Genomic DNA, 72,089 nt, shown 5'->3' with positions numbered 1-72,089 from the left:
GCATCCTGGCCTGCATCAGGAATGGTGTGGTCAGCAGGAGCAGGGAGGTCATTCTGCCCCTGTGCTCCGCACTGGTTAGACCACACCTTGAGTCCTGTGTTCAGTTCTGGGCCCCCCAGTTTAGGAGGGACATTGAGATGCTTGAGCGTGTCCAGAGAAGGGCGACGAGGCTGGAGAGAGGCCTTGAGCACAGCCCTACGAGGAGAGGCTGAGGGAGCTGGGATTGGTTAGCCTGGAGAAGAGGAGGCTCAGGGGAGACCTTATTGCTGTCTGCAACTACCTGAGGGGTGGTTGTGGCCAGGGGGAGGTTGCTCTCTTCTCTCAGGTGGCCAGCACCAGAACAAGAGGACACAGCCTCAAGCTATACCAGGGGAAATTTAGGCTTGAGGTGAGGAGAAAGTTCTTCACTGAGAGAGTCATTGGACACTGGAGTGGGCTGCCCGGGGAGGTGGTGGAGTCACCATCCCTGGAGCTGTTCAAGGCAGGATTGGACGTGGCACTTGGTGCCATGGTCTAGCCTTGAGCTCTGTGGTAAAGGGTTGGACTTGATGATCTGTGAGGTCTCTTCCAACCTTGGTGATACTGTGATACTGTGAAGGCCTTGTAAGCGTGGCCTGGTTTGTGAGTGTACTCATGCTACCTGAGTGCCTTCTGTACATGTGTGCTTGTAAACAGAGCCTCCTTTTACGCTTCCAGCCAGCGTGCAGCATTTCTGGTTTCACTCCCCAGGAGGAGCACATACGATTTCTGACCTCTGGTATTGGGTATCCTGTGGCCCTTAAACCAGCACACCCACCCGGGCTCTCTCCTGTCTCTTCCTCCATTCTTGGATCCCTTTCCCGCTCTTCCTGCTGACTTCATGACACGCCGCAAAACAGGGGAGCTGCTGGAATCTTCCAGGTGCAAAGTGCATGTCTAGACCAAGATAAGGCTCTTTCATTGCTACTGTGGCTGTCATAGAATCACAGAATCATAGAATCAACCAGGTTGGAAGAGACCTCCAAGATCATCCAGTCCAACCTAGCACCCAGCCCTAGCCAGTCAACCAGACCATGGCACTAAGTGCCTCATCCAGGCTTTGCTTGAACACCTCCAGGGACGGTGCCTCCACCACCTCCCTGGGCAGCCCATTCCAATGCCAATCACTCTCTCTGGGAAGAACTTCCTCCTAACATCCAGCCTAGACCTACCCTGGCACAACTTGAGACTGTGTCCCCTTGTTCTATTGCTGGTTGCCTGGGAGAAGAGGTCACCCCCCACCTGGCTACAATGCCCCTTCAGGTAGTTGTAGACAGTAATAAGATCACCCCTGAGCCTCCCCTCCTCTCTGTCTGTGATGGTTTGGGTGTTCCCTGCCCCCCCACACTTTAGAAGTTACCCAGACTAGTCTCAGCCGGCTCTGGGAATATGAATGAAGCTATTTATTTACAGCAGCACAATATACAAGCAGATATTTACAGTATATACAGTTATAGACAGAAATAGACAAGGTAAAAAGTAATACAGAAACACAACTCCCCTCCCAGAAACCTGAGTCCCCAGGAGGGGCTCTCAACCACCCCTGCACCTTCCCCCTGCCCCTCTCAACCTTACCCCAGTCCTAAGGAAGAACAGAGGTTCAGCCAAGAGGTTAAGAAGCAAAGGTGAGTGGAAGGTGAGGTTAGGGAGCTGCAACTCAGTCAGCAGCCCAGCCAGAAAGTGAGAGAAAATGGCCAGAGTGTTATCTAATGTTTTCATTTCTCCTTCAGCAAGACTCTGAGGGGAGCAGACATCACCACTGTTTTCCTTTCACAGCCTATGATCTAGTTCTTCTCACCAAAACATTCTACCCTGCTTCAAACTAGCACATCATCTCTTCTGCCCCAATAGCTTTCTCCTTTTTAGGGAACATCGCAATTTCTCTCTACACATTCTTTCCACATCTGTTCTCTATCCATGATTTTATAATTTCCAAGACATTGGTGAGCTGTCTGCAAGCATGAAGAGACCCAGGAGCTGTGTTTGTCCTGATTCCCTGCAGCAGGCCAGCAGTTCTCTTTATCCTGAAGTGCTGCAGCACCACCAGCTTCAGCAATGGGTTTTAGTCGTTGTACTTCTGTACAGGAGGAGGTATGGCTTTGTGCATGCACCTCACATTACTCATCCACCAGAGCTCACCTGTGTGGTTGGTGGCTATTTAGAAGAGACCCTGTCTTTCTGTCACACCCAATGTTGTTTTTCTTTCTCCTGAAACATTGGATCTAAGGCATTGCTGGAGGCAAGATGCCCAGTGGGTGATCAAGCCCGCTTTGCTTCTGCCCTGGAAATCAAGATCAGTCATGACTTACAGTACTGCAAGCCAGATGGTTAGCAGGGACGTTGAATTAATTTCTTGGTCTTTGTGTGCAATAATCCAACAAAATGCTTTTACCTTCCTACAGCTGACACTGTTTGGGGTTTTTTTTGCATTTTAAATATTTATTCAGTATTTAATTTAAACCCCTGAGACTAATCCTAGTGCTTTAACTTAGCCCTCAACTAGTTTCTCCAAATCATCTCTATCACAGTTCAGTGATCCTCAACAAATTTGCGTTGCATACTTGTAGGACACAATCCTTTTTCTATTTGTATTTTGGGGGGTTATTTTGGAAAGAGCTACTGGTGATTTTTAGAAGCATTACAAGGCATTAAACTGTTGTTTCTGTCTTTTAAATTATAGATGGTCTCCATAGAGACACTGAAGTTCTACATCACTCTCTTGAATTGCCTGAAGAAGTGGCACTTAGAATTTCATTTGGAACAATGCTAATTAGCAAATGCTGAATTTTAAACAAGCTTCACATCAGGTTTTTTGTCTGACAGGAGCAGCAACCAGCAATTGACTGACCAAACTGACAAAGCAGAATTACAGACAACATGCTATTTAATTATTCATTAGATTTTTTACAGGGTTAACTACAATAGACTCCATTTCCTTTCTGAGGAATCACCAAGCCAGGCAGAAGTGCCTTAGAAATCAAACATAATAAATAGTTGGACAGAATCATCAAAAATGAAATCTGCTTCCCAAATTGCAGATTTATTGAGGAGAAGAAAAGGAGAAACAAACCTCTTCAGCTATTTGATGAGAGTGCCCCGGTGCATGTATGGAATAGAAATAACTTGCCAGAAACCCAGCCCTGCCAACAAAGCTGCTGTAGGAGGATTTTGGTGACCAAAACTTTTGCCAAGCTGGGAGAAGGACAAAACACACATCCCCGGTTTAGAATTAAGCCTGGGCAGTGCTAGGCAGAGAAAGATGTTACAGAGCTCCCCATGGAGCCAAAGATTTCCCACTCTTATGCAGAGGCTCAGGGGTGACCTTATTGCTGTCTACAACTACCTGAAGGGTGGTTGTGGCCAGGAGGAGGTTGCTCTCTTCTCTCAGGTGGCCAGCACCAGAACAAGAGGACACAGCCTCAGGCTGCACCAGGGGAAATTTAGGCTCGAGGTGAGGAGAAAGTTCTTCACTGAGAGAGTCATTGGACACTGGAATGGGCTGCCCAGGGAGGTGGTGGAGTCGCCGTCCCTGGAGCTGCTCAAGGCAGGATTGGAGGTGGCACTTGGTGCCATGGTCTGGCCTTGAGCTCTGTGGTAAAGGGTTGGACTTGATGATCTGTGAGGTCTCTCCCAACCTTGGTGATACTGTGATAGTGTGTAACCACCTCTGATGTGTGTGTATATAGAGTGGCACAGGTCCCCCAGATTCCCCCACAATTCCCCTGCTTAGGCAGATGTTTTGACCACAATAGAGGTCAGAAACTGCCTATGTTCTGCTGAACACAGAAGCCAAATGTTGGTGCTAGAATCAACATTAACCTGATAGGTTTTCTCCTCACAAGGAGAAAATAAAAGCTTTGGAGAAAGCTTTTGTATTATCCAGGATCTTACAAGTTGTAGAACAAGCCATGGTCAAAGGAAATGATTGCAGAAAGGAGGATTATTGGTGGATCCATGCACAAAGTGAGGTGAAAGATCTTGGATGGATGCTGACCTAAGCTCGGATATGCTTGGGAAATAGAGACTGGGACTTACATGTCGATTCCGTTGTCTGCTTTTGACCTATGTATTTCTTTCCCTAGCTAAAGCAAAGACTAAGTCTGCTCCAGCAAAGCCAATGAATGAAGGCAGTGTTCTCCTTTTCCCAAGCCAATGGAAACTGAAGAGGAAATGCTGCTCACTTGTAGATACACAAACACAGGAGCTGCATAGAAGTACCTGTGAGCAGCACTGCCAGAAAAGCTCCAGGTGGTACTTGAATAACTACATTATCTGTGGTTAGATACATTGATGACCGTGTAAGTAATTTTGGTCGACATGTTGTGCCAAGATTTATACTTTGAAGGGGACAGGTGAACTGCTGGCATGCTATGTTCCTTCTCTGGAAGGCAGAAGTAACAGTGGTTGCCAGCACTGTCGGCTTTACGTGCTCTTTGGTACAACTGATGTTTGTGGAGAGCACGGATCCTGAGAGGGAAAAGTCTTTTTAAGGAAGACCAAAGTGACTGTTGTGTTTCAGTAGCAATGGAGTGCAATCTCTTACCATCTTATATCAATCTTTGTGGTGACTTTGTTACTCAAGTGGCAGACAACGAGATACTGGTATTGTCTCTTGATTTGCAGCACTAAACCTTCTTCTGTTATTGTGTTCAGTGTTTCTGTATTCTCTCAAATGCTTCCCATGCATTACACACTGCTGTTAATGATGACTTCAGAAATGGAGAAATGCATGAACCAGCAGGCTAGACTTCAGCTCACACACACATCTCTCAGCCCTGCAGGACAGATGTAGGACACATGGACATCATGCAGCATGGCAGCAGGCATTTCCCCATCACATTCGCTGTGTGGGGAGAAAAACAAGTGTAAAATAAGATGTCCTCAAAACAGTGCATACTCCTTTGGTCAGAATGATGCTGATGTATCAGGTATTTGTATAAGGGAATTCTATTTCTTGAAATGAGACAAATGAATGAGTAGGATGAAATCTAATCAAATGTGACTGGTAATACCATGCACTGATCTGGTAACACATTGTGCTAGTTTGAAGCAAGCTGGAATGTTTTGGTAAAAGAACTAGATAACGGGCAGTGAAATGAAAACAATTGTGTCTCCTTCTCTCACAGTTATGCTGAGAACTCTGGGAAGAAGAAGTAAACATTCTCCATTTTGTCTTTCACTTCTGCCTTTGCCTTCAGACCTAGTCACATCTCATTAACCTTGCTCCTACTAACCTTGCTCCCTAACCTCTTGGCCGCACCTCTATTCTTCCTGAGAACTGGGGTAAGGTTGAGAGGGCAAGGGGAGGTGTTGGGGTGGTTTGAAAGCCCCTCCTGGGGACTCAGGTTTCTGGGAGGGGAGTTGTGCTTTAGTATTGTTTATCCTTTGTATATTTCTGTATATAATTGTATATAACTGTATATATTGTAAATAGCTGCTTGTAAATTCTGCTAGCTGTAAATAAATTGCTTCATCTATATTCCCAGGGTCCGTCTGAGTTAGCTGGGTACCTACAAGTGTGTGAGGGCAGGGTAACCCCCAAACCATCACACACATTGCCATTCTTATTACAGTACATACCTACATACAGGTTAAACTCAGTAGAAAAAAAATCTGTCTGAAGTGGTTCACAATCTGTAGTCAGTTATTTTCCTACTACCACTTTTTTTCACATCAGCAGTCACTGTACTTGCACAAACATTTGAATGATGTGTCATAGGAGAGACTTGCCCTGCAAAGTTTCTGTACACTGTGGCTCTGGTAAATAGTATCTGTACTGAACCTGGCTACAAGAATGATCTCATCTCATGTATTGTTATCCATGCAATATCTACCATTATTATGACTGTATGTCCCAAAATACAGAAAAGGGTTCATGTAAGAATGCAATTATATCCCTTTTCCTTTCAGCCTGGATATTTATTCTTGCTCATTTTGTCAGCAGCGTGAAAAATGCAGGTGCTGAAGCCTTCAGACTTCTTGTTCTCCTCATGCTGAATTCCACACATATCTGAGACAAATTGGCCTCCTTTCATGTGTCCATTCATGTGATGGTTTGGGTGTTACCCACCCCCCTTAGGAAAAATCACCCAGACTAGACTCAGCCAGCTGGAAATTAAGGAATGAAACTATATTTACATCTTAGCACAATTTACAAGCATATTTATACACAAATATATACACAGTTATATACAAGTTAAAAGTAATGCAGAAACCAAATACTCCTCCTGGAAATCAGTTCCCGGGAGGCTCCTGACATAAACTCCCTTCCCCCTCCCTCTTTCTCTCCCTTCAGAAATAACCAGATTAACCCATGTGTATCTCATGTGATAAATCTGGAGATCTGAGGTGAGATGTCAAAAACATGACAAAGAGGTTAGATGGAAACAAGGTTGGGTTGGATTAGAGTTAAGGTAGAGGCAACCATAGAGACCAGACTGCCAGAAAAAAAGATCAGAAGAGAAGTTAGAGCTAACTGAGAAGTGTGTGAGATGTGAGCGTCTTATCTATATTTTGACTAGTTGCATTTCTCAGCAGAAGAATGGGTGATATAGGCTACTGTTGTGGGTTTTTTTTCTTCTCACAGCTAGGGATTTAATTTATCTCAGTAAAATATTCCAATTAGCCTCAAACCAGCACAATTCAACACAGCCTTGTAGGAGTATACAAGAGGCAAAGACTGAAACAGGACCTTTTGACAAATGAGAAGTACAAAGAGGCTGAATTGCTGTCCTTGCTGGTTAAAACAGCTAATCTCAGCAACATTCCAGCACATCAACTGAGTCCAACACAATTACATAGGTTTGAGCAAGCATGCAGTTTCTCCTGGTCACCAAAGGGTTCATAAATGATCACAGAGGAGATTAACAAAAGAACCTTGTATGCACCCATACCTTTCTCTCTCCCATTTGTATGGTGCCAGCTACATAAGTATGCACTTCTCCATTATGTGATTTTGTTTTAATCTAGGGTAAGATCCTGCCTCAGGGATGGCATGCACAAGTGGATTTGCCTTGCTTGCATGACAAGATAGTCAGACACTTTGTAATTGCCTCAAATCCCCAGACTCCCAATGCTATTTCATGGTCTGAAATGTTTGTGGAGAAAAGGAAAAAGGCAGGTGAAAGAAGGCATTGGCATGCTGATCTGGGACCATTTGCTGAGCCTGTGCTATGTTCACTTTAAAGCAGCCTTGTCTGGGGTTGTGTAACCTTAGGGTAAGTGTCCACAAAGCAGCCCTGGTTCACAGAAAGCTGAGGATTGGCAGGGTATTTGGAGAGTGCCAGGAAGTTGAGAGAACACAGGTGGGGTGTGCCACAGCTGGGATCAAGGGGTCTCATAAGCTCTGAGGATATTAAGCATGTAAAACCCCACACAGTCTCAGCTCCCTCTTCCAATATTTTCCAGACTAGGAAAAGAGATATGGAGCTGGACCACTTGACTGAATGAAATGAGCAGAAGTGAGAATTAAATGTTTATTGGATGGTTATATTCACTTTAATATGTTTTCATGTTACCTAGGAACAATTAGCAATTAGTTCAGATCTGGTATCCAAAGAATGCACCTCTGGAACAGGTCCAAATGCATGGGTTCTGGCTGCACTTCAGACTGGGTGTGAGCAGTTTCATCTGTGTCCAAACATAATTTTAATCCAAACAGTGCTTGTTATTTTATAAGGTGACTCTAATTGTTGAAGTAAACAGAAAAAAAAAATAAACTGCCATATAGCCTGTTTGACCTATCTGTATTTATTGCCCTAGTGATGCATCACTTGAACACATCATTTCAGTCTACACTGGTCCAAGAACTGTGAAGCAGCAGTACTTTGTACCAAAATCTGTATTACAACACATTAGCAAGAGAACTTGCTCCCTCAGAGCTAAAGATGTCTCCATAGACTACTGTTTGGCTCCTGTATTTCCTGGCTTTTGGCTGATTTGTCCATGAAGCCAGAATATCACTATGCTGCAGGCTTTTATGTTTCATTTACTAGCTTCCTAAAGAAAACAAGACAAATAAAAAGGTGATTTAATGCACTCCGCAATTACTGTTTAAGCATTACATCATCAGAAGGGCTGTCACTAACTCCTAAGTGGTCCCAATGACAAGACATTACCTAACAACTGCAGAGAAGCCTTTAACCCTTTTGTGAGTTCCATATCTATCTACCACTGAAGCTGGAAATATGTTGCAGGAAACAAATGCATATGCCCAAGTACCTGAAAAAAAAAAAATAATCCCAATTTCTTCCATCTTGTGATTATGGTGTGAACATTTTGCTCTGTAATTCTGAAAAGATGCCAAATTCAGTTCTGTGAAAGAACCATATGAGGACCAAGTGGCTGTGAAGGCAGATTCTGAGAAAGAAGGAAAGCGTGATGAATCATACTAGTGCTATCTGTGCAGACACAGGGTGAGATAGTTCTGTTTCTCTAGGCTGAAGAAGGATGACAGATTAAAATATTATTAAGAGTCTCAGGAAGTTTACAGTTAGTATTCATACAGCTCATGGGTCTTTGCAGCCCTTCAGAGCACTGTGCAATAGTATAGGGAGCACTGTGTTCATCCCGTATGCTGCACAGCAGAAAGAGATAGAGTTAGCTATAACTTTTAGGTGTAAGTAAGATTTCAAAATCAAAAGTCTCTACCATGATTTACATGGAAATGGGCAGGTCCTGAGGTACGAAGCAGCTGTGAGGCACCTCCCAGGCTAATGACTTCTCCGGACAAATCACAGTATTACAGTATCATCAGGGTTGGAAGAGACCTCACAGATCATCAAGTTCAACCCTTTACCACAGAGCTCAAGGCTAGACCATGGCACCAAGTGCCACGTCCAACTTTGTGCACCTTCCAGGAACCTTCTAGGACTGTTCTAGCTGCAGGGCTGAAAACTGCAATCCACACTGAGAAACGGAGCAGGGACCTTCACTGCAGCTGCAGTTCACACAGCCGCACACCAGGAAACTGGCAGCAGAAGCGAGCGCTGCAGGCAGGGGAAATCTGAAAGAGGCACCAAGAACCACGTCTGCATGCTAATGACTAGACTGGCTGCCAGCACGGCATCGTCTCCATGGACTTTCATCTTCTTAAAGACCTATCTTCAGTTTCAAGATCATGCCATCTTTCCCTGATGTGGTCTTGCACACAATGCTCATACCCAGAAGGAGATTATCAGACAGGCAAAGCTCAACCTGTAATGTTTTCTGCATGAAAAAAAGAGTGGAGTAAAAAAGATGTGCATCCTCTTGTTCCCCCCCTACACTAAACAGGTTTCCAGGTCCTCGGAAAGACCATGGTGATGTCGGCAGGCTCGGTCTGTCTTCAAACAAAACCTTTTGTTTTGTTTGAATACAGATGTATAGCAACAAACACAACAGCCCAATTTGTAGGTCTTTTCTTACGGTGCGCAGCTTGCAGCAGCCATGAAAGCACCCAAACCAGGAGACTAAGGAAATATGAGGAGATAAAATACAGAAAAGAACAGCAAGAACACAGTATTTTCTTTTCAAGTCCAAAAAAAAAAAAAATGGTCTGCACAAACCATCCCTCTAACTGGAGCAATTCTTCAGTATTTTATTCCAAATAAATAAATTGCCCAACTCCATCGCCGATGATGTTGCATATTTGTTCCAGCAATACTTAACAGGGTGCTGGGGCTGCACTGCATTGTGTGTTTCCATCTGAGATGACTAAAACAAGCTTCATGAAATCCCCCCAGAAAAGGATGATGTTTCACTAATTCACTACTCTGATAGGATTATAAAAAGACTGACCTTGATTACTCTGCTACTTTGTCATAAGCAATAATAAATCAGAGTAATAACTAGACAGCATGAAAGAATGAGCATTTTCAGCAAAAGAGCAGAGAAGCAGACAGGACCTAATTTGTGTTCTGCTGGCACTCTGCCTCTCAGTGACTTCATATGAAATCTCTCAGCATCTCATAGGATAGCTGAGAACTTGGTAACATTAACCCCATCAGTGCAGTTCCAAATACATAGTGTCCACATCAACTGTTAGCGTAAATTATAGTGAAGAGCTGGCAAAGCACTAGTGAACACCTTCATTATTTCACCAGGTTAAGAGGCTGCACCCATACTAACCATCAACAAAGGTATCATCATCAGTGTGTAAGCATCAAACCACGTTGTTATGAATTATGCAAAATTGATAATCTATATTATGACACCAAGCTAGGAGCAGATGTGGAGCTATTGGAAGGTAGGAGAGCCCTGCAGAGGGACCTGGACAGGCTGGATGGGTGGGCAGAGGCCAATGGGATGAGACTGAACAAGGCCAAGTGCAGGGTTCTGCACTTTGGCCACAACAACCCCAAGCAGCACTACAGGCTGGGGACTGAGTGGCTGGAAAGCAGCCAAAAGGAAAGGGACCAGGGGGTACTGATAGATAGTAGGCTGAAGATGAGGCAGCAGTGTGCCCAGGTGGCCAAGAGAGCCAATGGCATCCTGGCCTGCATCAGGAACAGTGTGGCCAGTAGGACAAGGGAGGTTATTCTGCCTCTGTACTCAGCACTGGTCAGGCCACCCCTTGAGTGCTGTGTCCAGTTCTGGGCCCCTCAATTCAAGAGAGATGTTGAGGTGCTGGAAGGTGTCCAGAGAAGGACACAGAGCAGATCTTCCTGGAGGCACTACTGAGACAGGAGAATAGTGAAGAGGTGATTGGGTACAATCAGCATGGCTTCACCAAGGGCAAATCCTGCCTGACAAACCTGGTCGCCTTCTATGAACAGGTCACGACATTAATAGATGAGGGGCAAGCAACTGATGTCATTTACCTGGACCTGAGCAAGGCCTTTGACACTGTCCTGTACCACATCCTGGTCTCCAAGCTGGTGACACATGGGTTTGATGGGTGGACCATGAGATGGATAAAGATCTGGCTTGATGGCTACACCCAAAGAGTGGCTGTCAATAGGTCCATGTCCAAGTGGAGGCCAGGGACAAGCAGAGTCCTTCAGAGATCAGTCCTGGGACCAGTCTTGTTCAACATCTTTGTTGGTGCCATGGACAGAGGCATTGAGTGCAGCCTCAGCAAGTTTGCTGATAACACCAAGCTGTGTGGTGCAGCAGACATGCTGGAGGGCAGGGATGCCATCCAGAGGGACCTGCACAGGCTGGAGAGGTGGGCACAAGCCAACCTCATGAGGTTCAACAAGACCAAGTGCAGTGTCCTGCATCTGGGTCGAGGCAATCCCAAGCACATATACAAGCTGGGCAGTGAGTGGCTGGACAGCAGCCCTGAGAAAAGGGACTTGGGTGTGCTGGTGGATGAGAAGCTCAACATGAGCCAGCAGTGTGCACTTGCAGCCCAGAAGGCCAACCAGATCCTGGGCTGCATTAGGAGAAGTATGGCCAGCAGGTCAAGGGAGGTGATTCTCTCCCTCTACTCCACTCTGGTGAGACTCTACCTGGAGTACTGCATCCAGTTCTGGAGCCACTATTACAAGAGGGATGTGGATGTGCTGGAGCCTGTCCAGAGAAGGACCACTGGGATGATCAGAGGGCTGGAGCACCTCTGCTATGAGGACAGACTGAAAGAGTTGGGGCTGTTCAGTCTGGAGAAGAGGAGGCCCCCAGGTGACCTTCTTATGGCCTTCCAGTATCTGAAGGGGACCTACAGAAAAGCTGGGGAGGGACTTTTTAGCCTCTCAGGGAGTGACAGGACTGGGGGGAATGGAGCAAAGCTGGAGGTGGGGAGATTCAGACTGGATGTGAGGAGGAAGTTGTTGAGCATGAGAGTGGTGAGAGGCTGGAATGGGTTGCTCAGGGAGGTGGTTGAGGCCCTGTCCCTGGAGGTATTTTAGACCAGGCTGGATAAGTCTCTGGCTAGCTTGATCTAGGGTAGGGTGTCCCTGCCCATGGCAGGGGGGCTGGAACTAGATGATCCTTGCGGTCCCTTCCAACCCTGACTTATTCTATGACTCTAAATGAATTTGGTCTGTGATGTTGCATCCTGTAACACCATCTAAGTAGGCATTGTCTGCAGCAACCAGACTCCTAAACCCTTGCATCTCACACAGAGAAAATCACTAGAAAACTGAACTATTAGAAATTAAATTAAAACAAAACACGGAAATTGTTGTTCCAAAGTAAAAAGTGACTCAAAAGATGTTCATTCCATTAGTACATTCAATAACACAAGGCAAAATTGCAATTCTAATGGAGACTTTTCAACAGCAATCATAAATGATCAATGAAGATGTCTTTTCAAGTACCACATGGTTCAGTAGAGAGCTCGCAACCATTTAATAAACAATTTGCTAAAGAAAACAGAAGCAGCAAATTTTGCCCTCAATTAAAGCAAATGAGATTGCATATATAAGTCAACAGTAACTCTGAGTGACATTGTTGTGATATTAAATATTGATTGAAATTGAGCATAAACATATGTATTGTTCTAGTGGCATCCTGGCCTGCATCAGGAATGGTGTGGTCAGCAGGAGCAGGGAGGTCATTCTGCCCCTGTACTCTGCACTGGTTAGACCACACCTTGAGTCCTGTGTTCAGTTCTGGGCCCCCCAGTTTAGGAGGGACATTGAGATGCTTGAGCGTGTCCAGAGAAGGGCAACGAGGCTGGGGAGAGGCCTTGAGCACAGCCCTACGAGGAGAGGCTGAGGGAGCTGGGATTGGTTAGCCTGGAGAAGAGGAGGCTCAGGGGAGACCTTATTGCTGTCTACAACTACCTGAGGGGAGGTTGTGGCCAGGGGGAGGTTGCTCTCTTCTCTCAGGTGGCCAGCACCAGAACAAGAGGGGACAGCCTCAAGCTACACCAGGGGAAATTTAGGCTTGAGGTGAGGAGAAAATTCTTCACTGAGAGAGTCATTGGACACTGGAATGGGCTGCCCGGGGAGGTGGTGGAGTCACCATCCCTGGAGCTGTTCAAGGCAGGATTGGACGTGGCACTTGGTGCCATGGTCTGGCCTTGAGCTCTGTGGTAAAGGGTTGGACTTGATGATCTGTGAGGTCTCTTCCAACCTTGGTGATACAGTGATACTGTGATACTGTGATTTTATTCTGTTAGTGCACAAGTTCTCTTTTCTCTTCTCTTCTCTTCTCTTCTCTTCTCTTCTCTTCTCTTCTCTTCTCTTCTCTTCTCTTCTCTTCTCTTCTCTTCTCTTCTCTTCTCTTCTCTTCTCTTCTCCTCTCTTCTCCTCTCTTCTCCTCTCTTCTCCTCTCTTCTCCTCTCTTCTCCTCTCTTCTCCTCTCTTCTCTTCTCTTTTTGATGTAGTACTGTGTATTTCTTCATTGCACTGAGGGCAAAATGCAAAATGTGCCCTGGTGAACACTCCACATGCACAACCAGTACCTTCTCAGAAACGTTTTTTTCAGAGAAGCGAACTGATGTGAGAGTGAAACCACCTCTACTCATCAGGGGAAGACAGATTTTTTTGGTAAGTATTTGCTATTCTGCAGTTCCTGTTTTCTTTTCATTTGAGCTGTTGATGAATCTGACTGCCTGGCCTTCTGGACAGTTTATGAGGTAGAATCATAGAATTATAGAATCAACCAGGTTGGAAGAGACCTCCAAGATCATCCAGTCCAACCTAGCACCCAGCCCTAGCCAGTCAACCAGACCATGGCACTAAGTGCCTCATCCAGGCTTTCTTGAACACCTCCAGGCACGGTGCCTCCACCACCTCCCTGGGCAGCCCATTCCAATGCCAATCACTCTGGGAAGAACTTCCTCCTAACACCCAGCCTATACTTCCCCTGGCACAACTTGAGACTGTATCCCCTTTTTCTATTGCTGCTTGCCTGGCAGAAGAGGCCACCCCCTACCTGGCTACAATGTCCCTACAGATATTGTATTTTATTTCATATCAAATCTAAGAAACTGAAATACAAAAGTCAGTGTCAGATAATAAGGTGATCAGAAAACTCTCTTTTGCACATCCTAGCATTTGTTGACTTGAACACTTTGCATTTAAATTCTTTCTTTGCTTTCTTTTTAAAAGGAAAAAAGAAAAGCCAAAACACTTTTGGGTGAAGTAAAAAAAGTGATAGTCAAACTTCCTCTGAATATTAACAGTAAATATTAATATTAGACAAAACTAAATATATTTCCTTCAAAGTTACTGTTTCTATTTTTCTTTTCCATGTTAGAAATATGTGAGAGAAAGAGACTGTAATGGAAGCTGGGTTTCATTCTTGACCAAAGGAGATACTGGCAAGATCTCACTATGATTTATGTGCATACATCTTATATTTCATTCCCTTATCTTTTTTAATGAGTAGTGAATAATTCAGAGAACAACTGGGTGGGTAACAGAGTTTGTGCACCCCTGCAGATCGAATCTTCTAATTACCCAGTAACAGATATAGCTTGGAATTGGTAACACCAGGTTTCCTTACTCCACATATTCATGGCTCAGGGCTCTTCCCTATTCATGAGCCCTTTGCTCTCCAGCTCCCAGTTAGTTCTCAGCTTGTCCTTCAAGACATCCAACAAGGCTGACAGTGAAGATAATGTTCATAAGAGGCCACTTGCCCTTGGGGAAGTCAGCTGTCACTATTCAACTTGCTCCAGCAAAACATTAAGTATCTGGTCTATGGTAATAACATGCCTATCACTGTTGCCTCAGACCAGGCTTCAGCCTGGTCAGAAAGAGGCTCACAAATCCTTACCAAGGCCTTTTTATTCCCCAATAACTCCTTCTCTTTGAGCATTATCTCTGGAGTTCATGGACCTGAGCACACACTTAGAAAATTTTATTAGTTATCTACAAAAAGATAAAATGAAGATGGACAGAAGCTGAGTTACTCATCTGGACATCAGGAAATAATATGGTAAGGTTGTTTATATGCAGGCAGGCAGCTCACTAATGGCATCACTGCAAAGCACAGAGATTTCCAACTGGAAAAAAATAAACAACTAAGGGAGCTACACAAAATACTCAGAACTCAAAGGACTTGATTGAGAGCTCCTCAGGAGTTTGCTGTGGGCATAATGAACAGGATATTTTAAAACTACAGCCAACTCAAACAAAAAGCTGAGGGCATTCTGCAGTTCGGGGAAGAGAGACACAACTGACAGGGGAAAACCACCAGTTTTGTCATCAACCTGTCTCTGAAATATACTACAGTAAAGAGGCCTGCCTATTTAGCTCCACTGAAAGTGCAGTTACGACAGGGAGACAGGCTGGCTTTCAGGAGTGTGATGGTTTGGGTCTTATCCACCCCCCCACACTTTAGAACTCACCCAGACTAGTCTCAGCCAGCTCTGGGAATATGAATGAAGCTATTTATTTACAGCTAGCAGAATATACAAGCAGATATTTACAGTCTATACAGTTATAGACAGAAATAGACAAGGTAAAAGTAATACAGAAACACAACTCCCCTCCCAGAAACCTGAGTCCCCAGGAGGGGCTCTCAACCACCCCTGCACCTTCCCCCTGCCCCTCTCAACCTTACCCCAGTCCTAAAGAAGAATAGAGGTTCAGCCAAGAGGTTATGAAGCAAAGGTGGGTTAGTTCAAGTGGAAGGTGAGGTTAGGGAGATGCAGCTCCGTCAGTGCCCAGCCAGAAAGTGAGAGAAAATGGCCAGAGTGTTATCTAATGTTTTTCTTTCTTCTTCAACAAGACTCTGAGGGGAGTAGACATCACCACTGTTTTCCTTTCACAGCCTGTGATCTAGTTCTTATCACCAAAACATTCTACCCTGCTTCAAACTAGCACAAGGAGGTTCATGTAATCGCAGAACAGAATCATAGAAAGGTTTGTGTTGGAAAGGACCTTAAAGATCATCTAGCTCTGACACCCTGCCATAAGCAGAGACACCTCCTACTAGATCAGGTTGCTCAAAGCCCTGTCCAAACTGGCTTTGGACGCTTCCAGGGCTGGACCCTACACAACACTGGGCAACCTATTCCAGAGCCTCATCACTCTCATGGTGGAGAATTTCTTTCTAATGTCTAATCTCAGCCTAGCTTCTTCTGGTTGGAAGTCATGGCACCACTACATACCTTTGTGAAAATCCATCTCCAGCTGTTCTGTAGGACCCCTTTAAATACTGGAAGGCTGCTATAAGATATTTGAGGATGTAATTCCCGGAAGCCAAATCATTGTGTGGAGCTTTCCGAGCTTGTTTAAGATAGGTTCGTCAACCACCAGTGCTGGCAGGAGCAGCAGAGTGCTCAGAACAGGCTGCAAAACCTGTTTGGGAAGTAGGGGACAGCCAGTGGGTACATAAATGTGAGTCTCAGGAGGGCCCCAGCCGTCTCTGAAGGGCAACAATGAAGACACCTAGCAGCTGCCAGCTCTTTCTGGTCAAGCCACCCCAGCCACCACTGTAGCACACTGAGCCCTGGCCTATCCTTTCAGGGTGGCCTGCAAAGGCATGTAATTACACTTGGGAACTGTGTGTGCTCATCCCACTGAAAATGAGGACATCTATTTAGCAGCTGCAGTACCACCAGATTGAGAGATTATCACAGAATCACAGAATTAACCAGGGTGGAAAAGACCTCTAGGATCATTGAATCCAACCTATCACCTAACTCTTCTAATTAACTAAATCATGGCACTACATGCTTCATCCAGCCTCCTCTTAAACACCTCCAGGGATGGTGACTCCACCACCTCCTCAGGCAGCACATTCCAATGGCAAATCACTCTTTCTGTGAAGAACTTCTTAACATCCAGCCTAAAGCTGTCCTGGTGCACTTTCAAACTGTGTCTGCTTGTTCTGTCACTGGGCGCTTGGGAGAAGAGACCAACCCCTGCCTGGCTACAATCTCCTTTCAGATAGTTGTAGACAGCAATGAGGTCCCCCCTGAGCCTACTCTTCTCCAGTGTTCAGCCTCAACTGCTTCTCGTAGGGCTGTGCTCCAAGCCCCTCACCAGCCTTGGTGCCCTTCTCTGGACATGTTCAAGCACCTCAGCATCTTTCTTAAATTGAGGGGCCCAGAACTGAACACAGTACTCAAGGTGTGGCCTAACCAGTGCAGAGTGCAGGGGCAGAATGACCTCCCTGCTCCTGCTGGCCACACTGCTCCTGATACAGGCCAGGATGCCATTGGCCTTCTTGACCACCTGGGCACACTGCTGGCTCATGTTTAGTCAGCAGTACCCCCAGGTTCCTCTCTGCCTGGCTGCTCTCCAGCTACTCTGTCCCCAGCCTGTAGCACTACATGGGGTTGTTGTGGCCAAAGTGCAGAACCTGGCACTTGGCCTTATTACAACTCATGGCATTGGATTGTGCCCACCCATCCAGCCTGTCCAGGTCCCTCTGCAGAGCCCTCCTGCCTTCCAACAGATCAACACCTGCTCCCAGCTTGGTGTCCTCTGCAAACTTACTGATGCTGGACTCAATCCTCTTATCCAGATCATCAGTGGAGATATTAAACAGGACTGGGCCCAGCACTGATCCCTGTGGGACACCACTAGTGACAGCTGCCAACTGGATGTGGCACCATTCACCACCACTCTCTGTGCCTGTCCATCCAGCCAGTTCTTAACCCAGCACTGAGTGCCCCTGTCCAAGCTGAGGGCTGCCAGCTCTGTCAGGAGTTTGCTATGGCAGACTGTGTCAAAAGCCTTGCTGAAGTCCAGGTAGACTACATCCACAGCCTTTCCCGCATCTACCAGGTGGCTCACCTGGTCATAAACAGAGATCAAGTTGGTCAGGCAGGACCTGCCTTTTCTAAACCCATGCTGTCTGGGTCTGATCCCCTGGCCATCCTGTAGGTGCTCTGTGATTGCACTCAGAGTGGTCTGCTCCATTATCTTGCATGGCACTGAGGACAGGTAGACAGACCTGTAATTTCCTGAGTCCTCCTTCTGACCCTGATTATGCATAGGCATCACATTGGCCAGCTTCCAGTTTTCAGGGACCTGTCCAGTGAGCCTTGACTGTTGATGAATGATGGAGAGTGGCTTGGCCAGCTCATCTGCCAGCTCTCTCATCACCCTTGAGTGGATGCCATCTCTGGTCCCATTATTGTTCCCTGGCATAGCAGTACCTGTGGAGGAGTATAAAGTTGTAAGCATCACTCCTCTGCAGACTGATGAATAGGCATTTGCTGCAATAAACTGCTGTTAACTTCTTGCAAGTCACATCCAAACTGATGCTGGATGGCTCTGCACCACATTCCTTTTGCCATTTGCTAAACTGTTCAAAATGGGAAAAGTGTTCACATTTGATTTCGCCACAAAGACTCAATCTGGGACCTGCACCACCTTCTCTGTAGTCTCTATTTCACTATTTTTAAGACTGGTGTGATGAAATAAAAAAGATACATTAGGGCTAGAGGCTAAGGAAAGGAGCTAGGAAACACTGTGCTGTAGTTTTTGAAATCCACAGTGCTTCCAGGCATGCTTTAAAGCTCTTCTCTGGACTTCAGCAAGGCCTTTGACACTGTCCCCCACAGCATACTGCTGGCTAAGCTGTCAGCCCATGGCTTGGATGACAACACTCTGTGCTGGGTTAGGAACTGGCTGGAGGGACAAGCCCAGAGAGTGGTGGTGAATGGTGCCACATCCAGCTGGCAGCTGGCACTAGTGGTGTCCCTCAGGGATCAGTGCTGGGCCCCATCCTCTTTAACATCTTCATAGATGATCTGGATGAGGGCATGGAGTCAGTCATCAGCAAGTTTGCAGATGACACCAAGCTGGGGGAAGATGTGACTGAGTTGGAAGGCAGAAGGGCTCTGCAGCGGGACCTTGACCACCTGGACAGATGGGCAGAGTCCAAGGGGATGGCTTCAATAGCTCCAAGTGCAGGGTGCTGCACTTTGGCCACAACAACCCCATGCAGAGATACAGGCTGGGGTCGGAGTGGCTGGAGAGCAGCCAGACAGAGAGGGATCTGGGGGTGCTGATTGATACCCACCTGAACATGAGCCAGCAGTGTGCCCAGGTGGCCAAGAGAGCCAGTGGCATCCTGGCCTGCATCAGGAATGGTGTGGTCAGCAGGAGCAGGGAGGTCATTCTGCCCCTGTACTCCGCACTGGTTAGACCACACCTTGAGTGCTGTGTTCAGTTCTGGGCCCCCCAGTTTAGGAGGGACATTGAGATGCTTGAGCGTGTCCAGAGAAGGGCAACGAGGCTGGAGAGAGGCCTTGAGCACAGCCCTACGAGGAGAGGCTGAGGGAGCTGGGATTGGTTAGCCTGGAGAAGAGGAGGCTCAGGGGAGACCTTATTGCTGTCTGCAACTACCTGAGGGGTGGTTGTGGCCGGGAGGAGGTTGCTCTCTTCTCTCAGGTGGCCAGCACCAGAACAAGAGGACACAGTCTCAGGTTGCGCCAGAGGAAATTTAGGCTGGAGGTGAGGAGAAAGTTCTTCACTGAGAGAGTCATTGGACACTGGAATGGGCTGCCCGGGGAGGTGGTGGAGTTGCCGTCCCTGGAGCTGTTCAAGGCAGGACTGGACGTGGCACTTGGTGCCATGGTCTAGCCTTGAGCTCTGTGGTAAAGGGTTGGACTTGATGATCTGTGAGGTCTCTTCCAACCCTGATGATACTCTGATACTGTGATACTGTGACACTGTTTTCAGATAGTCCATATTCAACCCATGTAAGACTTCAGTCCTACAATCTGCTAATATTTCAGAACTTGAAGAGAACTATGTGTGGGCAATAACTGAATAGAGAAAACACCCTAAAAAACCAGTACCCATCTTGGTGACATGAACTGCTGCACGAGACAAGGTCAGCCTTAAAGACTATGTGGGAAGCCATGACACCACTGGAGTCATTGATGGAACTGGAAATATAAAATGATTGTGCCTGCCACTCCTTCCAGTCACAGTCCCCCAGAACCCTCCTCAGCTGCTACCTAAAGGCTATAGGGTTGAAAATTGTTTGCTGAATTCTCAGACAAGGCCATAAGCTCCTTGGCTTTAAAACTTGCATTCATTATAGCCCCTGCCTCATGAAAATCCATACAGTAGGGGTCCGTGTGCGTTTCCTGCTTGCTAGGGTGCATGGGCCTGAGCACCAGCCATAGTTCCCCTGACAATTTCACTATCTCAAACTCAGCATTGCTGGCACAAAGATTTGGTATGGAGCTTCCTCCTTTCCATGAAAAGGAGTGAGACATGAGAGATGCACACTTGCTCATGCATGCTGTTTTCCTCTGCATCAAGTGGTTGTCAGTCATTTTGTTCAAGGTGGGAAGATGTGCAGGGATGAGGAGAAGCTGACCCCTGTTCCCTGTATCACAAAGGACAGTTTGACCTTCTTGGATGATCTTGCTGATGCAGACCATGCTGCAGGCAGGCCGAGAGCACTGACTTCCCTCAAAATAGAGATGTCTTTCAGAGTCCCGAAATGAAGTAGTTAAAGCCTAGAGACTGGGAAAGCAAAAGGCATGATCCATGGGCTGACTACAGTGGTGTCTGGTGACAGCATCTGCACGGTCCACAGGTGCTTGCCTTCCAGACAAGTGCAAATGTGCATGGCCCCCAACAAAGCTTTTACAGGGGAACAGCTTTCCCAGTAGCAAGTCTGGTCATCACCTCTTCATGCTTTTTCTCCAGTGTCCGCATTAAACACACCTCTGCTGAGCACGCCTTGAATATTCTCCTTTGCATTGGTTCTTCCTCTCTAACCCATGCAGGGAGCTGAATGCAGGCTGTGGTGGCTTAGTTTCTGCACCAGAACTGCTATAATTTGTGTCAGGTTGCATTCCCAAGGCCATTTGCATGCTTCACCTTTTTTCATCTGTTTTAGATCTTTCTTCAAACACTTCTGCCCCCACTCACCTCTCTTCTCTGCAAGGATTGTCCCAGAGCTGGCTCCACAGAAATCTCTCATCATTTCTAGAAGGACTCTGCTGTGTGAGTGCTTTACTAAACACATTCATCTTCTATTCCTCCCTAAGGTCATTGGTCCAACTTTCCTGCTTTTATTTATACCAGTAACAACTTTTTCTTTTTAAATCTTTTCTTCTTTTTTAATAGAGGGTATTAAAAAAACAAACCCAAAGCCACAAATCTTCATCTTGTAAAATTTGGTCTGACCTATCTCTTCAGATTCAAAGAGATTCTGAACTTATGATGAATCTGCCTTGTTCAGCTAATCCCACCTAATCACCAAAGTTCATGGGCACTGAGTTGGTAGTGCAGGAACAGAACAACATGACTGTAGAGTGATGCTCTCGCTGTTTTTTGTTGAAAAGAATGGTGGAGTTTTTGTATTTGGAAACACAAAGTTAGGATAAAATTCTCTACAAGATGATGAATTAGCAATTTATTGCAGATTGAACTATGAAACAGCAACCAATTCACTCAGAGGGAAGTACACTCCATTCATTAGAAAACCTGCATGTAAAAAGACTTTGCCAATATGCTACAGTAAGACTGAGGAGATTAAATCAGTTCCAAAATTAGCATTCAACAGTGTGCAGCCAGCAATAGCCCTAAGAAATGGTTCAGTTTTCTCACCAGTTCAGCCATGTGACCTTAATGCCTTCTACAATTGTTACTGCATTAACTGCACAAATTAATTTAATCTGGAATTTAGTCAAGACAATGCCTGACAAGCTATAAATTGCTACCTTGCTATACAAGTTGATTCTATAACCACTGGGCAAAAGCTTAGGAACTAAAGCTTTAGCAATTAACAGGCTGCAAACAGATTAGTTTCATATTTCATCCTTGAAGTAATGTCATAATTTGGCAATGTGGAGTCATTTGCATGTGATGGACATTAATCATGAAAAAGTATCTGAATTCTTCCCTATTCTGTTAAAATGAGAAGCACTAAACTGTGTTCCATTATTTCACAGTAAGCAATGCACTGCAAAAAGTCTGAAAAAGTCCCCAGCTTTACCTATGTGAACAGATTTGACTTTTTCATTTATGCATTTTCACTAATGGCAATAGCTTTGATACAAAGAAGCTTCTTGCCTCATCAGAGAAGGAAGGTTATTTTCCCTCAGATAGTAACTACCTACTACTTGGGAGCATAGAATCATAGAATCGACCAGGTTGGAAGAGACCTCCAAGATCATCCAGTCCAACCTAGCACCCAGCCCTAGCCAGTCAACCAGACCATGGCACCAAGTGCCTCATTCAGGCTTTTCTTGAACACCTCCAGGGATGGTGCCTCCACCACCTCCCTGGGCAGCCCATTCCAATGCCAATCACTCTCTCTGGGAAGAACTTCGTCCTAACATCCAGCCTGTACTTCCCCTGGCACAACTTGAGACTGTGTCCCCTTGTTCTGTTGCTGGTTGCCTGGGAGAAGAGACCAACTCCACCTGGCTACAACCTCCCTTCAGGGAGTTGTAGACAGCAATGAGGTCTGCCCTGAGCCTCCTCATCTCCAGGTTGCACACCCCCAGCTTCCTCAGCCTCTCCTCATAGGGTTTGTGTTCCAGGCCCCTCACCAGCTTTGTTGCCCTTCTCTGGACACCTTCCAGCACCTCAACATCTCTCTTGAATTGAGGAGCCCAGAACTGGACACAGCACTCAAGGTGTGGCCTGACCAGTGTTGAGTACAGGGGCAGAATAACCTCCCTTGTCCTACTGGCCACACTGTTCCTGATGCAGGCCAGGATGCCACTGGCTCTCTTGGCCACCTGGGCACACTGCTGCCTCATCTTCAGCTACTATCTATCAGTACCCCCTGGTCCCTTTCCTCCTGACTGCTCTCCAGCCACTCAGTCCCCAGCCTGTAGTGCTGCTTGGGGTTGTTGTGGCCAAAGTGCAGAATCCTGCACTTAGCCTTGTTAAATCTCATCTCATTGGCCTCTGTCCACCCATCCAGCCTGGCCAGGTCCCTCTGCAGGGCTCTCCTACCTTCCAACAGCTCCACAGCTGCTCCTAGCTTGGTGTCATCTGCAAACTTACTGATGCTGGACTCAATGCCCTCGTCCAGATCATCAATAAAGATATTGAACAGGACTGGGCCCAGCACTGATCCCTGGGGAACACCACTTGTGACTGGCTGCCAACTGGATGTGGCACCATTCACCACCACTCTCTGGGCTCTGCCATCCAGCCAGTTCTTGACCCATATCACAGTGAATCTGTCCAAGCCATGAGCTGCCTGCTTGGCTAGGAGCTTCTTGTGGCAGACAGTGTCAAAGGCTTTGCTGAAGTCCCAATGTGTCTAAGTACAGAGCACTAAAATGGTATTATTATAACTATTGCTTCATAGAACTTCAAACTACCACAATAATTTAATATCAGTGCAATCAAATTTTATGTGACTTTGTCTTCAGGCATACTTCTACAATCAAGAGCTTTCTAATAGCACTTTTTGTTAGATGGCTTCTCCTGCAGTAGTTTGGTGAATAGTAACTGATCTCCTAATCTAAAGCTGCCTAATAACAGAAATCAATTCAGTGAGGTGCTCTTTGTAGAATATGTAAATTGTGGCTCATAAAGCCTAAGAAGAGATGGAGATTAGGTTTGAAGTGAAGAGACAGGGAGAAGAGAGTTGGTGGGAGAAGAGAGTTGGTGGGAGAAGAGGGCTAGGAGGGATCCCAGTGCCTCTAGAGATTTTGGCCCTGTTCCTGCTTCCCTCACTGTCTCAGACTTAACAGACCCTTTGCACCACATTATGGACCTAAACTCATGTGCTAGTTTGAAGCAGGCTAAAATGTTTTGGTGAGAGAAAGTAGATAATTGGCTATGAAAGGAAAACATGGTTGTGTCTCTTCTCTCACAGTCCCGCTGAGAAGTATGGGAACAAGAAGTAAACATTAGATAACATTCTCCATTTTCTCTTCACTTTGCTTTTGGCTTCAGACTGAGCAACATCTCATTAACCTCGCTGCCACTAACCTTCCTTCTTAACCTCTTGGCTGCACCTCTATTCTCAGGATTGGGGTAAGGTTGAGAGGGGCAGGGGGAAGGTGCAGGGGTGGTTGAGAGCCCCTCCTGGGGACTCAGGTTTCTGGGAGGGGAGTTGTGCTTCTGTATTACTTTTCCTTTGTATATTTTTGTATATAACTGTATATACTGTAAATATCTGCTTGTATATTGTGCTAGCTGTAAATAAATAGCTTCATTCATATTCCCAGAGCCCATCTGAGTTAGCTGGGGCAATTTCCACAGCGTGGGGGGGTGGGTTACAGCCAAACCACCATAACTCAAAATCCAGTGCATTGATCTCCACTGGAAACAACCTCTGTGCAGAGGCAATGCCTTAAAGATCACTGTCAGTGATTGCTTGAACTTACATCTAATATGATTCTGCTCATGAGAAGTGGCCAGTAGAGCTCTCCTCGGATACAAGAAGACATGTGTGTACATAGATGGGAGGCTATGTGGCACTTCACGTTTTCAGAAGCAGCCACTCTGCTGAGACAAAGGCAGCATTTTAGGAAAGCAGTGAAGCAATGCAGCACCCAGCACACCCTCACAGCTGCAGCACCCAGCACACCCTCACAGCTGCACTGACAGCTAAGGTAGACTTCCAGCGGCTTTTAGCTCGGGACAACCTGTTCTGTATGCTTTTTTTCTCCTTGTTTTTTTTTGTAACAAACACAGCTCTCTGCTTCTGCAAGCCAAGCAAGACTCAGAGGTGAGGAGAAAGTTCTTCACTGAGAGAGTCATTGGACACTGGAATGGGCTGCCCGGGGAGGTGGTGGAGTCGCCGTCCCTGGAGCTGTTCAAGGCAGGACTGGACGTGGCACTTGGTGCCATGGTCTAGCCTTGAGCTCTGTGGTAAAGGGTTGGACTTGATGATCTGTGAGGTCTCTTCCATCCCTGATGATTCTGTGATACTGTGATACCAGCAGGGCTGTAAGCAGTGCGCAGAAAGATTCTCTTCTGCACCCTCCCTTGAGTGATCGTCCTGTCTTAGGCAACACAGAGGGAAAAAATGCTCGGTGAGAAATCAGCAGGGTAAGACAAAATGTTGGTGTGTGTTTGTGGAAATGGAGATTTGGAAAAAGATGTGTCATTGGCAGCCCTGATCAGAGAGAAATAGATGGTCCCATGTACTGGTTCAGGCTGGGGTAGAGGTCATTTTCTTCATAGTAGCTCCTATGGTGCTGGGTTTTGGATTTGTGATCCAAGCAGTGCTGATAACACTGGGATGTTTTAGCTATTGCTGAGCAGTGCTTACGCTGCATCAGGGCCTTTCCTGCCCCTCATGCTGCCTCATCAGGAAGTGTGCTAGAGGTGTGCAAGAACTTGGGAGGGAACACAACCAGGACAGCTGAACTAAGCTCACCAAAGGGATATTGCAGATCATATGATGCCATGATCAGTATATAAAGCTGGGAAGAAGAAGGAAAGGGAGAGATTTGAAGTGATGAAAAAGAATCATTGTGTGATGGAGCCCTTGCTTTCCTAGGGGTAGCTGAACACCTGCCTGCTGATAGAAAGCAATGAACAAATTCCTTGGCTTGCTTTGCTTGCACATGTGTGGATTTTGTTTTCCTGATTAAAATGTCTTTATCTCAACTCACAAATTTTTGCACTTTAACCCTTATGATTCTCTCCTCATCCTACCAGTGAGCAAAGTGCTCTGTCTCCACTTCAGGCTGGCTGAGCAAGCAGGAGGACTTCATTTGCTGTCTCTCTATTACCTGGAGAGGTCAGAGTCTGTGCCAAACACAAAGGCAGCATCTTGGATGATGACTCAAGCGGTGTCACTGTGATGCCACGCAAGTTTCCTGTGCTGAGAGTGCAGTTCTGCTTTCACACTTGCAGTAGCAAATTACAGGACTAAAAGAGCAGTGAAAGCACAAAGTTATTCCTCAAAGTCAGAAAGTGCCAGAATTGAGTTTCTCTGCCACTTTCACTCCCCTACCTCCCTTCCAGCCCTTAATTTTGTTGTCCTACAATGAAATCGCCCTGCTTGTTTCACTTCTTTCCCTGACACTAGTAGGAGCTGAATCAGCATGGTGCAGTGAGAGAAATACTGCATAGTTCATCTCTTTTCGTGTGATGCAGAAGTTAGGCAATGGGAGGGGGATGTGATATAGGAGCTGGAAGAAGAGAAAAGCCAACCTGTGAGACAAAGCAGTCTTTTGCTACCCTGGTAAACAACTGCTCATGGTCTTGCACAACTTGCTCATGGACTCCTTGCATGAAGTAGGTTGACCACTCAGACTCAGGACTGTGTACAGGTAGTTGCTTCCTCTAAGCAATAGCTGCCTGACACAAAGGCTTAGATTGATTTTCAGACACAAAGGACACTGTTACTGACGAGGTCTCTGTACCACACGAGGTATGATTGTGATTCTAACAGATGCAAATTGCTCAGATTGAGCTTTCAGAAATACTGCTTTTCACTGCACCTCAGCTTCTTCCATTTCATAAGGACCAGCCACGTTCTTCCTTTACTCTGTGTGCAAGAAAGCAAGCAGTATTTTAAAATCACTCAGCTAAGTAAGTATCACAGGAAAAAAATGAAGAAACTAGTAATCCTGCCTTTGGAACAAGAGATGACTATTGGGTAGTGATTAGGATATGGAATAATGCATTCAAAACGTTTGCAATGAAATATTTAGTACACTGGTGCAAAGTTGCTACAGGCAGCATAGAAGGAGACAATTCAGAATCACAATGTTTTGCAATTATAGTTGCAGTAGGTCAAACTGGAGTTTCATGGGTAACCTTAGTTGGGCAGGTTTTAAGTCTTGAGTGTTTAGTTTTGTAGCCCTAAGGCCATTCTGTGCAAGTGTTCACTATAGAAAACTGAGCTAGGGAAGAAGCTGCTTACCTTCATCCACAAATTAATTTGATGGAAAATAAATCAGCAAGGAAATTTTCACACTTTTAGCTGTGCTTTTGTCACTGTTTAGCAGAGCAAGGCATCTTCTTTGGTAGTGAAAAAAGGTTTGATATGAATCATAGAATCAACCAGGTTGGAAGAGACCTCCAAGATCATCCAGTCCAACCTAGCACCCAGCCCTAGCCAGTCAACCAGACCATGGCACTAAGTGCCTCATCCAGGCTTTGCTTGAACACCTCCAGGGACGGTGCCTCCACCACCTCCCTGGGCAGCCCATTCCAATGCCAATCACTCTCTCTGGGAAGAACTTCCTCCTAATATCCAGCCTATACTTTCCACAGCACAACTTGAGATTGTGTCCCCTTGTTCTGTTGCTGGTTGCCTGGGAGAAGAGGCCACCCCCTACCTGGCTACAGCCTCCCTTCAGGTAGTTGTAGACAGCAATGAGGTCCCCCCTGAGCATCCTCTTCTCCAGGCTAAACAACCCCAGCTCCCTCAGCCTCTCCTCATAGGGTTTGTGTTCCAGGCCCCTCACCAGCTTTGTTGCCCTTCTCTGGACACCTTCCAGCACCTCAACATCTCTCTTGAACTGAGGGGCCCAGATATATTGACTTGATTTACTGATTTAATCTACTTGACTTTAATTCATCTATGCAGGGCAGATAAACTCATGCAAACCAATTGTTAGGGCATGTGTGGTACACGCATAGGAATTTTCCTGCAGGAAATATCTAAAGAAGCAAATAGGTTATTAGAAAACATCTGTCAAATTTTATGTCAAAATCCATGACAAACCAGTTTTGATAATGTGGCAGATTCCTAGGGAGCTAAATACTCTGGGTTAACATATTTTACTTAACAAAGAGATTCAGTCCAAACCTGAATCATGGTTTTGTCTCCTGCCAGAATGTCTGAAGGAAATCTTTAGTTTTAATGCCTTTGTACAGAAAGCTCAGAATAAGGAGAGAATATCTGGCAAGTTCTGAACTGTAGCAGGCTTACAACTAGCTTTTCTAAGTTGAATACTTTCATGTATACATAGAGTTAGCAGGAGCAGGGGAAGCTTTGGCAAGTGGTTTAGGAGAAGTAGACAAAGTGAGTGTCATTAGTGCTGCTGGAAAAACTGCAGTGTTCAGGCAGCTCACAATCAAATATATAGCTTTATGGGCAACAAACACTCCATGAAACAACTACAACACAGTCCCAAGGTTGGGTATTCTTTTTGCTCTCATCCTATCCATTTCTTTCACCATACCCTTTCTTGGAATACTCACTATACTACCAACATGGTCATTGCCAACCCCACTACAAACTAGTAAAATAGGAAATGCTATTTAATGCCTTTTTATGGCTTTCTCAGATAATCTAGTGGTCTCCTACTCAAGTACTGTGTTCATTTAAAATGTTTCAGCTGGTAGGGAAAGCAGGATTTTCTTTCAAGAACCTGCTTTTCAAATACATTACATTTAGAGACCTAGAAATATTTTGTTTTAAAGATTCAGAAAACACTGATTCATTTTCAGGTGATCAGCCCAGTTTTTTGTACTGAACTTCCACCAATAATTATCTTAGGAGATGTTTTTTTGCCATGAAAAGGCTGCACTATGAATAAGTCTTTCAATCTTTCTGCAGATGCTGACTTGTGAAGCAGCTGAAAGCATCTCTGTGGAGGAGATCTGTACATTTCCCAGCTGACAAAACTTCTCTGAAACATCAAAAGAGGTCACCACATAGGAGGCTGTGGTGCTACTCACTGCCAGCCAGAGCCAGCTTTGTCCAACACCTCTATGGATGCTGTAAACGACACTTGCAACCTCATTGGTCTCTGATGGCAATATTGGGAGAGTTGTACACAGTGCTGGTGTCACTCACTGTATCAGGCTCCAGAGGCATTTGGGAGAAGTTTAACCCCCTGATGCAATCCACTTTTTCTGTATCACACGTGGGTTTTTTAATCCTGGTGTAGAGTAGCTTGGTGGCTGAAAGGGCTGTGCTGCACTGCACAGTGCTTTTGCCTCTGCAGAGCAAAGCACTGCGCAGGGAAGAAGAGGATTCTTATCAGCTGTGGAGAGCAGTGCACGAGACCTTGGTCTGCTCTATTCTGCTTCTGGTTACTGTCACCAGAAGGATGGAAAGCAACAAGCAACACAAGCATTCATTTCTTGCTAGATATCAGCTGTGCTTAATCATCCATGAGACTGTAAGAGATTCTTTTAGTGTCTACCTGATCAGCAGCTGACATGTATTGGAATACTTGGCCAGTTCAGTCTGAAACTGGATTTACTAGTATCAAGCTTAAATTATCAACTACTACAAATATACTCTGAATGCTTCCCTAGGGTACTAGCTGACCAAGAATTTTCTATTTTCCAAGAACCTCTAAGTACTTAGAGCTTCATACAAATTTTCCATGGCAAACAGCAGATCCACACAGAATTCATCATCTGATTTCTTCAAAATATTATATTTGGATTTAAAAAAAAGCCCCACACCTTTAATTGTGGGATTGCAATGCTGTTATATAAAAATACACACACACACACACACACACACTTGGTGTGTTTTGTATTACTGACCTTAAATGTCCAGCTGCTTTATCTGCAAGTATACCATTTACTTCCCTAAATGTCAGTCAGGAGAAAGATGGCTTCAGCCTTCATCACCCATCCTCATGTGACAGATGTTTGCAGTCAGGAGACATGCTGTGGTCCTGCCACAGTCTTTTGTCAGGTTCTACTTAATCATTTAATTTTAAAATCAAACCAAGACCCCCCCAAACCAAGCAAAATAACCCCAAACACGCTTATGGGCTTTGTAATAAAGCAAGTGTTCCAGTTAGTTTCATGGTAAGGGAGAAGTAAGCTCTAGTAACCATTTCTAAACCCTAGCACTGTGCCTTTAGTTTAGGGTGATGTCACCTGGGAACAAGGATCTGCATTAACATCACATGCATACTGCAATATAGGGACCAAGATACAGCTTCACCCCTCCTCACCTGGGCAGGGCAGAGGGGCTGACAGGTGCAGCACTGCACCCTGCCCAGGGGACAGACCCACTCCCACACGTGCATTTAATCCATTACCAAGATGCAAGGTAAATTCTTGATTGGTTTTGGTAGCATCTGTATTTATGAAGCTGCACAAGTGTGACCAATGGTTGGGGGCTAAGAGTCTTCTACCACATCAGTACCACCCCCCACCCCCCTTCACCCCAGAAAATAAAACAAATGCCCCATACCTAGAGACATTTCAGTGCCTGAATTAATAAAATAAGCATGATAATGAGTAATCTATGTTAAGCATTTTCTTACCCTTTATTTGTTCATTATGATCAGAAGAGGAATATGATTGACAGCAGTTTAAACTTTAGCAGTACAATTTCAGTATTAAATATAAAACTACACTGCAAATTGATGTATTTTAAAAATGGTTATGTATACTCTAGTCTTAAATTTATGTATCAAATACAAGTAACTCAGTTGTTTCTTGCCTTGACAATTAACATATCTAACAGATTTCAACAAGCCAGACATCCATCTTTTCCATTAAAAAAAAAATAAGCAAGCACACCAACTCTTATTCATAGCAAGGGGGTGTAAAGATTCAACACTTTCCTAAGTGTTGTGCAAAGAGTAGCAGGTTTGAGAAAGCCAGTTAAGTAAGTGTTATGATAAACCTAAAGCTAAGCTGGAGGACCTTTAGATTAACTTCATATTTCATATATAACTTGCATCAGTTGAGAGCAACAGGAGTTACAGAACTTGCATGAAAACAAGCCACTTACAAGCAGGTGGTTAAGCTTGATCAGTTTATTAAAAGGATTATATGACATGGTTGCCTGCAATAGCAGGGGACTGGATCTGATGACCCAGGAAGTTCTTTCCAGTCCCATGTTTCTAAGCCATGCACCAAGTGTATCCAGCCCACACTTCCACATTTGGAAAAAGCCAAAGCCACACACACACACTCACAGAAAAATAAAGTAAAATAAAAAAGTCCTTGATGACACCATTTAATTTCTCTAGATATTCACTATGCAGAAGGGAACAGAGCTAAAGTCCTGTACAGAGGATACATTTACTCGAGGTTGATGTGGTACTGAAGTCAGTTAATAATTAGATACCTCCAGGCAGATTCAGTTACAGGGCATACCAACACTGCACACTGCCAGACAATTTCTAATCAAGCCAAGAACCTCTTGCAGGAATGAGGTCTCTTTACTAGCAAGCACAGAGCACACTGAATAAGCTAAAAGCAGCTGTTCTTAAATGAACTACCCTACCAACCGTGAGTGAATGACAGATAGATGGTAAGAAGCATTTACCTACTCAACGAGATCTCTCTGCACACTCAGGCAGAAGTAATTGGTTCAGAGCAGCAACCATTGCTCCTATCTTGCATGTCTCGAGTACACTCTCTTTAAAAGCTGGTCTACAGATTCTGTGCAGCCATTCTCAAACACTACTTAAGTAGCATTTTAATTCTTGCATGGCAGCTGCACTTCCCAACAGTAGTCAGACATTCCCATTATCATGGACAGTATGCTCTGACAGCATAGGCAGCCACAGCAAAAAGCCTTTTCAAGAACTAGATCTCTAAACAATTGCCTACATTCAGCCCATCTAACTTTTAGGCACTTGGTTAAGGTGTCTGGGTCTGTAATCACCCAGAACTCCTCCCCCCACCCCCACCCCAAAACAAAAAAAATAAACACCAACGGAGGGGGGGGGGATAAATAAAAAAAATCATTGAAGGCAGATAGTCTCGATTGCCTTCGGGAGGTGTCTTTTGACCCCCACTGCGCAAAGCTGCATTTCAAGCAACCAAGTTCTTAACACAGGCACCTCAGTTAGACAGGATGAATGGAGACTCGCATCTCGTTCAAGAGATAGTATCAAAACTCTCCAAAACCAAAGGCAATTAAGCAATTAAGGTTTGCAACTCCTTACATTTGGAAACAAACTTACAGTCAAGTAATTAAGCTGCAGTCCCTCCCTCCCACGTGTAAGTGCCTTCCACATGGAGGCTTTGCTATTGAAAAAAAAAAGCGCGTTTTCTTCCAAAGGAGAGTGGACATGGCTGCTTTGCCACTCATTCATGAGGAAGCCGAAGGATCAGAGAACACTTACTGAGAGACCTGGAATGACTAAGCACTGCTAGTGCATGCAAAGCAGAAGTAACAAGATGTTTCTTTAAATTAACCCCAGTCCTCTTCTCCACCCCACAAAATTCATGCAAGTGTTTGAGAAGATAATCAAGACATAATAGCCCCACTTTACAAAAAGGCTTAGGGTTGTTTGCTGTCTGTTTTTTTCCAGTATTTTAACAGAAACGTCCTTTTATTTTCTTTCTGTGGGTAGAGAAATGCATTTTTGGCATGTTTGAGAATTTTATCATGAAGTCCATGCTTTTTAAATCCTCCAACTAGTTTCTATAACCTGTCAAAAATAAAAAAACATAAGTAACCTAGACACGTTTCCCCAGTATTGACAAGCATGCTCAGAGCTCTCCACTTTAGTGAAATGAGGTGTTACTTCTGTGCTGATAGTTGACGAGTCAGCATTACACGACTTTGAGACCAACTAAATTAACATTGTCGTAATATGAAAGGCAAGCACAAGTTCATTTATTTATAGCAAAGGTCTTGGGTTACAGGAGGTCAGTTCTTGCCATCTTGAAAAGATAGGGGATAACTTATTGCATACATGTGCATTATAATTTAGCAGCAAGTCATTCATAGAAACACGTCCCTCCTACTGCTTTTTTGGTTTAGTATCTCAATTATATATATATTTCAGCTTTACAAAGCATTTAACACCACCTTTAAGTTAATGGTCTTTTATTGGAAAAAAAAAAAAAAAAAGACTAGCATTTACAACTTGGAATGGACATAAATTGTAGTATCTTGAACAGCGATGTTGATAGTTGTGCTGAAGTCCACAGGCTACTCCGCCAGCTCCAAGTCATGGTACAGAAGGTTTTAAAAATACGAGAGTCCAAAGATGCTCCCTTGGTGAAGGTTTCTTTTAAAAATTTTGTGAACGGTAACAGCTCGACACCCGTTTCACTATAGTGCAATGCAGACAATGTTAAAACCATATTTTAACAGACATGCCACCCATAGTTAAGATCATCGTATTTTTGGAGCACACTGCTACGTACAGGAGAACCATTCAACCTTTAGGGCATTTTCTCTAAGTTTTGCATCCTTCAACCATTTTGCTGCATACCATCCTGAGGTATAAACCAATTTTAAAGTAAACCAGCTATGACAATTTATACTACAAATTGAACTAGAATCCACTTATGAACAGAAGAGTGGATCCTTTAGGTTGGTTGTTTTCATTTTGTTTTTCCTTAATACAAATGTCTGACTGTGCTCAATTGTCAAGCTGCATGCATGAAAAACTGGCCAGCCCAAACAGTGTAATAGTCATTAGCAAATGGAACTTTTGAGTTCACTAAGTGCTTCCTTTTTTTTTTATTTTCAAGGTAGTACAATTATTTATATTGTAAAACTGATGTTTATCTTTTGGGGACAGGACCACCAACCATTACATGCAGTTTGTGGACAGAAGGTATTTTGACATTCAGTTTTGCTATACAGAAACAGAATGAATAAATGAACATTTTTTTTGCAAGAGGTAAGTAAAAGATTCAATTTGATTCTTCTAGAGGAAAAAAGGTGTAAAGGAGGTCTCTTCACTTTGCAGTCATCATCTGTACGAATTCTGAAAAGATAAAAAAGTCAGTGTGATTTACTGACTATAGAACAATTCAAACGTTAAGTCTCTTAATCAGGTCTGGCACTAAAACCTCCTTTCCACTGCTTCTAAGTTAGTTTGCAGAAATGGGTAACTGAATAAATTGGTATCTCAAGTACTACAATTAATGCCCTATGTAACAGACTTTTACTCAAGAGTAGTGGTTTTCAGTCACGTTAAGCAACTTTTACCTTCATAGTTGACTTGCCCATCCCCATCAATGTCTGCTTCTCTGATCATTTCATCTACTTCTTCATCTGTTAGCTTTTCTCCTAAGTTTGTCATAACATGACGTAGTTCTGCTGCACTGATATAGCCATTACCATCCTGTGAGGAAAAGAGTTGCACAAGATCATGATTGACAAGCCTGACAAGATCCCTAAAATTGTATCTAGGTTCCCTGTAACTGTTGAACTTGCCTTGCAGTGCTTGGGGTGGACAAACAGACCTAGTACACCATATAACCTCCCTCAGTATGTGCTAGTGCCTTTGCCTTAGGAAGCATGCATGCCACTATATCCTCACACAACATTATTGTACTGTAATAACTGCATGCCTGGATTTAAAATACTTAAAAATCTTAATAGCTACAAAGCCATTAAAACAAAACACCAAACACCACCACAAAAACGAACAATATTTTGTTTAGTCTTTTCTGCCTAAGCAAGGTTAAAAAACCCCATCCAAAACAGACAATAGGTTTTCTCTTCTGTATAACACTGCCTCTAATAATCCAACTGCAGGTGGCTAGGGCAAGCTTCTGGATAAGATTATATAGAACAAATCTTTAACAAAAACATTTAAATTCTACTTGTAAGGAATTACAAAAAAAAAGAACAATATTGCTAGTCAGTGTTTCATTAGTAATACTCAAACCTAGATCTCATCCCATACTCTTTCAGAATTTAGCCTCCTCCATATAACAGGAAAAACATACTAGCTTAGAGCAGGATCTTATATTGTGATCACAAGTTGATAAGCTCAGTGGCTTTAAATATAAACCTAGCCTTGCAGAAATTAAACCACAGGATTTAATTTCCTCTTGCACATATTCATCTAAGTATTAATCTTTTCCCCCACAAAAATTAAGATATTCTTGCACATAGCAGCCACACCAGCTATTACTCAACACAAGTGTCTTATGACATTTGTCACATCCGAGCAATTAGAAGAGGTTAAATCCTGTCCTAGAAATGATTGACTTCCATCATGTATGACCAGGTATCCTTAAAGAAGATGTGTGAATTGAGCTCAAGTTTTCCTCAAAACAATCTCGAAGTCCATCTCAGAAACAGAACATGTGTGATTTCAGTTCCCTCCAGAATACTGATGACAGCTTCAAAAACTTCCACAAAACCTTTGCATCCAAACAAACATCTCATCTCTCCCAAAGTCAGAAGGTTCCCCTACCTCTCACTTCCCAGAAGCCCACAACCCCACAAGCATCAAGTTCTGCTCATCTCTGCTCCTAACAAAGACCAGAAAGTTTTCCCCTCCGGATAAACCCAAATCTTAGACCTGCTGTGTAAAGCAAGTATAATCAGCCTGCAGCAATGCCGATTCTGGTTCCAAAACAGACCCTGCTCTGTTTTCAATTCTTCTGCTTCTACTAGAGAACTTCTTTTTCCCCTCCTGGACCAGAAGAGGAAAAGATGGATATCATTACTGCTTCTAGAAGTATTTGTGCTTTTAATAATACCTTGTCAAAGACTCGGAATGCCTCACGGATTTCCTCCTCGCTGTCTGTGTCCTTCATTTTTCTGGCCATCATGGTTAAAAATTCAGGGAAGTCAATAGTGCCATTGCCTTAATGAAAAGAAACTTCCAAAAATTAAACTTCCATGCTTTCATTCATACACAAAATAAGTATTATCTGGCATTTAATTTAGCCAGGGGCTAAGAAGACAGATTTTCCACATATGATTCTAGTCAGTTCTCTCCAAAATTACTACCACTACCTTTCTGCTACTACAATGTGCAGTAAGCACTGTCACTGCAGTATTTCAGCACAAGGAAATCATCTGTTGTCTTCTCTCCAAGTCAAGCCACACAATTTAGCACCCAAGTAGCAAATAAGATGTTAGTCTGATGCTCCAAGGTTAACCAATATTAAGAAACTTATCTTTACCTCAAATTGCTCCCCAAATTAACTGTTTTGTTTCTTTAGAACATCTCAATTGCTATGCAAGATTACAGAAGGGAATACATCACAAAGCTGGCGCTACAAGCCCAGGATATCTAAAATCTGAGAAAATTACACTTCACAAAGCTGCACAAGTACTTGATAAAAAAATCAACCTCTTTATCAACGTATGCTGTACACCACAAAAGTAATGCATCGTTTTAAGGGGTAACAAGGATCTCTAAATTCCAGCCACATGATAAAAGATGCCATTTGGCACTTCTGGCAAGCTTAGCAGTCATCATTCTTTTAAGTATTTCACTGCCAAAACTAAATCTCCTGGTAACAGGCAGGTCTTTGACCTAAGACTTTTGTTCATTCAAAAGAAGAATCCAAACTTCAGACTGCTCATAGCTATAAGTAAGGCAAAACTGTGAAGAAAAAGAATAGAATTGTGTAGTCACAATTCAGTCCTGTATGGCAGAACCCCCATGCTAAATATTCTGCTGTACAATTAATATCTACCCATTGCTTTAGGACAGCGCAAACTCACTAGTTAACTATAGCAAAGAAGCTAAATAAATGCAGTTTTAAGAAAAATCTTTACAGTTTGAGGATTACAGAGTGAGGTTTATCATCATGGTCCAATTTAATCACCTAAATTTGAACAGAGGTCTTGTACTTAAAAAAAAATTAAAAAGTGAATATGTAGAATAAGGGCCAAGCATTCTGCCATAAACCAGATGCAAACAAATGGGCAGGCATACTACTCTGAAATTCTGTTCATCATAGTTATCAGTGGCCTTATTTTTCATCTGCCAGAGCAGCATCATGTACTGCAGCCTAGAGAAGTCACTATACACAAACTCTACAGAACACTGCAAGTCCTAAAGTTTTTCAGCTTCTGCATCCAAAAGTTAGCTAGACTGTTAGGAAAGTAGCTGTAATTAAATGTAGCCTGAAAACATAGTCAGATAACCTATACTCTTGCCAATAATTTCACTCTTTGAGATTAGAGAAAAATCACTATCACAACCAACATAAAAGATCAAAGCCCTGACATCACTGAGCAGAGGAAAGTATCAGTCCTTTTTTATTACTGCTGGCCTGTCTGGAATCTCAGAAAAAAAAATGCAATTACCCTTTCTGGCACCCATTAAAAATAATTCTGATAGACTTGATACAGCAAGGCTTTCCTGCTTTTGTCTCAAATCCCTCCCATCTAATAGCGAACCAATACAATCACATTAATCTATACGGTATCTCCACAATGCATTTTCAGTTCTTGGATTCTTCACACTACGCCACTCCTACATTTTTGGCCTTTGACAAAAACCACAGACATTAATACAGCTATTAATACCAACATGGGCTGACAAACCCTGGGTGGAAATAGAGGTTAACGGCAGGTCAGGGCAAGTCAGGTAGCAATAGGAAGCTGTGACCCATAAAATATTAAAGGCAAACAGCGTAACTTTGCATCTGCCCACCTCCTTTTTACTCTTGCTCATACAATTAGCATCTTAAGTCCTATACAGAAAGCAATCAAACAATTGACACCTCTGAGTTTAGAGTCTATCAAGTATTTTGAAACCGTTTCAAGAGATCAATGTCACCGAATCTTCTCTGTGCAGTCCAAGCCCAGGTGTGGAGGTCATATATACTTAGGATGATCACAGTGCTAATAACTATCCTTTTCAACACTTACCATCAGCATCTACTTCGTTGATCATATCCTGCAACTCTGCTTCTGTTGGATTTTGACCCAATGACCTCATGACAGTTCCCAATTCTTTTGTTGTGATAGTACCATCACCATCTTTGTCAAATAGGGAAAAGGCTTCCTTGAATTCTAGGGGCAGAAACAGTCCCAGTGTTTAGTAACGTCATCAACATGAGAAAATTCCACACTAAAAAAGCACTTCACTAGCAATGTCTGGTACAATTTTAACAAACATTTAAGCTAACTGTCCACATACTGAGATAACTGACACTCAAACAGCAATAAAAATTTACTTCGAGTATCAAGGCAATTTGCATAGCATATTCAAATTTATTTCATGTGGCTATTATCTGCATTAAAGTTCTAGAATGCGTTTCAACATCATCTTGCTTGAGGCACAGCTGCAACAAACAGCAGCTACCAGGGACAGAAGCAAAGGGACCCACTGGGTTCTCTTCACCCACCAGCAGTTATTTTTCCTGTATGTCTGCAGTCATTTACAGGTTAAGGTAGCAGATAACAGGAATCAGCATCAGCCACAAGGAGGTTACTCGTCTCCACAAGTCAAGTAATGTTCCTTTTCCTAATGAGCTTGAATTACAGGCACTGTTAGAAGTTACTTAAAAGACACTGGCTTATAGTAACGTGTAATAAATCTATTTTAGGTTTACTTGTTGTCATTTCAAGTTTATCTTCACTTTATTAAAAAGAAAAGAGTACCTAGGTCTGCTTTGACTCCAAGAAGTTCACTTGAGTCTAGCAATTATTTCTGTTTGCAAGAAATCTAGAAGGACTTGGCTCAAGTCTGAAAGTCTAAAAAAAAATCATTATCTGTAGTCCAAGGAACAAGCAGCCTAAATTAAGAGGCAATGAACCAGTAATCTTCTGAATTTTTAAGTGAATGCTTTTTAGAACTGTGTTAGTATAGGCTTGAAATTGTCAAAGAGTTTTTCCATTATGTGCGAGGTATTTTCTTTTAGTCAGTCACAACAGTCACAAGGGGTTAGCAAGAAAATAAAAATCACTTCTCAAGACACTTACCGGCAATCTGTTCTTCAGTCAGCTGATCAGCCTACACGAAGAATAGAACATTTTAGAACATTGTTTACCTCTAGCCATGTCAAGCCACTAGACAGCTCTTTTAGATTTCAGTAGTGATTTATCATAATGTATCATTACTTTTACAAAGCTACTTTCAATCCCTAGAATTCTGCCCCTGCAAGGAGATTCCACTCACCTACACCATGCAACTGTTTCCAAAAGCACATTTACAGCTATTTCGTTTTGAAATTGCAGATGAAGAACCAGACGTGCCATCCTTCAACTTGTGAGGACTCTGTTTTGTCAAGTCAAGCACAGAGGGCAATTTCCTTGCAATTTATCAGAAAGGCATGAAATCCTTAATGGGTTTGCTTTTCTCCTCACATTAGATGTCACTTCCAGCAGTACAGTGACCCTAACTACTGCGGGGGAGTACTTGTATGTAGTGGACTAATGTAAAGTGTGCCACCTAGTGATCTAACACTAAAGTCTACCCTCCCCCACGACACTGCATCAAGTATTAGCCTACTGTTTAAGCTTAACAGAAAGGACTGTGCTCCGACATTAGGAGGAATTACTAGTCAGTATTATGGAGGTTTTTTGCTATCTCAAACAATGGCAACGACTACTTTTCAAGCGATTGCACTATTTGTCCATTCGGCCAAGCAATTTAAGGTGCCTCACACTGGAAAGTAGATTGCTTTATATGTTATTTAAAATGTCTACCTAAGATCTTTGGTACATCAAAAAGCCACTGCTGTATCCAAAATGGGAAATTAAATGGGCTTTCCCAGAGCTCAGCTGTGCTAACCACACATCTTTCCAGAAGCCTCCCGGCTTTGCATGGATAGAGCATCAAAAAATGCTCTGCTGTTTAGACTCAGAGGAGTTAACCAATTTATGGACAAATAAGCATTTTCCTAGTAATTAAAAAGGAAACAAATATGTGACTTTTACACAGATAACAGGTAATAAAGAGGTACTAGCTCCTCTTAAACTCATTTTATTGGACAGTTTTCACTAACAGATCAGAGAATTTTACAGGTCAGACAGAGCAAAGATCCTGGAACCCTTTTGGCCTAAAACACGGTTAATCCAAGTATAAAAAACACTTTATTGTTGTAAAGAAGAACAAATACAGTGGAGAATTAACAGGCTATACTATCTTGCATACAAAAATAGGGTAGAGTTGGAAGCTTGCTGTACATGTTAAATGATGCACACATTTCACCTGTAAATAGTGTTCTGTGAGGGCTTTTTATACGTTTTAATGTCTGTATGTAATGATTAAACCATTCCCCATATGCACAGTGGGGTGGGAACAGGGCAAAAGGGCAGAAATGCAAACAGACAAAGAGAGTCAAATTCAATAAATCTTCAATAACAGCGGAAAAAATAATGTTCAGAAGCCAGCTCCTCCTTTCACAGCTGGCGATTTTCCAGAAAATGCGAGGTTTTACTTAAAGATTATCTAAGGAATTTACATAACAGACTCAGTGCCCTGCAGAACAGGAAACAGAGCCACACCTCGGCAAAAACCTCCAACCCACAGCCACAGCACCAGCTCACTGCCCTACTAGTCGGTGCTCACTCGATGTTTCTAAAAACTGGATTTCAGGTTAAAAAAAAGAAAAAAAGAAACAAACCCAAACAAACAACTTCACCCACCGTGATGCCAGAAGCACACAATCTGACCCTTAAGCGTCACAGGGTTCACTTTACCACACAACAGGCACAACTACTGCCCACTTGCCCTAGCTACGGGACAAAGGTACCAAGGCTGGAGCCATCACCCCACCCAGCCAAGTCATCAAATCCTGTCGTGGTGATGTCAGCCCTCCCCGACAGGAAGGGGAGATGGAGAGACAGCGCCGAGGAACACCCAGATTGCCAAAAAACGATTAGATGTCTGCCTGCAACTGTTTCACCACTCTGGTAAGGAAGCAAAAAGCAGGCGGTAAAATCCCAGCTTTCCCTCTTGCCCGGCTGCGCCAGCGCCCGACGGCCAGGGGATGATGCGAGCCGCTCCCAAAGCCCACCATCGATGCGTTTCGGAGAGCATGGCAGAGGCTGGAATCGCCCGGGCCGGGAAGCAGCCGGCTCGCAGCCCAGCGGACGCAACGGGCACCCTTCCCGGTCAGCAGCTACCCACTGCTGCAGTGCGGCCCCGCTTCCCCTCCCTCTACAGCCGACGGCCACACAGCGTCCCCATCCTTCACCAGGACCCGCCTGGGCATCGCAACCATCCCTCCCCATCCCCTTCCCTCGGTGGCGGGGGTGGTGGCTCTTCCCCCACAGCCCCTCAGGAAGAGGGGAGGCTGCGCTCCCCACGCCAAGACTCTCGTGCGGGCGTTGGGCCGCTTCCAACCGAACAACACGCAATGCGCCCCGATCTCCCCTAGCTAGGGGGTGCGCGGGGGCCGCGGTAAAAGAGGAGGAGATATGATGTAATGCAGACAACGATGGGCTTCGCCGCTGCTGCGTTTTACTGGAGATGGAGGGGGGATGGGGAAGTGAGGGCGCAGTAACTGCAACGCGGTGTCCTCCCCCGGGCCGCCGCCGCCCCCCCCCACTCCAGTCCCTGCGCAGTGCAGCTGGTGCCGGAGCCGAACGGGATCCTCGACCGCAACCCAGCGCCCCGCCCGGCACGGCCCCCATCCCGCAACGCGCCCTGCCCGGCGGAGGGGCCGTAGCCGCAGGGAGAGGTGCCCGTCCCTTTCCGGAGGGAAGAGAGCGCCGCGTGCAGGAAAAGGCGAGGCGGAGCCGCGGCGGGAAGACGCGGGGCGCCCACACGACAGGCTCCGAGGAAAGGGGAAGTAAGCGGCGGAAGAGGAACTCTGCGGCGATCCCGCGCAGGGCGGAGGCATTAACATTCACCATCCCGTTCACCCCACAGGGCCCGCGGCGGGAAAGGCTGCGGCCTCAAACCCCTCCCCCCCCTCCAGCACCCCCCTCCCTTCCCGAGAAGAACCCAACTCCGCTGACCCCGGCTTCGCAATGAGACTCCAGCGAGCTCCCGGTGCGCCAAATCCGCGGCAGCGCAGAAGCCCCAAGCCTAGTCGGCCAATCGAGCTACGTACCATGGTGTGATGGCGCTGGGCCTGACGGCGGCTGCACGAATTGCGCGACCACGAGCGGTGGCGGCGGCTGCTGCTGCTGCTGCTGCTGCTCCCTCTCCGCTGCGCCTCAGAGAAGTGCTGAGGCTGTGAGCCTGCGCCGCCCCGCTATATATGTAGGGCGGTATCCCTCCGCCGGAGCGGGGCCTTTTTCTCTCCTCCCCGGCGCGGTATGTGTGAGGGTGACTGCAGCGAGCAGCCCTGCCCCCTCCGCGGTCCGGCCCCTCCCCCCGGCGGGCCCAGCTGCGCCCCCCTCCCGCCGTAGCTCCCCCCTGCAGCCCCCACCGTAGCCCCGCGGGCGCTCTGTCGCCCGCCTGTCCGTCAGCCTGGGGAGGCGCGGACGGCTGCCCGCTGCGGGAGTCAGGGTAGTGGCGGCCTTCGGCCAAGCGGTGCCCTACCCACCCTATTCCCGCCGTGCTCCTCTCCCTTTTCCCTATTTCCTCGCCCCCTGAGGTAAGAGCCACACAGGGACAGGCGGGTGAGCAGCCCCCTCCCCCCTCCGCCAGCTTCCGGGGCGACGCAGCGACAACTCCGCGCAAGGTGCGCGCTTTCCTCCTCGGCCCCGAAGCCGGGTGGTGAGGGTTGAGGGCAGCTTGGCCCCGGTTGTGGCCATTTTCCACCAAGCGTTGCTGCCGTCGGAGACCGTAGGGGCCAGTCAGGCCGGCGGGGAGAGAGCTGCCCGCCGCGGCGTTGCGTCACCGCAAGGGCCTCGCCAAATCCCCGCTGGCACTGCATCGAGGCTTTTCCCCTTCTCCCCGTCGCTCTCTAGGCCGGGACCCCCGGGGGTGAGGGGAGTCTCTGGCGAGTTAGTGGGGTTTTTTTGTTTGGTTGGTTTGGCATTGTGTTTGTGTTTTGTTTGGGTTTTTTTGGGTGGAGGGATGGTGTATGGTTCGCTGGTACTGCTGTAGCTACGCCCCGCCGGGGAGCCTGGAGTGGCCCCTGGGAGAGGATGACGGCACGGGGTGGTGTTGCTTTAATAAAGCATAGTCTTGTCTTAAGGGAAATCTGAAAGGCAAGAGGGGTGTCACGGAGGCTGTGAAGCTGGTATGTTGAAGAGAGTATAGCTGCGGTTTTTTTTTAATCGTAGGGCTTTTGTCAAGCACAAAAAATACAGATGACCATAAAATTAAATCTAGAATCAGATGGTCTACAACACAAGTGTCATTTAAGCCACTTCTAAGGAGAATGGCTGTGGCCTACACGTAAGTGAGCTGCAGCAAAAGCATTTCCTGATGTTAAACGTTTCGTTATTTCTCCTCTTAACCTGCTCTGGGTTTGTAAATTTTGTCCACCAACTGATAATAACCCAACTAACTGCCCACCAACTGATGGTAACCCAGCATTCACACTGTGCCGTCTTGGAATCAAGAACTAGTTCTGTTCATGACAGGTACCCATAGATTCTGAGCATCCTTGCAGTTCAGGATGTTTTTACTTAAGGCTTTAATATGGACCCTCAGGATTGGGAGACTAGCAGCATATCCTGGGTCATAATTGTCATGGTCTGCTTGTTCTATAGGACTGACTCTTTTTAAAATCTCTTTTTCTGTTACTGAAAAACCATGCATACTTTTAAGAGTTTGAGATAAAAGACAAAATGAGCTGGATTCTGTTTGTTTTAACAATTTCAACAGTTCTACCACTCAAGTTACAATTCATTTGGTTGCTTTTCTGGAATACAGTTACAGGCTGGCAAACACAAGTTACCTGTTTACAATCTAAAATAACCAAACAATACTGTACTTACTGTTTCAAAGTTTGGTTCCCAAACCATCCCAATAATTATCTAGAAACTAGTATATAAAATGGTTTCAGGAAACTGATTTGCAGCTGGCTAGTCTGCAAATGGCTGGGTTTATAGACAGCACAATGTCTGGCCTCCTATTTTGAATATACTTTTTTAAAACCACTAAGGAGTGGCATTGAAGATATTTTCTAAACTTTTTTTCCCTATGGAAGAACTGGCTAATTGTTCTCCTGTTTTCAAACCAACAATTTCAAGCATATTTCTCAGTTTTATTTCTGTGAAACATGGAACAACGTTTCAATGATACGGGCTACAAGAGCGTTTGCTTGGCTAAGTGATTTGTGCAACTCCCCAAGCCTGCCATGGATCTGTGAGGAACAGTGTTCCTGTACTGGCCTTACACAGATTAGTATCTCATTAAAATGCTTCATTCTGTATAAAATATTGGGCAAAGAAATTTGTACAGTTGTCTTGCAAAGATAGATACCTAATGCAGTCTCATAGTCTTGGGCCAAAAAGTTTCTAATATGGAAGGCTGAAGGTGGTATTATCAAGAGGAATAATCTTCCAGCATTCCAATGTGACAGTTCAGAGCATGGGTGCCTTATTTCAGTTTCTTTAAGCGCATGTTATGTGTTCTTCCATTGATCCAAACCTCATTTGTTCAAAGCTGAAGGGATTAGATTTATCTATTGAGAAGAGTCTATGAGACAATTAAAAAGTAGATTTCTTTTACTAACTATCAGCATTTGGACATACATCAAGAAGCTAGGAAATGTGAAGAAAACAGCCGCTCAGTGAATGTTGCCAAAGAGTAACAGGGCCTTTGACATGAATGCTGTGCATTTATTATTTTTTTTTAATAACCTTTTTTGTATTTACTTTTGCTAACTCTTAATGGCTCATGCTAATTAATTTATATTTTAAAAAAATAATTTTAAAGTTACTTTCAAAGCAACTTGGAATATAGTTACCTTGCTTTATTTAAGAAATAAATCAGGATGGTACATTAGAGTGCCACAGTTATGTTCTGCAGTAGTTTCTGCTAAATTGCATCATTCTGTATTTGAAAATATTTCACAGCTAATGCTCAAAAATAACATTCTGACTAAGGGGATTTTTTTTCCTAATCTGACATATGGCAGTGGTAAATGTAAACAAAACAGAATACTAATATTTTGCTGCTTATTTAATGTAGAAAAAAAATCTCATCTAAATTGGCCTCCGCCTGCTCCTTGAAATTTTGTTTTCGCTCAGTTGTACAGCCTTTGATGATTATTCTTTGTTCTCTTCAAATTTACATTCAGTTGTGGGCAGGCAAGAAATGCCCCTGTCATACCAATGACATACAATGTCAAATGATTTGCCAGAATCTTCCACAGTCTCATTCAAAGTATCCTGGATCTCAGTGGGAGTTGGACTGGGCCATGGAATCAGTCAGCATTTGTGCCTAAAACCATAGATCTTGGCCATCTCATTGCTACAGAGCTTTTCTTATGAACAGAGGGCTGTATAATAGCTGTTAAGATGAATTTCTGCCTGGATAGATTTAGCGCTATAAATTATTTTACTTTGTATCACTAAGCACACTTTTGTTAACTTGTGTTTAAAATACAATGTCACAGTGAAAGACTCACAACCATTCTACCAGGTATTACATTCCTCACTCTTGCCTTAATGTGGTAGTAAGGTTACAGTGCTGATCAGTGGTTCTGCAAAGAATTAACATGTCCATTCTTTGGGAGAAACTCTATTAAGAACTTGAAAAAATAATAAACTTTACTACTTGCATGCAAGGTGTGCTTTTCCACCTTGGCTTCATTAATATAAACATAGACGAACATGGCTTCACACGTAGCAATTGTTTTCTCATCTATACATAAGTTTTTAAAAAGTATCAGAATGAAAAAAAATCACAGGCATCTGCCCCATGAGAATGGATGTAAGAACAGATGAACATGTTTGTCATATAATTAAATGCACAACTGGGAGATATGTCTTATGGCAATAAGCATAGTGCACCAATATATAAGAAGTTGCACGAAAGCAAAATCAAATATGTGCATATGTGCAATATCTGTGCAACTGGTTAAAATAAATAATTAGTTTTCATGGCTATAATATTGCCTGTTGTATGTGTGAGCTACCCAGCCTGGGTTTGAGCTTGTTGTACTGCTTTTCATCGTCTATAAAATTCTGTTCATATAGGATAGATAATGTTTACTGGGGAGCCCATTTTCCACCAAAATTAAATTAACATTTCTAAATGCCATTGGCAGCTGTGAAAATCTTAGCCAGCCTCCTTATAAAAGTACTCCGAGCTTCACCAAGGTTGCGAATAAGTGGGTGAAACTGCATTGAAATAGAACAGAATAGAATTCTACCACATTTATGCAGGATGTGAAAACAAAAATTGCTATAATCTTAACATTTAAATTTCAAGACCTGGTAACTACTTTAATTTGAAACATACATGTTCCTATAGAGCACTATTCCTTTATTTGAAAGAGACAGAGAGAGAGGACACAGGCAGAACTCCTCAAATTTTTACATGCTCATGATTTCTTTGTATCTGCCTTATTCTCTCTGGTATGTATCAAAATCACATACTTTTGTGGATTTTCACTGAGCATTGTTAGAAGGCCATCTGTATAATTGAATAATGGTAGTTGCTACCCACATTGAGTGTCTTCTGTCTTGTAAACTTTTAGGTGGTGATATAAAATTGATTGAGCTGTTAGTTAGAACTAAATTATTTACATATTGTAATTAAATTAGCGAATCCCTTTCTACATAGCTATGTAAACTGGCATCCCTGAGGCCATATAATTTGACAAGTTTTGCACTTTAAACATAGCACAGTTTCAGTTTGGAACCTTAAAGATCCTATCTTGAAAGGACTTGCACAGATAGGAATTACAGACCTGCTCCCATACATCAACTCAGTCATACAACTGCATATTAAACAACTATTTTAAACCGAAGTACTTCTACTTTTTTACACTTGCAATGTAAAATAAATGGGAAAAGAACAAAACTCTTTCACAACCTTAAAAACCTAACCTTTCTTCATAGTTCTGTGAGAAGTTCTCTAGAAACATTGGAGTACATGAAAACAGGGTTTTCCATCTCTTTTTGTAATTGCCAGTTTCATAGAAAGATAAATATGCAATGATTCATGATATAAACAGAGGTTACTCATTTCACTTTCCTATTGTTTGTATTTTGTAGTTAGTGCTTTTATAAAAGCCAAATTGCAGCCACTATTTTTCAAGAATTAAGTGCAGAATAGGACAGAATATTTAAATGTGTTTGTTAAGTATTTCACACTGTAACATAACATTGTAAAGCATACCTAGGTCATGCCTCTCACTGTTTCTGATTTGACTACCTGAAAATTTTACATGATACAATCTAACAAAAAATAAAACAATTTTTAGCTGTATTCACCTTATTAGGAATGGCTTGAGTTTGCACTTAATTTCTTAATATGCTAGAAAACTGAGTGGGCCAAAAATTCATTTACTTTATAGGTTCAGATTTCTGTCTTAGAACTAATAAAAGCTGAACAGCTGTTGCTGATAGTACACATTTTGACCCATTGGATATCTTATAATGATATAATTAACAATGGTAAACAAATATGCTTAAGACTTTTAAGTCCTGGGAGAAGGTGGAAATCAGTTCATTCAGCTGCAGTATGGCTGTTTCTCATTTTGGCTTGTCCTATTTAACATAAGGGGGGAAATCTTTGAAGATAGTCAAGATTGCTTTTTTTACACAACACAAATTATTAACTGAGCCTTTTGCATTGTTTTTTACACCTCTCCTTTGTCCGTGTGTAACTCATTTTCAAAACAATATTCCTGAGGGGCAAGCTAGGACACCAGTTTTGCAGTAAAACTCCCAACTAAATTTAACAAATATGCATATGAAAATATATATATGACAACAGGTATGTAAAAATCACAGATACATTGTCTAATGACTGAGCCTTCCTTACATAAAGCCAAATTATAATTTTGTAAAATGTAAATATTATTTGTTAAAAACTTTCTTTGGGTCAGGTAGCACTGTCATAAGTCTTCATGCTACAGCTAGAGGTAAAATATCAAGGTTGATCATCATTTTAAATCATAGTTTCTGGGTGAGATTTTCAGCAATGGTAGATATGCCCTGAAGTCAATAAATCCATGCTATTTCGCATCAGTTGTGGATTTATACTTCCCTTCCTTTCGCTCACACACAGAACATGGAATTTCTATCAGTTTGTCAGATTCCTTGAAATAAGAAGCTACAAGATGAAATCCACCTGAGTTAATGGATGTCAAATACCGCCATCCAAGAGACATTTAGTATTTTAATTCACCATACTATGGGGCTGACCTGAAATGAGAAGCATTATACATACATCCCAAATTACTGATGCCAGCATCATTGCTAGACAGTACCCTTCTTCATTTGTATAAAGTACATGAAGAAAGTTTATGGAATTCTTGCACTTCTTTGGGCAGTTGTTTTGTGTTGTTTGTGCCTGCATCAATAGTAAAGCAAAAGTAAATAATTAAAAAACTTCTCCAACTGCTTGATTACCATTTTTTAGGGGGAAAAAGATCCCTAAGTCTTTCAACAGCCTTGAGGATAACATTTCTAGTATCACTTCCCAGAAACTGTAAAAGTAAATTCAATCTCCACAGCCTATTGCCAGAGAGCCAACAGACTGCCTCTCTCCTGAGAACTTGGTGTGGCAGCACCTAAGAAATCCTCTATTGAGGGCTCATCCTTTAAAGTCTTTCAGTAAAAGGAATTTTTAAAACAGCAGGAACATCTGATGCCTACAGAATATAGGTTCTGCTGTCCCTCTTAAGGTTTCTCTTTGATCGAGTTTTTTGTCTAGAACTTTAGGGTTTTGCCTTTGGGGACGTGAGCATGCATGAAGTCCAGCCTCTTAAAATGTCTGACCCTCAAAAGTATGCATATGTGTCCACCTTAATGCACCTCACGCCACTGCTGATATCCCAGAAATGGTACCAAGAAAACCTGTCTTTCTTTGTAAAACTGAAAAGTAAAGAGGTGTCTCATGGGGCCTGCTGTTCTTCCCAATATTTCTGTGAAGGTATAGTTCACATCAGTCACCTAATTAAATCTCTATTCTGCCTGCTTTACTCTGAAGCTGTCTGCTTCTGTGAAATAAGAACATACTTAAAATCTGATCTATCCCAAGCACCTAGCACTTTTTGCACATCTTTCCTGGCAAGTGGCATTGACCTTCCTTCCTCACAGTATGGCTATTGTTTTGTTTTGTTTTGTTTTTGTTGTTGTTTTTTGGGTTTTTTTTTGGCTTTGGCTTGTTTTTCTTTGTGGTAGCAGAAGTATGCTAGATGCTAATGAAGGATGCATATTTAGTAAGTGCACTGTTATGTGCTGGCTGTAAAGCTGTCAGCAGTGCTGTTAAACAGTACAAGGCTAATACAAAGGTGCACTGCACTGAGAATGAAATTTTTGTGCTATATAGAAGGGAAGTACATTTAATGAATTTATTTTGGTTAGCCTTCAGTTTAGTTTCGGGTCTGCCAATACTGACATCATTTTTCCAAGCAGGGAGCACCATCTAAGACTTCTCTGCATCACTGTCCTTGGGGTGGGCCTGTGTGTGGGTTGATGCAGCGCTCAGCACTCCAGATCATTTCACTTTGGCATCCATTCTGCTTCTGCTGTCTCTATCTCCATATTCTATTTTAGGTGCTTACAGAGCACCAATCTCCTCAACTAGAATATAACTGAAACAAGATAATTCAGCATCAAATAAGCAAAATGCAAAAGACTCAAACTAGACTATTTTGTTATTATTATGGGGTTAAATTACTTAAATATAGATACCTTCCTTCTCCTACTCCCACTTCTCTCTTTAGTCTTATCTTGTTCCGTCCTCAGGGATGTACTGCTGGCCTGCAAGCTTCTGAAAAAAAAAAAAAGAGTATGTTCCATGACGGGTCCCTGAGTGCCAAGCAGCCATCTAGCCTAATTCTTGGGGGGGGGGGAAGGCATTGTCATTAGAATTTTGGCTATCCCAAGATCCTCGTATCAATCCCTCAGCCTCCAGTGGGACCAGGGAGCATACCTTTGTGAGTGAACCTCTTTAGATACCATTGCTAGTTCCTTGTACAGTTTGCTCCAGCTGGAAGCTCGATAAGGTTAAGGGATCTCGCTGTCCAGGCCAGCATTGCATTGACAGAAAGACAGCAGCAGGACCTGCACTTCAGAGTGAAGTGTATTTGTTACTTGGTCTGTGGGTATGGGGAAGGGGGTGGATTTTTAATCAGACACCCCAAAGGAAAGGAAGGATATAAAGGAGTAATCGTCAGTACACTGAGGACTCAAATTTGCTGCAGATGCTAATTTTCTAAGACACCAAGCTTCGCTTCCCACCTGCCCCACGTTAGGGGCTTGCCTTTCTCCTTGGCGCCGTACATTCGGCAATCAGCTCTGTTGTCACTCTCAAAGGGTGTGTTAATACTCGATACTAACCGATAGCCGTTGCCGGGCTCGCAGTCCTCTGGAGTGACTTTAAATTTTGCCTGAAACGAGCACTTGGCCTGACTGGGCTCTGGTGAGGCCTCGGGCTCTCCGGTCTCCACGTACGGCTGCTGATGGCGATTAACGTTGTAACTAACAGCAGGGGCCGGGACAGCAAAGCACAACACGCTCTGCTTCGCCAGAAGTCTCCTGTAGTCTCCCAAGTAGAACTTTATTTCCCCCCTCCCTTTCCCGCGGCCAGAGAGGCCGGGGCTGGAGGGATGCCGAAGCTGGAGGTGTCTGTGCGGGGCTCGGTCCCGGCAGTAGCCGGTAGCTTCACGGGAAAACGCGCCCGCGGTGTAGGCGGCCCGCCAACAGCACCCCACGCCCTGCCGGGCCTCGCAGCGCCAGTGCCGGCAGAGCTAGCGGTTGAAGCTGCCTGCTTCCACCAGCGGGCGGCCGGCCGGCGATACAAAGCTGCACGCCGGCGCCTTCCCTGCCAGCAGGGCCTACGTCCTTTCGCGGAAGATTACTGCCCTGTGGAGGCGAAACCGACGGCGGCGGCGCCGAGGAATGTGAGGCGGCACTTTGTCAAGGAGCACCGGATTGGCTAACGGGACTCTGCAATGGTTCGCTGGGAAGCGTCAAGCCCTCGGATTGGTTGCGCTGTACCTGCAATGCGTCAAGAGAAGATGCTAGAGTGCGTGTACTGGAGGGCTGCTGTGGGGATGGCTGCTGTGGGGATGGCTGCTGTGGGGATGGCTGCTGTGGGGATGGCTGCTGTGAGGAGGGCTGCGGCCGGCCGTGGGAGTGGTGGCGACAGTGGTGGCGGCTGCCCAGAGTCAGACCCCGGCCGCGCCCGCAGAGGCTGGCGAGGCCTAGGGCTGTCGGACTTTGCTAGCAGTAACAGCAGCCGTAGTGCTCCGCTTCCCGCCTCTCTGCCGCTGCAGCCTGCAGCAACAGCAATTGTTTGGCTCTCGAGCCAGAGCTGGCAGGAAGGAGCTTTTCTTCAGTTCGTTATCTGTTTAGAGGCAGGTTTCAGCATCAAAAAGCAGCAGAAAGATCGTATTTTTTTCGCATTCCTTCCCCATAGCACAAAGTGCCGAGTTAACAAAATGTGACAGTGCAAATTTGTGTATTCTGCCCCTTCACTATCTGCGAGAAGCACTTCTTGGACTGCAACTGGGAGTGACAGTTTGAGTGACAGCTGGAGGAGGAGATGCGCGATGAAGCGATGAGTGATCTCTTAAATATCTTGCTGAAACCCTGCAAAATCTTTCAACACAAAGAGATGCTTCTGCAAAATTAAACTCAAGCCGCAATGCTGTGTAGAGGCATGGTGAGGTTGGCTCACCTCCATCTGGGACTTCTGGACATTGCTGGGTGTCTCAGGCCTTGGACCTGGCCAGAACCCACTGCAGCCTTGTTGCATAAGGAGCTGCAGGCATGCCATAACCACTCATGCAGGGTCTTTCATCTGTTGCTAATTGAAATAAGCATAGATAAACCAGAAGCAAACAAATAACAAAGCCTTCTCTGCACCCTTAAGAGGCTTACAGGACCGCTTTTAGAGTTCCAAACCAGCAAAAACTTCCCGACATAATGTATCTGCAAAGCTAGATACAGTAACTGTATGGACGTAGTAGTAGGTTACAGGCTCTTAACAATGCTACCTGAATTCTTCAGTATTTCTGGTATTGGAGTGTTTCCATTGCTGGTTTTCAAATCCCCATTCTGAAAGAGTGAGTCAGCAAGAAGTCTGTGGATGTGCCAAGGAGCAGTGTTTTAAATAAGGTGTCACCGCTAAAGAATTCTCAAAGACAATGTTTACATATGAAAACATCACAAATCTGAGTATGACACAGCAGCCCAATTTCATAGAATCATAGAATCATAGAATCAACCAGGTTGGAAGATACCTCCAAGATCATCCAGTCCAACCTATCACCCAGCCCTATCCTAGTGAAAGTTTTCTTATTAATTATGCTTTTCAGGATAAAATTCTCAATGTGCTATTGAAGAATTTTGTGTTCAGTTCCATGATAGTTTGTTTTCTTTATTCTGTTTGCTTATTAGGCAGTAGAACCCTTTATCACAGTATCATCAGGGTTGGAAGAGACCTCATAGATCATCAAGTCCAACCATTTACCACAGAGCTCAAGGCTAGACCATGGCACCAAGTGCCACGTCCAATCTTGCCTTTATTTTAATGGAGATCTTCTTTTCACAACCTTTCTGAGTATAAGCTGCTTGCTTTCTGGCATGCTGTCTACAACTACCTGAAGGGACACTGTAGCCAGGTGGGGGGTGGCCTCTTCTCCCAGGCAACCAGCAATAGAACAAGGGGACACAGTCTCAAGTTGTGCCAGGGAAAGTATAGGTTGGATGTCAGGAGGAAGTTCTTCCCAGAGAGAGTGATTGGCATTGGAATGGGCTGCCCAGGGAGGTGGTGGAGGCACCGTCCCTGGAGGTGTTCAGGAAAAGACTGGATGAGGCACTTAGTGCCATGGTCTAGTTGACTGGCTAGGGCTGGGTGCTAGGTTGGACTGGATGATCTTGGAGGTCTCTTCCAACCTGGTTGATTCTATGATTCAACACTTTTTACTGTCTTTTTTCCAAAGAATTCTTTCAAAATATTGAAAACCAGCTTGCCACATTTCCTTGTAGCCCTAGTCAAGTGAAACAAGTGCAATGAAACCTTTATGGGAAAATGATATATGCCTATGAAATTAAAACGTTTACGAGTGAGTGTCTGCAAAAGTGAAAGGTAACAGTGAGATTGCAAGCTTGCTTCATTTCTTACTTGGTCATTTGAGGTATGATGCATTTCCTAAAAGTTTGTGTTGGAAAAATCTTAAGTTTAAAAAAACTTGAAATCTTAACAAAGGGAAAGGAAATGGCTAGAAAGCACTGGTAAAGGCATCACACAGCCTTCTCCAGAACAACCATAAACACTGTATATTAGTCGTAAGGCCAGTTTGTTTTATTAATTTACTATAATGACTGTACAAATAATACAACTACATTAATGTCAGAGAACCTAAAAAAAAAAAAAAAGCTTTTAGATGTGATATGATCATTCAATGGGAATTTAATATACCAGTCTCAGAGTTAACAAGTAATTCCTTGTTGCCTCAGATAGCATCTTGTAAAGCAGACTCTAAACTCAAGAGCGTTCATGCATTCAGGACATCAGTTATATTCTAAGACATAGCTTACTTTAAGCACAAGTTGCTAGAATGAATCTGTTGGAATAAATACCATTTGTATGCTTATTCATTGGTCAAGTTCAAGCAATTTCAAATCATTTATGTCTAAGTGATAATTCTAGTTTTGTTGTGTTTTGTCTTGTTTTTTACCTTTGTTTGTTTGTTTGTTTAATGGGTGCTGTATCTAGGTCATGTCCAAAGCTATCACTGAGTATGGGAAAGGTAATACAGACTAATTAGCAAAGTTAATTACACTTCTAAATATATAATTCAAAACATTCTGACTTAAAAACCATCCATTTAAAGCAACCATCTTAAAGCAACCTATTTACAGCAATGTCATTACACTAACATCTGTTAAATGTATGCAGGTCTGCCATCTTATGGAGCCTGAATGGTACTGCCAAAAGAGGATGGAGCTACATGTTCAAATTTGGAGAATAGTTTGAATTTTTCTTTGTCAGATAATATGTTCTTTCTTATAAAACTTGAGTCGTTTTGACTTATTGTATCTATTTGTTATGTATATTTGTTGCATTTATGTGTGCATGCAAGTGTACAGATGTAAATTACACAGTCAAATAAAGACATTGCAGTTGCAAATTCAAGCATGGAAAAGCTGTTGAATGTGGTTGTTTACATTATATGCTAGCCTTGAGCATCATCATCATCTCCCATTGTCTTCTTCAGGACCACTGTCTGATTCTGTGTTCTGGTTAGATGGTGCTATTTAGTGAAAAGCTGTTCAGAATTTCACTTTAGCCTCTTTGTGTAGATTGTGGCTATGCTTCAAGCTAGTCAATCCCTGTTCTAAACCCCAAAAATATTAATTTCTGCATGGGCTTTTCTGTAGCTGTTATTGTTAGAGTATTATTATGAAGAATTTTGAATGAAGTTGGTAACAGCCAAGGCAGACAATCATCGTGGAAATGTTCATCCCAAGTGACTGAAGTTTGGCAATGCTATTAAAGTTGCTAAAATGATGCTCTTTTGTTTGGTTGGTTTGGTTTATATTCTATTTTTTTGTAAAAGCCAATATCAGATAAACCTGGTAAGTGGCTTTTGGGTCAGCCAAGAACAAATGTACAGGAACACAAGAGCATTATAATTAGTACTTCATGTATTAGTATACATTATTGTCTCTTTAACTGTTGCAGATTTATTTTTAGGTGAAAATGATTCCTCAGGAAGACCTTATTACTTTGCTTTTGAGAAGTTTGAATTAAATGAATTAGGAAAGTGGTTGATCTAAGTGCCTGTGATACTGTCAGATGGAACAGTAGCGCACTCAAACATATTGTCCAGCATTCAGTGAAGTTTTGCAGCACCTTACCAGTTGCTGGAAAATCTTGTAGTGCCTGGAATCTAAACACTCATGAGGATGTCTGATTTCACTGAGTTGTAACTGTATTACAAAGTACTTTTACATTATATTTTCTCCATCTAGTGTCATTTGCAAATATTCACATTGCAAGTATCACTCATTGCTCTTCCTGGGAAAAAAGACACTGAGCACACACTGCAATTTACTGTCAACTGAATTTGATGATGTGAAATACTATTTACAGTCACAATAAAAATATTAGCATAATTAATTTGTGTGAGTGCTCGAACCTGGGTAGAGTCTTCATCTTGTCAGTTACTTCCCACATATAGAAAAGGTTTTCTCCCCCATTTGATCTTGGTAATATCATATTTTTTTATGTGTATCAAAGTCCAGTACTGTGTCCAGGTTCTTTTAAATAGCTCCACATGAAGCTTTCACTAATTGAATAAGTTCAGTATTATTATGTATAATTTTTACTTGTTTTTCATCTAAATATTTTCCAATTTTGGACAGATTGTAGACTCATTCAATCAACCAGATTGGAAAACACCTCCAAGATCACCCAGGCCTATCCAGTCAACTAGACCATGGCACTAAGTGCCTCATCCAGGCTTTTCTTGAACATGTTGCCTAACCTTGGCATTTTTTGTTTCTGAGAAAGTCATCTTGTGAATCAAAGGTCACATCCCATGTTAATCTGTCTTACACAATGCAAAATAAAACATTTTTTGTTCAGTCAACAAGAATTTAACCTGTAAATCTAATGGATTATTTGGTTAAAAACATACATTATATTGCAGCAGTAAATGTTGCCAGGTCCAGCATTTGCATAATCTTCAAAGTGCATAATATTGAAAGTAGATACAGACACACAAACGAAACTATTGCCATATACTCATATCTCATTACTGTAGATATGCTGCCAGATGAAGCTAACAGAAAAGTGTTTTGTGCTGCATAATTTTTGAGCTGTAGGCATGGTTGAGCACGTCCATCCTCATCTTGATAGTCTGTAGATGTAGTGTTCACTTGTTTTATAAATGTCATGTGTATTACCATGCAAACAATGGCCTGCATTGTAGAAACCACACTTTGTTGTTAAAATCTTTAGGTAGGAATGACAGCAGATTGGCATAATGATATGATTTTAGTGTGAGTAGCACTTACCTGGAATATTAACTGCTCTCTAGCTGCATTATAGTAAGGGTCCTCAATAGTTTAAAGCCATCCTCTATGAATTTGTCTTTCACAAAGTTGTGGAACATTATTCCTAAGGTTTGTCTTTTGTTACTTTCAGTGACTACCCAAATCTGATTCACCTGATATATACTAGTTAACTGAATGGGAATACAAGATAAACCAGAGCTCTTTTCTTATGGTGTAGTTTTGGTGGCTAGTAATGAGGCCTGCAGTGATAGATCTGTGTGTTGCTAAAGTTGCCAAGTACCTTGCCAGTCTCATAGGGAAGTTTGTAATTCTGTTGATAGCCAGATTGCAGTCATTCTGGTTACACTGCCTTTCATTCCTTTCAGTACAGACATTGCAGTATTGATATGAACTTACTGGAGTTTCAGTATCAAATTAATTCAGTAATCCTGATCCTGTACCAATTCCACCCAGCAAGTTTGCATGATAGAAGGTCACTCCCTTTTTGTTTAGTTCTATGTCCCATTGGTGTCTGATTTTGTAGTCACGAATCATACTAATCACTGTATTCACTGGAAGTCTTGTTCCATGCATGAGTGTCTCTGTTGGTTGAGTTCAAATGTGTGTTCATTGTCATGAATTTTGGAGCCATAACTGTGGTCTGTCATCCATTATGCAACATATGCTCCTGTGAGGTTGTATTTCCAATCTTCAAGTGTTCACTTTGAAGGACCAATATAATGTAGTGGACCCATATAATGTAGTTTATCGTTCCTGAAATCAGCCAACTGTTGTTCCTTTGGCAGGTACTGAACCATGTTTGAAAAACAAGGGACGTGTGTACAATAAATATTGCCAGAGCTTTTGTCACTGGCCATCCTCTCCCTGCAGTCAGTTGAAATAAATAGCAATTTTCAGTGTGCCTTAGCCCTTTCTGCCTCAAGTTTTGCAATACATTAATTTTAGCCAAATGATCAGCCATCTGATTGCACTTTGCCTCAGTTATTAGTTGGCACATACATGTCACATGGATATGCACTTAGATTGGCCTGTATCGTAAAGCTTTTTCCAGTATGCTTTTCCTAATATGTCTCTACCATTTACTTCCTGATTGTTTTTCACCCATTTCTCTCACCACCGTGAAACAAAGTTTTCTGTCTCATCTTCCCAGGGCAGTACATATTAGAGCACAATTACTGGAGGGGAGGGCAGGTAGGAGTATTCAGTAGACATCCCAATTCACCCTGCACTCTCTGATCATTTGTCTTCTTTTTTTGTCTCACTGCTTGTCACCTGGTGAAATATATACAGAGCCCATCAGTGCACAGCAGTTTCCTGGGCTACTATTAAGGCTTACCACTTCAAAATTGTTTTAAAATAGGAATGGGTGCACATAACCCATTTAGCCTGGAGAAGAGGAGGCTCAGGGGTGATCTTATTACTGTCTACAACTACCTGAAGGGGCATTGTAGCCAGGTGGGGGGTGGCCTCTTCTCCCAGGCAACCAGCAATAGAACAAGGGGACACAGTCTCAAGTTGTGCCAGGGTAGGTCTAGGCTGGATATTAGGAAGAAGTTCTTCACAGAGAGAGTGATTTCCCATTGGAATGGGCTGCCCAGGGAGGTGGTGGAGGCACCGTCCCTGGGGGTCTTCAAGAAAAGACTGGATGAGGCACTTAGTGCCATGGTCTGGTTGATTGGATAGGGCTGGGTGCTAGGTTGGACTGGATGATCTTGGAGGTCTCTTCCAACCTGGTTGATTCTATGATTCTATGATTCTAACTTGGATTTCCCTTTCTTGAATTAATGGGAGCCCTTCATATGCAGCTAACAGCACTTTCTCAAAGGGACTGTAGTTGGAAGCCTTGCCATGAGTTAGAGCAAAACGTAATAGGCAAGTTTTCTTACCTTACACCATTGCCATAATCCCCATTGATATCCTGTGTAACATGCCTATGTGATGTGTAATTCAGTGTGCAGGATTAAGGACTCCCATTGATTAGTTAGTAAAATGCCATCATTTAAAGCATTTCATGTCTCATGATGGTGCTGTACCAAATTCCATTTTGTATTTTTCTTCAGCAAATGGAAGATTCCCCTAAAATACTGGATCCAGGAACGTCTGGCCTCAAAAGCCCCAAAGTTCCTAATAAACTTTGTAAATATTTTTTATCAGAAGGTGACTAAATGCTTTATATTTCTGCTAATACTGGTCCTGGAACAATTTTCTGTCCTTCTATCTGTCATGGGCCTAAAAATGTAACTTCTTGACTTGGTCCTTGCCGTTTCAAGTCAGGAACACTGGTATTTAATTCTTGTAAATGCTGGATAATAGCACTCATGGTTTAGAAAGCCTTTTTGTTATCATGTCTTCCAATTGTTACTTCAGATGGAAGAATGATAGATTCTATCTCTTTAGCTAACATGGCTTGAGCAAAGGTGGGGCCATGTTTAAAACCTTGCGGTGAGTAATAAAAGGTATGCTGCCTTCTACTCCAAGTAAATGCAAACTGTGGTTTCTCTTGCTGTTGTATTGGGATCATAAAGACTGTATATTTTGTAGCTAACATTCCTGCCTACAGAAGAGCATGTTCATTATCTACTATGCTGGGAACAGGGGCTGATAAAAGGGCTTGGTGGTGCTTCATTGAAAGCCTTACAAGCAATAGTCATGAGCCATATCCTGTCTGGTTTCTTAAAAGGCCATACTGGGCTGTTAGGTTGCAGATGAGTTTTTTCTATAGTATCCCATTGCTCTAATTGTTTGACTAATTCTGTCACAGGTTTTATGGCAGGAATTTATGGCTCTAAGCCTTCTTCCATTATGGGAGAGTGTTGGTCAGTCACAGCATGTGATCAGCTTCCTGGGTATAAACTTTGTTATCCATCCCAGCATAGATTCCCTGACAAAGATACCAGGCTGATAACAGAGCAAGGCTCCCTGGCTTAATCCATTGGACAGCTTTGGTGTAGCTGGTAGCATCGAACTTCTTGATTGATCTACATGGATGTGCAGGAAGATACATGCTTCCACACCTTCCCTGTTAACACCACTTCTCTACCTGTGTCCATGCATCATGTACTGAAGCCTCTGGTTTTAACTTGTCTTCGTCATCTCCACTAAAATAAACCAGCTACATTCCCTCATCCACCTCCACTCCATCCATGTCACCCTTCCGACCTTATCTTGCTCCCAGAGTCTTGGCTCTGACTAGGCTTCCACAAGTTGGGGCATTGATGGTGGAGAGGCAAGAGCTGCTATCCTGGAGAGCAGGAAGTCAGTGTCAGTGCCCATCTGGCTGGTGTTGGCTGCTGAACACGCACAACTCCAGGTGTAGATTTGCTAACTCCTGGGTTACACATGCTGTTTCAGAGTAACTGCTCTATGCCAGAGTATACTGGAGACACAGAGAGACTTTGCAAGTATGAATGGTTAGTGTCCACTTGAAACTACTTTTGTGGTGCTGATTGCTCCACAGCTCAGGTGAGTATGTATCTAGCACTTGTGTCATTCCTTGCAATATAAAGGTGTTCAAAAAGCAAAAATAATGTTGCTAATTAGCAGCATTATTGATCTTGTGTGAATCTGAGAGCACTTCAGTAGTTAAACCCTGAGTCCCTTTGTTTAAACTGATTGTAAGCTTGTCTCATCTTGAAGTGAAAGCAGAACGTGGATGAAGTTTTTGAGCAAAGCTGCATTATAAAAAAGAACTCTGACTGCACAGTTTAAAACATTGTTGAGTTGGTAGATTGAGAAAAAAATTACAAACTGATGTTGTTATTTAGGTGCCACATCCTTGAAATGGTTGTTACTGGTAAAGCAAAGTGACAAAAAAGTAACTGAAATCGACATCCATCCTGCTTTCTTCAGCTGACAAATGGCAGGGAACTCAAGGGGTTGATACATAGAAAATACCATTTTGGATCAGACTTGAGATCAGACTGGGTCAGTGTCTTGGCAAGAACTGATCCTTCAAGAAAGTTCTCACAGCTGGTAATAGAAGACAACTTATCCCCACAAGAGATTGTATTCTGAACTGTAAAAGTAAGAGATTTTCTCAGATTTGAAGCATGACGTGCAATAAGGGTTCCAGAATTATTGTGAACAACTGCACCTCTGGGGAGTTTGTTATTCGTGTGCATTTTTAGCATTTACTCAGTTCTTAACCTCAGTGGGTTACTGTAGCAGGATGTTTCACCGTGTAATTACTTGTTGATTTAGCAAGCAGTAACCAAGAACATTATTTCTTTTGCAGAAATGATACAAGATCTGATGCACCGGTACAAAGAAGACAACATTTCAGCTCTTGTGGTTTATCTGAGAAATCAACAGTAAACTGCCTTCAGCTGAATCTATCATTTTAGCTTGAGAAATAATACTGGGATTCTGATGTTAATTTGCAGTGCCAATATGTCTTAGGCCAGATGCTTAGTGTTCTATTCAGACAATATTTTCTGGGCTTTCTAATAATTCAAAGCATCTTTTTTTCTAGTTATTTTCAGCTTTCCTAATTTTGTGTGTTTATTTATTTTACCTAGACATATCACAGATATGTATAAATGAATATCACTTAGTCCAGAATTTGTTTTACTCCTGTTTAACAATAAAAGCTTGCACAGATGGCTGCAAAACAGAACCTTCAAACACAGCCAGACTTGTACATTTGTGCCGATTTCTTGCTTGAAGGAACTCAGGTTCAAAATGCTGTGCTGCCAAATCCATCCCTGTAGTAATTGTTTTGACTTCAGTGGATTGCCACATGGGATTGTCTGTGATATCTGGCTAAGCTAAGAGGTTCTGACTCATTTGACAATAGTAAAAATGAAGTCTGAAAAGCATGCTACTGTGTTAGGTGTCGGACAGTTTAAGCCTTTTTGCTGTGGTCTTGAGAGCCACTTTCCATTCAGAAACCACAAGAAACAATTAAAATCTACTTTGACTTAGATAACAAGCAGTAGAAAATACTGTGCTCACACTGAGTCACATACAGGTGCAGACAACAGGAGGTTCAAACAGTCCAGCTGGTTTCCTGAGGATTTAGAAGTCATTTCGGCACCGAAGAAGTGGTGTGCAAGCTGCTGTATTTCTGTCTCTGTGGCATCAGAAATGCCAGAAGGAGGATTTTTAGAACACAGCTGCCTAGAGAGACTCTGAGAACTACAGGTAAATAAATTGTTCCTTCTCATCTGATTTTCTTTCTACTCCATAAATGAGGGTGATGCAACCATTCTTTCTAAATCAAGTGGATGATAACAAATGTCATCAGTTTAATTTCCAAATGTAAACAACTTTAAAGATGTGGAAAGCTGGTCAACTCCTTGTGCCAAAATGAATTGGCATTACTACAGAATATAATACCACACAAAATAGAATCATAGAATCATAGAATCATAGAATCAACCAGGTTGGAAGAGACCTCCAAGCTCATCCAGTCCAACCTGTCCCCCCACCCTAGCCAGTCAACCAGACCATGGCACTAAGTGCCTCATCCAGTCTTTTCTTGAAGACCCCCAGGGACGGTGCCTCCACCACCTCCCTGGGCAGCCCATTCCAATGGGAAATCACTCTCTCTGTGAAGAACTTCTTCCTAATATCCAGCCTAGACCTACCCTGGCACAACTTGAGACTGTGTCCCCTTGTTCTATTGCTGGTTGTCTGGGAGAAGAGGCCACCCCCCACCTGGCTACAGTGTCCCTTCAGGTAGTTGTAGACAGCAATGAGGTCACCCCTGAGCCTCTTCTGCAGGCTAAACAACCCCAGCTCCCTCAGCCTCTCCTCATAGGGTTTGTGTTCCAGGCCCCTCACCAGCTTTGTTGCCCTTCTCTGGACACCTTCCAGCACCTCAACATCTCTCCTGAATTGAGGGGCCCAGAACTGGACACAGTACTCGAGCTGTGGCCTGAGCAGTGCTGAGTACAGGGGCAGAATAACCTCCCTTGTCCTACTGGCCACACTGCTCCTGATACAGGCCAGGATGCCATTGGCTCTCTTGGCCACCTGGGCATACTGCTGGCTCATCTTCAGCCTACTATCTATCAGTACCCCCAGGTCCCTTTCCGCCTGGCTGCTTTCCAGCCACTCAGTCCCCAGCAACAAAATAGCAACATAGCAACATAGGAACAGACTAGAAGCCTGTTTGGCTTTATGCATATTGCTTCTGTAGGGCAGACAAAACATATGTAAGAGAAAGTCCCAAATCTAACTGAGAGAATGAAAATAATTAGTTTTGACTTGTTAATGATCCATTGAAGGGAAAGTGATAGTTACTAGAGTAAAAATATTTGTGTTAACTTGGAAGTTGAGTTGCTTTTCTGTGGCAAACCATATCATTTTAAAATAATGCAAACCCATTTACGGTGCAATATAAATAATACAGAATAATCAGCTGCAAGACTCCTATCTAGCACTAAAATGTACTTCCACACTGAGAGGTGATTGTTTTAATTGTAGTTTGGGGAAAACTACTGTGTTTGTAAGCTTCGAGTTAGCACTATAAGAGACAATAGTCACCTTATAACTCCAACTTGATCCTCTGTGTCATCCAGCTCAGTCAGGCTGGAGCTGAGCCAAAGACTGAATGCTTTTCAACATCCTACTCCTAACTGTAATATTTCCTGTTTTCTTTTGCAAGTAGTACTTTATAGTGTAAAATTTTCACTGATGGTGTCACATAAGAACTTTTAGTTTCTTTATTGTGGTCCCATACTTTCCTCAAGAAACTGGCTAGGATTCTCATTGCTGTGTGTCAATGCTATCTCCTTAGCTCCCTGCAGGAGAGTTTGTTGGGTCAGATATCTAAACTGGATCCATATCATATTCACTTGACCTAAAAGGCCTCCCATAATCCCATGTGCTGGGGATCATTTCAGCTATCTCCACATGAAGCTGGCTGCAGTTGGCCTAAAGCCCAGCTACGTTTGAGCTGTTTCTGAGGGGAAGCAGTGAGGTGTGACTGCAGCATGCCGTCTGTCACTCCTGGTTCTGGGAACATGGTGAGGAGAAGCCTCAGCTGTTTCTTCACAAAGGCAACTTTGGTTCAACAGAATTTATGATCTCTGGCTCTGCAGGAAGGTACATGTATTGTTTTCATGCCAGGCACAGTCTTTCAAGAGACATTTATACCGTGGTGGGACTCAGATAATACCTATGCTGGGTGCAGGATGGTTGGTTTGACATTTGTGGCACAAATGATCTGAAATGTAGATAATCTAATCATAGATAATTGAACACTGGCTCAATGGGTGTTACATGTCTGATGTCACTTTTGATCTTGCATAGGCTGTTATTTTACTGCTATCCATGCAGCAGTATCAGCCTGAGGTATTGCTGCTTCCCTCTTTTTGTTCCCTCTTCTGCCCATAGCATGTTACCCATTCAGTTGTGGTAGCACAGCTTTTCAAGTTTGTTTTCTTTTATTTTTTTTAAAAGAATCACTTCCCTGACTTAGTGCTGACAATTTTTTAATGATTGATATTTAAGAAGCCCTATAAGCTATTGTGTTGGCACAGCTGAGGGGCAGGGGGGATATTAAGAAAGCTTTAAGCTCTTACTGCCATTTTTGATTGCGAAACAGTAGTCACAGGGCAGCTATAGTCCTGTAATTCCACTAATTTTAATAGCTGTACCACTGTAAATTAGGAGTAATCTCAAATAAAATAATGCTTCCAGGATCACCAAAGGTATTTGCTCTGAAAAAGTGAAATATTAAAACCCAGGAAAACTGGTGGTAGGTAGCTGGAAATTTGAGGGAAAGCTTTTCTCCCCTGAAAATGAAATAATTTAGGAATGGCAGTAACAAATAGAATTATTTCATTTTAGCACAGGGAGGTGGTGTTTTCTTTGTTTTTGTACTGAACCATTACTTAGAAAACTGCGGGGTTGCAGAATTACAAACCACACACAGTACTCTCTGAAAAACTACATGACTTCACTGAGCTGTATACCACTGTGCTCTTCATGGCTTGTTGGGAATGAAAACCAAGAAAGCCTCGGATTTCCTAGTTGTCTCTGTCAGCAACTTCAGTGAAGAAAAGGCAACAAATAAAGTCACTGCAAGGGGCTGCCTGTCCCACAGGCATGGTCTCACAGGGCCAGAAATTGCAGATAAATCTGTTTGTCCTTGCTGCTGCCTCCTCTTGCTCCACCCTACTTGTGAGGAAGGAAAATGTACAGGATGAGGGGAGACAGATGATCATCAGCCTTCAGAAGTCACTTCTTGGAGTGGCATATGGTAGGTCTAACCTTGAGAGGGTGAGAATTGTTTTGTGCAGAAAACATCATTGAGAAGGAAAAGAAATCCAAACAAAGGGAATAAATACAGAGCAGGAACTTTGCCAAGGAGCAAAAAATTTCCCTTGACAAGCAAAGGAACTGATGGCTTCAAGCTGTTTCCTTGATAGGAAAGAAAGATGTCAGAATCTGCAGCAGGAGAAATCTCTCACCCAACGCAGTTATCAAAATACAGCTGGCAACATGAGGGAAATAGATCCCTGAACAACAGAGATCACCTGAAAATACTGTACTCCTCTTGACTTCAGAAGAACTAATTCTGTTACCAGGAAATTCTCCACAGCTATTATAATTTACATTATTGGCATTCAGCAGCTTTCATTTTCTAAGTCAAACCTTTTTTACTGCTTTCGTTCCTCTCTTTCCTCTAGTCCTTCTTCACACCGCTCCCCAACTCACCTATGTTCCTCTGACAACTCACTTAACATACTGTGCTGATTATCTGAATGTGCTTATCTTCTGGCTTGCCTGCAACTCCTAGTGCTACTACTTTATCTTTCTCAAATAGTTGTTTACTGAATAGCAATAAAAAGGTAATTACTTGTAGCAGCCAAGGGAAAGCCCTGATCTTAGCATTTTTAGATAGGATGCTTTCTAGGCTAAGTCTTAAATTCTTTAGGCTTCATATTTCAGTAGTGGTACTCTAGTACAGGAACTCCATTAATGATTATGTCTGCTCAAGCTCTTCTGTGTCATCGTTTTTTTTCCTTTCCAGCATATCATTACTGCTTTGTTTGCTCGCAGATTTGGGATACCAATTCACAAATGCAAGGTACAGTGTTCTGTAAGTGAACTTGGATGAACCTAGAAGAGCCTGCTTTATGCAGCTCTTCCTAAATGAAGGCTGCCTTGACAGTGTTTAGAGAGTCCATAGTTCATATGAGGCTACTGTGTGCTTCTGCCAATGGCCATAACACAGTTTAGGGTGGAGCACAGCTTCCCCTTTCAGTGTGTAGATGCCAGAAGTTTTTGCTTTAAGCATATGGTGTACTTTATTAATTTAAACAACAATATGCTTACCCCAGATGAAGTATTTCAGCTTTAAACTCACTGGCACTCTTTTGGTAGCAAAGGTGGTAGAATGGCATTTCAGCATTCTTTGGATTTTAGGACTTTGAACAGTCCCAAATATCAGAAACCAATGGTCACAATTCCTGAGAAATGCAGCTGCAGGTTTTTATCACTTCCCATACAAGACTGTCTGCCAGATTTATACAAGGAATTTTTTACAAATAACAGTAAATTGTACAAATTCAGTAGAGTTTTATACTTTTCTGACTCTTTCATCTTTTTCTGTCTTGTAATTATTTTTCACATGCTCTCTGCTATAGAGAAGGATGTAATACCTATTTTTATGTGCTTCTCACAGGTTTGTTTTTTTTTCTGGTGGCTTTTGATCAAGAGGAGTAATACACTTAGGGCACTTTATTGGGTAATTTTCCCAATATTTTTCCCTCAATAAAATAAAAACTTCTCACTAATTTGAAGAGGTAAGGAGACAATATTAAATAGAACTTTCTATTATTTTTGTCAGTCTTGTATTTTAAACTGTGAGCAGCCTTGGTCCTGTAAAGTTTTGAGATCAAGCCTCATAGATTCCAGAGGAGTTTAACCTTTAGTAGGATATGGATTAATATTGCCTTCCTTTTGTATTTTAACCTAGCCACTCACAAAATCTCAAATAGCAAAATGAACTGTTTATCTTCAAGTCAGAAGCAAGGTAACCTATAAACCAAACATCTATCAGGTGCATGTGAGGAATTAATCTGTTTGAATGGAGGTGCAGAGAAGCCCACATTCATTTAGATGGAAGGGGAGCTGTGGCCTCATTTGTTACAAATACATCCAGAAACTACACCTCATCAAGAACTGATCTGATAACTATGCAGATGTTAAGATATGTTTAGCTAAGTAGTCATGCCATTGCTCTCTTTTGACTCTAATGGAAAGACCCTCTGTATTCAGAAGTTCAGCAGCAAAACATGTTGAGAGATACATCTACAGTGGACCTATACAGACCTATCTGTGGATTTTGTCCATTGAGGTGACCAATGCTACCTCTCACCTTGCTGTTTTAGAGAGATGTGTACAGTATTTGGTAAGCAGAGCATAATCCTAGGCAGGCTGATAGATATGAATGAAAAATTATAATATTTCACACTTGATACATTTATCCATTCCCTCACTCTTCTGAACCACATATAATGCTTCTTTTACAAGCTTTTGAGGTTTAGGCTCTACTGATGTGCTGGTTGTTGTTCCTTTGTCTTAGTAATGCTTTGGTTCCATTCCAGTGTTATGTTCAAGCTTGTACTTTTGAGGATGGATTTCAAGTGCTGCCAAAGTACAGTAACAAAAATGGGTAAGAAGTACTCTGACTAAAAAAGGATTTATTTATAGCCAGATAGGTAGAAAGTATTTCAGATAATTGCTGCAGCTGTGAAATGAACTCAGGGTTCATGAAAGACCAACAGCTTTGAACAAAATTGATGATCTGAGAGAGGTGAAGAATCTGAGGAGAGTTTTTTAAAAGTAGCATTTATTAAGGGAGGAAAGAGTATTTGAGATGACACTGAGATGAACAATTGTCATGTGATGCTGACTGATTGGAAAACCAAAAGGAATAATACATGGTCATTTGTGAGCAAATGGGCATGTATGGTGATGATAGCATCCTGAGTTTGGCTACCTAAAAGGAAATGCAATTATATGGGAAACAGATTTCTGATGTGAGCTATTTGACAAAGGTTTGTTATCTGGTTTTGTGTATATCTGGATGTGGAATAGTGGTTGTGAAAGAATTTTCAAGGAAGGGAGAATTCATGCAGGATCATAGCATGGGTCAGCTTCAAAGTGCTCTAGCCCAGCCCCCTGTTCACATGGTGATGAAGATTGCTGCATCATTAGTTGTGCATATTCATGTTTGTGATGCAGAATGAGTAAAAGATTTTTGAAGTACTCAATTTTCTTGGAAATGCATAAATTTGAATCTGCTCCGCTCTGGTACGCCTATGCATGCTCCTCAAGGTTGTGTGGCATACTGCTTCTTACGAGGTCAAAAGCAGCAGCACTTCAGCAGAATAACTGCAGTTTGTATAAAAGAATTTTCACTGCTAATAAGATAAAGGATTTAATTTTAACAAATGCATAGCTGGTCAGTCCTAGTTAGCTAAATCCATCATTTAACTATGTTAGATTGCTGTTTTTACAGGCATATTTGGCACTCGGTGCCATGGTCTAGTTGACTGGATAGGGCTGGGTGCTAGGTTGGACTGGATGATCTTGGAGGTCTCTTCCAACCTGGTTGAGTCTATGATTCTATGATTCTATAATCATCTTCAGTGTATAATGGTGTAGCAGTTCAGGACAGCAGGATTTATGTTCATTATATTGTAAATTTAAGTTTATTCATTTTACTGTGTATTTATCAACTAATTTCAGTGTCTGACATATTGGTTGTCTAGTGACAGCAGCCAGCATTCTGTCTGAGAGGTAACATTGCATAAAGGTGAAGCATTATACAAAATTTCCAGTAACAAAACTTTTCAATACTAATAATGGATACCTATGTTATTTCCTAGAAAATGGGAGGAAAATTCAGGATCTTGATGGCAGATGAATAATGGAATTTCTCAGCACAAATAGAAACTGGAAGGAGGAAAATCTCCTGCAAACATCACAGGTCAGTTGTTAGTGAAACATGGGAACGAGGGAGACTTCTGATGAGGCTGATGTTCAAAAATGCAGATGTACAGTGGAAAACATGAGTTACTAATACCAGTACCGCCCATATATTGTGCAAGTGACAACCAAACACTTTTCTTTTTAATGGGCACAAACTGATGTTATTTTAGTCTAATTTTAGGTAGGTAGTAATGACAGGGAGAGAGCTCATTGTGTCTGAAGTAAAACAGAGCAGTCCCCTCTCCATCCCCACCTGTCTGAAAGATGAAAATTAAATGGAAGAATGAACAAAGCTGTTTCAATAATTAAAACATTTGGAGGCCTTTTTTAATACTATAAGAATAAATGTTGATAGGTGAGATATAGTAATTGATGTGTTTGAACGGACTGAATAAATTAGAGGCTTAAACATGACAGAGATCTGGAATTTGTCTAAGTCAGGGATGCAAAACCCATCTGGAATTTACATTCCAAGTATGGAAGCAGGATGAGTAACCGCCTCACAGCAGTGAGAGTGAAAACAAGGAAAATGTCTGTATGAACTGGAGAAGGAAAATGCACGATTGAAGAAAGCTATGACTTCGAAACTTGGAGGCACAGGACTCAAGGAAGATTTGCCAAACTTAATCCAGAGCTAGATTTTGCTAAAGAGTAAAATGCAAAATCAAAGACTATTTAGCAATGTAGGTAGCACACTGGAACTAGCACAAAAAGAAGCACCGAGGTTATAGCTACATTCCCCAGCCCAATGAGTAATTTTTGCACCTTTCAGAGCTAACAGATACATAGAAAGGATCATCAAAGTGAAGTTTACAGTTAGAAGAGAATCTACTCAGAGTTGAAAGAACCATGGCATGGAAGCTGAACTAGGAGAGCTCAACTTGCTCATATGGGTAAGCATTACTAGCCAATGAAATAACTAGAGCATGAAATTATTATGGCTTGTGGTAGAGATTTTAATCCATATGTTACATTGTGGTGGTGCTATACAGCAAGCTTCACTTTCCTTCTTACAAACATATATTTGCAATTATTGTGTTAGTCTACAATAACAGACAAAGCTCTAAAATTGTTTTTGAAAATAAGCAACACTACAGATAGAAATGGTTGGTGGGATAAAATGCAGACCAAATGAACTGCAGCTAGAATCTCAGACAATGCAGAATTGATAACTGCAGTAGCAAATTGAAAATCATCTCTGTTAGTGTAGCCTACTTATTTTTCAAATGCTGACTATTTAAGCATGCTAACTGTTTCATAGGCTGCATTTTGAAAGGTTCATCAGGGATATTATCCCTCCCCCACACTGAAGCATATGATCCTGTGATCCTGGAATACCAAGTAGACACCCCATTACAATAACTGGAAGCTTCACCTATGGCTGCCCAACAAAGCTGCAAAGCCTCCTCAAAATTTTGCAGTAAGTTGAATGTTTCATATTGGATTTGTGTGCAACACTTACTCGTTATGATCTGACAATAAAACAAGTATGTAAAATGCATTTTTCTTATGGGAAAATTTATTCCTTGTGCTCTTCAAAAAGGACTGTGGGAAATAGATACATACTGATCTGCAAAATAGACCTTTGAGGGTAAAATATGATACAGCAAATTTAATGGCAGTATTACACAATATCTTCACTTAAAATACTTACTGTATGTATAATACAATATATAATTAAAAACTGAAGAGAAAGTCAGCAGTGGAATTTGCTGCTAAGTAAAGGTCAGCTATTTCCTTTTAAAAATGCAATAGGAGTATTGTCAGAAGACAGATGTAAAATGATTGTAACTTTATATCAAACTATGTTCAGTTTTGATCTGTCATTTTTGAGGATTGGAAGAATACTATCTGGGCATTTAAGAATTTTTTTTTCTTAGAAGACATCTTGAGCTTCCTCTTTCAAATAACAGCAAAGCATGGAATGATGAAGTGCTGCCCACAATTTCTTCTGTGAAACGTCCCAGCCACGTCTCGTCTGATGCACACAGGATGAGCCTGTCTACCTGGCAGGCAGAGAGGACAGCCAGCAGCACAGCAGCTGCCCCAGCCCAACTCAGGGCAGGCCAGCCCTCTCCCTCTTCAAGTGAACAGCAGAGGTGGGAAGGATGAAGAAGTGGAAGTTTAACAGCAGCTTTGAAGGGAAATTGAGTGCAGCGGAGCTGTGGTGTCATGACTGTGAGGACAATGACAGGCCTCAGTGCCCCTACCTGGCTTTCCCTAGGGCCTACTCAACTCTGCCTATGGCCCAGGACCCTGTACCAACCTGCCAAAGATGTCAGCCCCTGTCCCAGCAATGTCATAGTAGGGCTGGCCTCCAGTTCTCCACAGCCCTGCCTTGGCGAGCCATGGGCCCCACTGAGCCCCCAGGTATGCCTGGGGGCTCATGCCCATGCCCCAGCCCGCCCTTGGTCCATCCTTGTCCCCAGGGTGGTGGCCAATTCCAGGGCTGGAGCTGCTCCCAGTGTCCATTGTGCCCTGTTCCTGGCTGGGGAACTCTCGCCTTGGTCCCTGTAGCTCCTGTCTCGCCCACCCAACCTCCTCAGGAGCTGCCAGCCCACAAAGCACCCTGGCAGCAGGGTAGAAAGAGGAAATAAAATAACTATGGGCACCTTGTCAGGCATCAGTGAAGTCTCAAACACTGATGATGTCCTGCAGCAGATGATCATTGCAGCAATGTTTGGTGAGGCTGGCGATGAGACCATGCTGAGGTTACAGCTCGGCAGCAGTGCACCACACTTTGGCAGAGCCGAAAACAGAGTTCTCACGTTTCTGCCTGCCGAGTGGGTCTCCATAAAAAAAACGAGCCCCTGGTAAAATTACTTGGTAGATCTCAATACATATGAGTAGTGTTGGCACAGACAAAAGGATTTCTTCATGAAAGAAACCTGAGAAAGGATTGGGAAAACGTAGAGGAAGGCTGGAAACTTGGCACGCCATCAGAACAGGAAGCTGTGTTATTAGAAACCCCATTGTGTGCCACAGGTCTCACTGCAGGGAGATACAGCTACAGCACCCTTCTTTCAAATTTGTCTGGTTCCTCTCACTACTGGAATGTGCTAAATATGTCATGTTTTATTATTAGAGCAAGCTGCATGAGCGTTCTTATCATGATACAAATGCATAAATATCTGATGCTGGCAGCATTTGGTACATCAAGGTTTGAAAATGCTGGTGGAGCAGTTAGAAGCCTGCTAATCTACCCCATTCAGGTCGTTCAAGGGAGAAAAGCAGGTGCATGTAAATACTCCAGTTGTCTCTCCAGCTCTGTGGCCAGAATTCCTTTTGTGTCCTTCCTAATGCAGACTCTGCTGATACACTCTTATGAATTTTAACAATATTTTAAAGATGCTTATTTCTTTAAATGAGTGCAATGTAGCCCTTACTCCAAATGGCTGCTATTTTTTCTGATGCTTTTATTCATTGTACCTGCTGTGTATGCTTTAAATTACACCATTTATAGTGCTGTACTGTGAGGCTTGTTCTGTAAGTTTTTGCACATGAGAATTAACCCTCCTTTGAAAAGATGATGGTCTCTTAATACCTTACAGAGAGAAGAATATACTTCTAGCAGGATCTCCATCATCAGAGCTCCAGGAAGAACTATAGTGGAAGTAGAAGGCGTAGAGGAACAACAGAAAATACAAAACATAGAAGAACATGGTATCATAGCCCAGAACCAAACCAGCTTGCTCTGTCCTTTCAGGCCCTGTCAAGGGACCCCAGAGTACTGCTTTTTACAAAAGCCAGATTCACAAGTATCTGCTACTATTTTGCTTGAATAAAGAAAATGTTATAGACCTGATGAGTGGGGAGGTTTTGTCCTCAAATAGAATGTGATTTTTGTCAAAATATACAAGAGAATTCGAGTCCCAAATATACTGAAAACTATTACTCATATCTGCATAGGTAGTTCAGTACACTGCTCACTATAATACTTTCCAAAATAGAAAAGTTCTTAAAATGAAGTTAATAAAAAATATTAACTATGCAAGACTTAATGTGAAGTAGCCAAATACAATGTAAAAAGCAGAACAGAGTATCCTTCAGTAAGGAACTTCTTAGTTCCTCTAGTTAGTTTGTTCCTTCTTCCTAGAAACTCTTGCTGTATATAGCTGCTGTGGTTTCATCTGTATTGTAAAAGGCTTGATGGTTTGCTCTTATTAGAAATGAAGAAGCAACACTGAGTGTTTCAGGTAACACACTTGTGACAATAGGAATTATGACCAGCATTTATGTGGCAGTGTTAAGTCTGGTGTTTTCATGTCACAGTGATATTAACAATAGTAACACTCTTTGCTAATTTATCCATAATTTGGGGTAATTCCCAGGGATACAAGACATAAATCTGTATTTAGGACTTTGGTAGTTTGCTTTACTCTCATAAAGCACATTTTCTGCATTCTCTTTGTTGAGAAGCTCATAGCTATGATCACTATAAGCCACTGAGAGGCAATGTAAATAATGACATTCAGCAAATAAACTAAATGCTTTTGTTATGAAATACATTTGATTGACCCTGCATCCAGTGCATCAGTTTTGAAAGGGAAAGAAATAAATTTTCTGTAGATAAGTGGTAGCTTTCCCAGTGTTGACAAAACATTTTAAAAGTGTTTTTTTATTTTTTAAGCAATTTAGAAATTTCAGTAACTATCCAAATAAGTTTAGAACAAATATTTCCATAAGCAGAAGAGTTCTGACTCAGCTTTCCCAGTAGGATATACTCC

The 72,089-nt window shown here is 43.0% G+C and overlaps 1 protein-coding gene and 2 long non-coding RNA genes across 3 annotated transcripts; 1 reads left to right on the top strand and 2 right to left on the bottom strand.

Moving 5' to 3' along the window:
• Positions 1-30,472: 30,472 nt before the first annotated feature.
• Positions 30,473-41,585, bottom strand: CALM1 (calmodulin 1). Its single transcript, XM_064151611.1, has 6 exons — positions 41,409-41,585; positions 38,329-38,359; positions 37,273-37,416; positions 35,142-35,248; positions 33,634-33,769; positions 30,473-33,409 (listed from the first exon to the last, which is right to left on the bottom strand). Exons 1-6 carry the CDS (start codon positions 41,409-41,411, stop codon positions 33,381-33,383), a joined length of 450 nt encoding a protein of 149 aa, XP_064007681.1. The 5' UTR covers positions 41,412-41,585; the 3' UTR covers positions 30,473-33,380.
• Positions 41,586-41,908: 323 nt separating this feature from the next.
• Positions 41,909-71,864, top strand: LOC135179608 (uncharacterized). Its single transcript, XR_010304051.1, has 7 exons — positions 41,909-42,646; positions 59,645-60,552; positions 67,260-67,360; positions 68,135-68,255; positions 68,624-68,782; positions 69,243-69,461; positions 70,914-71,864. It is a non-coding gene; the product is annotated as an uncharacterized LOC135179608 (long non-coding RNA).
• Positions 48,632-50,241, bottom strand: LOC135180921 (uncharacterized). Its single transcript, XR_010304607.1, has 4 exons — positions 49,720-50,241; positions 49,313-49,448; positions 49,072-49,150; positions 48,632-48,971 (listed from the first exon to the last, which is right to left on the bottom strand). It is a non-coding gene; the product is annotated as an uncharacterized LOC135180921 (long non-coding RNA).
• Positions 71,865-72,089: the final 225 nt, after the last annotated feature.

Source organism: Pogoniulus pusillus, chromosome 1 (assembly GCF_015220805.1).
Source record: "Pogoniulus pusillus isolate bPogPus1 chromosome 1, bPogPus1.pri, whole genome shotgun sequence".
Classification (NCBI taxonomy): Eukaryota; Metazoa; Chordata; class Aves; order Piciformes; family Lybiidae; genus Pogoniulus; species Pogoniulus pusillus.
This window is presented reverse-complemented; position numbering and strand designations above follow the sequence as displayed.

Coding starts and splice junctions, on each gene's coding strand:
- CALM1 (XM_064151611.1), bottom strand. Junction 37,417..38,328: donor GACTGAAGAACAGATTGCCG/GTAAGTGTCTTG, acceptor TTCTGCCCCTAG/AATTCAAGGAAGCCTTTTCC. Junction 35,249..37,272: donor CAACGAAGTAGATGCTGATG/GTAAGTGTTGAA, acceptor CTTTTCATTAAG/GCAATGGCACTATTGACTTC.